At 46.0% G+C, this 56148-nt stretch overlaps 1 protein-coding gene across 2 annotated transcripts; it reads right to left on the bottom strand.

Moving 5' to 3' along the window:
• Positions 1 to 22961: 22961 nt before the first annotated feature.
• On the bottom strand, positions 22962 to 55856 carry ALG9 (ALG9 alpha-1,2-mannosyltransferase). 2 transcript variants are annotated; one of them, XM_086476756.1, is made up of 15 exons: positions 55756 to 55856; positions 54942 to 55080; positions 54612 to 54746; positions 53728 to 53798; positions 52734 to 52822; positions 51582 to 51717; positions 51146 to 51233; positions 50898 to 51003; positions 45629 to 45751; positions 43567 to 43721; positions 41203 to 41332; positions 40291 to 40438; positions 39839 to 39968; positions 33589 to 33719; positions 22962 to 23211 (listed from the first exon to the last, which is right to left on the bottom strand). In XM_086476756.1, the coding sequence occupies exons 1-15, from the start codon at positions 55854 to 55856 to the stop codon at positions 23088 to 23090; spliced, it is 1806 nt and encodes a 601-aa protein (XP_086332882.1). In that variant the 3' UTR covers positions 22962 to 23087. The 2 variants fall into 2 exon arrangements, with proteins under 2 accessions (XP_086332882.1, XP_086332884.1); XM_086476758.1 differs by lacking the exons at positions 45629 to 45751; positions 53728 to 53798; positions 54612 to 54746; positions 54942 to 55080; positions 55756 to 55856 and having other exon boundaries at positions 52734 to 52796.
• Between the last annotated feature and the right edge of the window lie 292 nt (positions 55857 to 56148).

The following is a 56148-nucleotide window of genomic DNA, read 5'->3' as shown; positions in this document are numbered from 1 at the left end:
TTCCCAAAATACTCACAAATGGACATTTACTTAGCCAAGAATTATATGCTGAGTTCTGGAAAGGTTAGGCACATTTAGAGAGTTCATAAGCTCTCTGCAGCTTGTCTCCTGCAGGCTGCTATAGTGGAGAGAAGCTGAGAGCATGCAGCTGCTGACGTCAATAGGGTAAATAATATCATGTACTGAAGTCACCTGGGTATGCATTACCCTTTCCACCAAGCCTGCTGAGCACACTGTGCTGCAAAGCAGCCTGGGAAGACCAGGTGTCTGCTTACATGGAAAATGCTACAGCAGATCAAGTAAATATTCTCCAGGACCACCACCCCCCACCAAAAAATAAATACAGTATGCTTCTCAGGGATCAGGGTTATCTCTTTGTTTGAAAGCACAGTATACAGCACCGTTGCTCAGTTCCTGTACCAAGAGGCGGGTACTGTGATACACAGATGCCAAATAGCAAAACCTCTCCGAGGAGAGCAAAGGCAACCTTTCCCTATTCCAGGACAAGCTGTTCTATTTGCAATTAAGAGCTTACATCTTAGCCTGTGAACTGGTCTAGGGAACCAGGAGTTTATACATCCACAAAGGCAGCAGAGCTCCTTTTTATGGCTCTGCAAGACCTGGAGTCCTCTCCAACAACACAGCCCACCGAGTCTGGTCTGCATGACAGACTCACAGCAAGCAAAGGGACCTGCACAGCAGTGCTGCTCAGCAAATTCTGTCAGGGTCTCAGACCACAGTACCCAGGTAGGTACAGTAACAGCAGATACTGCAGGCAAGTGACTCTTTAAATACCTATAGAGGTAGACACACACACCACCCCCCTGCACTCAGAAAACCAGTGCCAAAGCTGGAAAACAAGTGCACAGCACCTCCCAAACCCCAGCCCAGCACCCTAGCCACTAGGCCACGTTTTTTCTCCAGCAAGCTGGGTATGCTGCCTTCAAAGCTGGCAGAAAAGGAGCTACAGCCAGTGGTCCTGCCTGTCAGAGTTCAGGCATCCACTCCCACCCCAGGTTCCCAGCCTTGCAGACTGTAAATTCCGAAATAAAGAGGGGAACAACTGGAACCACCATGCAGAAAACCTGGCTTTAACCTCCTTCCCTGGATATACTTGCTACGAGCAAAAGCCGGAGGACATTATTATTAATGCAGCAAATTAGTGGTTGAGTCTTGTTAGCACTGCTCACGTCACTGCAGCTGTATTAAAGGCTGTTAGAGAGACCTATGAATTATTCACACTAATCAGGGCACTGAAGGCAAGATCTGGGGGCACAGCCGGGGCAGTGGCTGCAGCTCCCTGCTTGCAGTACCTTGTCATGACTGGAGGCCAGCTGCTCTCCTTTCTTGACAATCGTTTCCTTGGAGCGGTTGCCATGTCAACACATCTGTCTAGGCCATCCTACTTGTCAAAACTTTAAAGTAATTTAGCACAGAAAGCCAAGAAAGGCTCTGAAGTGCTTTAACCCTTTTCATGCACTGAGCAAGCTCTTCCCCAGAAAGATGGCTGGAGCAGAGGCAAGCCAGAGAGAATTTTCACAGCTGCTGATGGAAATAGAAACAGCTGGCAGATTTCCCCTGCCAAGGGATCCACCAACTCCTCTGGATGCAGTAAGGTCAAAAACTAAAAAAACCCCGAACAGCTCAAAACCCCCCAAACAACTACAAAAACACTCACACACAAAACCTCAAAAAAACCCGAACAGCTCTATACTAGGAGTCCTGGTCCAGCAGCAACTGCCTAGAGCTCAAGTCACTGAGACACAAACCCGATAGCCTTGTGCCCAGCAGCAAATGGTCCCCATTCAGCATTAAGTGGCAGGCTCAGGAGAGGCATGCTCTGCCTATCCTACTCCAGACCTTAGAAAAAACATGTCCACAGCCAGCACGCCTGCACACAGACCTCACTACAGTAAGGCTTATTGCTCCAAGGCACATCAACTCAGGGTGCCCCATTTCTAGCCACAAGGTAAATCACCCTTTTCCAACAGACACGGCAGACCACTAAGGGTCTTCGTGAGCACCCCCCAGCTGCAAAATGATGCTGTGGTATCCAGACCCTCAGCCTCTGCTCTGACAGCAACCTTCAGTGACCTGCCTGTCTCCAGACAAGCCTGGCTCAAGGACTGGGTTAGGCCAAGTCAAACCAAACGCTGGCCGTGCGCTCCTGAACCAAGCGCACATACACACGGTGCCCTGCTCCTCCCTGGACCTGTCTGACAGACTGCACTGCCCTGAAGGAGCAGCTATACCCGGCACTGAAGTGCTGAGGCTACTATCAAGCCGAACAGGACAGAAGTTAAGCCTGTATATTTACAGCATTGGCTGTGAAAAGTCAGAAGACCCCTTCTGTCTCCCCAGAAAGCCTCTAACAAGAGTGAGGGCAAGCAAAACCCCAACCAAGGTATCATGAAGCCAGAAGGCTGTTTTTCCCTTTAATACCTCAGGCTGCCGCATATCATTCTGATGCCAAGCTCCAGGTAAGTAAGCAAGACCCTAACCTCCTCCTAGAGCCATATGGCTTTACCTTCAGCCTTTCTTGTTTAACCCAGGCCCTTAACCTCTAGCTCCAAAGACACTCTTGTGGCCCCAAGCACTTCATCTTGTTTCATTAATGTTTATTTAAAGTAATCACATATTTGAAAAGAGGCCAGAACTCCAATTCAGTACTGCCAGTGTAAAAAAATTAGATATTTCTCACTTCTCCAGAACAATTTTGCCTAAATACTGATGAATGACAATTAACTGGTGCATTTAATACTCCATACAGCAAGACTGTTTTGGAAAGCAAACACTCTTGAGTGCCATTCACTTCCTTTCAGCAGAAGCAGTTACAATGAGAACAGGAATTTTGGGGAAGGCTTTCCAAAAATCACTGTCAGGAAGGCACAACCTACTTCAAAGAGCCTGCAAAGACAGTCTGCTCCCTGAGCAAGCATTTCTTGAGCTCCAAGAAGCCCTGATAAGTCCCTTCTGACCTGCTCAGATGACAGGATTTGATCAAGATAAACACACACACAAACACAGCAACAGCAAAAAAAAACCCACCACGGTTCATAAGCAGCTCAAATACGTATTACCCTTGACTCAGAAGCAGAGGCCGAGTAAAAAGTACAAAGTGCAAGAAATACCCATGCATTTTTGCTTTATTTTGAACGTGTTGCCTAGAGCTCTGGCATGACATACCCAAATTTTTGTCTTTCCCTGGGGTATTCGTCCCAGAATACCAGTCTTTAAAAGGGCTGGTTTTCATATCAACAGTTCTTAGAAGCCACAATAGCAATTTTTTTTTTTTTTTCCCCAAAAGAATTAATTGTAAACTGCCTAAAAATAAGCCTGGAAAAACTCAGAGGGGAAAGCAACGTCAGCTTCTGGCAGCTTTACTACAGCACTCCTTGTACTGTATGGCCTCCATTGTTCCTAGCTGGGTCACTGGGGGATGGGGGAAACCTACTTTACAGGCCAAGAGACCTCCTGTAGTCACTGAGCAGCTCAGAGACATTCAGTTAGAAAGCAAAGGCAAACAGCTACACGTTTCACCTGGTAATGAAAATGCACATAGTAGCTACTTTTCCACAGCAACCCTCACCTTTGAGATCAAGTCATCCACATAAACAAGGGCATCCTATTTTCCCTGAACTGAAGGCAGTGGTTATTGGTATCTGACTGTAGGTTTCCAGAAACCACCTCCTAGGAAAGGCTAGAAGCCATTCAGGGCAGGGACTCAGCCATCTATACAGCACCCAACAAAGACATGTTACAAACAGCATACAGAAACACAGCACTGGCATCACAGGTTGCAGTTACAGGGAGTCCCTGATGCTGCGGAGCCACCATCCTTTTCGCCAAGCACAGCCACATTTCACACAGCACACGCTCTACACAGACTCAGAATAAACAAGGCTCCTCGCAGCAGGAAGTGCAGCTCTCACTGTCCCGCCAACGCACCAGCCCTCAAATGCTGCCAGGCAGTGACCTGCTTCGATCAGCAGAGCACTTCTCCGTGCCTTTGGAGCCCCTCAGCCACACTTCAGCTGCCCTTCCCAGCCCACCTCCAACCAGCCAGAGAGCTTCCTCCTCCCAACACACCTTCACCCCACAGTGTCGTCACCCCCCCCCCGCCGCCTCACTCTTCCAGTCTTACCTCCCTGCCTCCAGCTATCAGCAAATGAGCACAGCAGCCAGCCACCGCATTCTCTGCCTGCACCCAACGCAACCACTGAGAAACTTCTGGAGTGCTCTCAGTGCCACCCAGGTGGTGGTGATCAGGGCTTGTTAGCAGCAGCCAGCCAGGCACAGGTGCTCCAGGAGCACAGGAGGAAGGCTGAGGGCTGTGCTGACCACCTGCCCAGAGGGGCAGGGTGCCACGCTTAGGAGGCTGCGCGTGCTCTGGCTGCTGCACATGTGCAACAACTCGCATGTCCTAGTGGTGCTGCTGGTGGTGGTGGTGGTGCAAAAGCCACCGGGGTGAGGCTTGTGATCCAAACAGCAGTTTTATCAAGCACAGAGGAGAGCTCCAGGAAGAGACAATGTAATGCACATAAAAAGCACTTTCTTATTACCAAATGCCCTAGTCTGTGGAAAGCATCCCCAGAGTGTGATCCTGGCATCTAGGGCTTGGGTCATAAGATAGAAAAAAGTCAGGATGATGCCCTCACAGACACCGTTCCTGTGCAAAGGCCTTCCCGTAACCACCACCAACCCCAGCATCTGGGTCATGCTGGGTTTCACACAATAGTGCAGGACACACTCCTCTAGCTCTCTAGAAACACAGCATTTTTTCTGGAGTGAAGACAGCACGTGAGGGGTTAACAGGCTAGCACACCAATTCAGGCTGTATCTAAACAGAAAGAAAAATGGCAAAAACGTTTCTTAAGAGAAGAGGCAGCTGACGGCCAGTAGCATCTGACCTCCTGCTGTCAACATTCAGTTCAAGCACCCAGGGTCTTTGGAGCCAGGATCAGCTGCTGCATTTCGTTTTCAGTAGTGCCCTTCTCCCTGTTTTTGAACAGTCACCAGGCAGGAGAGGCCAAAAGGTTTGCTGGGAGAGATTTGTTCTGTCAGAGGGGATTTTGGAGACAGTGCTACCACCAAGTCTGCAGTCTCAAAAGACCGAAATTCTCAGTAAAGTAAAAAAAAGAAATTATTTTTTAAACAGAAAGTTAACACTCCCTATTTTGTAACAAAAGACAATATCCGAAATCGCAACACCAGCTCTGAGTGGTTTTAAAAAAATATAACTGGGAACAATCTGACTTTTCTAACCAGATTGTGAGGACAAGGCTTTAGTCGTTAGTGACAAGCTTAGCTCCAGGCACCAAGGGTATTTCCAAGGTCATGCAAAAATACTCAACGAATGAGATGGTCAGTAAATTTAGCAGAGTCACATATTCCCCACTGCTGCATGGCACTTTAATCTGACTTAACTACACATTTCTGAGGGTTTCCCTGAAGAAGGTCCACCAATCCCCCCATTTATTCACGGAGGAAGGCGTATATTAGACGAAGACAGGGAGAACCATGGCTTTGCTGTACTCGCTCTGAAACAATGATATAATTCTGTGGATCTGCAGCTGAGGACTTGAAGGATGAACTTGTCAGGTCCCAGCCAAGAGAAACTGCTGCTAGTTGAAGGGCTAAGCGCTTTTTGGAAATTTCTGGAAAACTGTGGTACCCAATGCTGAATGGCTTACTTGGAAATTATCCTGTAACTCCATCTTTTCGTGGGTGTCAAGCAATACCTTTAGCTTGCTGTACAAGTGGTCTAAAAGCATTGACCTGCCTGCAAGGAAGTTGCTGGAGTCATTATACTCATGCCTGAAAGACTGTTCCTTAGACAACACGGACAGGAACAAAGTACTGTTGGAACATGGAAGAGCAACCCAAAGGGGTAAGCCTCACAAAACAGGTTTTCCAGGTCTGGAAAACAAATTCCCTGCCTGCTCTGCCCATAGGCAGAGAGAATCTTAAAATTTGACAGTCTTGATTAAGTTCATTTTAAAATGCTGTTTGTAAGAAATGTCCACTCCCATCACACAGCCTGCTTTAACAGCAAATCCTTCACTAAGCACTTGCTTTGTGAATGACATCACTGCCCAATAGCAGAGCCAACTACAAGTAGACAAGGCAGCCTCTAAAATAAACATGCCTGGTTTCCCTTTTCATGCTGAATGGCTTGTATCTGTTGTACCTTCCGCAAAACAAATCAGTTAGTGGCTATTAAGAATATTCATCTAAATCAAGCGATCACAGCATCTTAAGGCAGAACAAAAGCTCAAGTCCTCAGCAGCAGAGCTCTGGCAAAAGTTCTAATTTCGCTTCAGTGTTCAAGGATTTCATGCTTTGTCTTTAGTGAAGCATAGACTTTGGAAGTGGGGCTCTTCAAGAGCACTTGCCATTTTGTCCCATTCCCAGAACGGAAGGAGCATAAAAACATTTTGTCTTTACTGTTGCTCAGTAAACCAAAGGCAAGAGCAAGAGACTGAAACAAAATGAGCACAGGGGTGTTCACAGCTTTCACTGATAAGGTAGCTGTCTCAGAGACAGGTGAAGAGTCCCACAGCAGGAATTCAGGTAAACATTTCTCACACACAATAGGTTGTGGGATGCAAGGGCAGTTTTCTGAGGCGTCTTTCACACAAAACTAAAGAGCTTCCACGAAAAATCTGAAATTCCACCAAAATCAAAGCACTTGAACTGAGCAGTCATCTGGCCTACCACAGCTGAAGCGCAGTGCTGTCATAACCGCGGTTATGAACAGAAGGCAGCTTTCCAAGCCCTGCCACCACTACTGCTTTGGACAGAAACCTTACACATGGCTCCTTCCTGCCCTCACAATTAGAATCCTTCCTGCTCTTTTGCTGCCTTTTCTGTTTAGGCAACGCTGTGCTTGCATGAGGGGCTCTCTTTTATTGACGTTACTTTCTTGTTCAAAGAAGAGTCTTTCAAAGCAGACAGAAATGCTAACGGAGATAGAGCTGCTGTCCCTTCTACATGCCTAAGCAGGTCAAGATAAATACATAGGTGAGAGGTTTACATCGGCCTGCTGGTGTGTGTAAAACCTGCAGAGACTTTTTCCAGGCTAGGACTTTCCCAAATAGTTTTCCCTGAGAGAACACAAGACTTGAGCATCTGCCCAACTAGACTTCCTCATGTTTCCATAATAATAATAATAATAAAAAAATAATTAGCTTTTACATTTCTCTCACCAGTAAGAAATTAAGCATCTCCTGGGACCCCTTTAGAGACACATGTAAGGGAGGATGCATGGACGCAAACGGAAAAACTTCAGGGAGCTCTGGGTCAGGCCCACTGTTAACAGGGCACCATGGAAATCATGTTTTGGCTGATTCAATCTGGTCCTTCATGCCATTAGATTCCCCAGGAATGAGCTCATGGTTTCTTATAAACTCATGCATCAACGTTTAAATCAAACTTTGTCAGCTGCTTTGTAATGGAAGGGGGAAAACACACGTCTTGCACTCTCCCTTGCTTGCTTGCAAGTGTACTTACAGAAGAAAACCATCATGAAAGCCAGGCACTTCCCAGCAAGCTAACTAGGCTCCGGGTGCGGGGATCACACATTGAGACCAACAGTGGTCTGGGCAGTGTTTTATTCCCTAGACACTGTTGTAATTAAACAGAGGAGCTGCTCCCTCCCCAAGAATATCAGTCAAGTCCTACAGAATTATATAGCAACCTTTGTCATCTATAATTAAATATTAATAAATATTATAATACAGGTTTTAATTATAGCATCTATACATACTTAAATCGACTATTATTTATATCTACTTCTAATTGCTCATTAATCACACACCAAGTCAACCTAGAATCACCTGAAAAATTCCACTTAGCTTTGTAAATTACCATGTCAAAGGAATGTAACCATCCAAAAGTCTACCTTCAAGAAAAACGTGCCACAGCATTTCTTAAGTTATTACCTAACATTATACACCCGTAAGAGGTGGAGAATCCATTTCCCTGCAACCAAACTAATCTGGCCCATGTTGCCAGGGAAGCTGGAGGGAAGCAGGCATTGGAGGCTCATTTTCTAGCTTGTGGAATTGCTCCCAGTGCTGTGGTATACAAGCTCTCTGGAATCAAGCAGTCAAAGCAAGAGAAGTTGTGCAAGAGGAGAACTGTGTATTCCACAGCTGCATGAACAATGCCTATTTCACTTTGCCCCACAGCTGCTGCAAATGGTCCTCATCGTGTTCTTAAAATTCAGTCTAATTGGGGCTTTAATACTCCGATAGGTTTAGGGAAACATATTCCCAGTTGCACTACTGAAAGACAAAACTATGACAACCTGTCTTTGGGGCTGGATGAGTTTTAATCCCCTCTCTCCCCTGCAAGGGTATAAATAGTAACTGAAAAGGTTTCATTACTTTCCACACGGTTTCTAGGACTCTTTTCAAGGCTTCCTAGGATTTATTCTGCCCACTCTCCAACCTGTGTGGCTTGTACTTTTGACTCCATCAGTGAGCGGTAAGAATTTATGGAACTGTGATATTGAATAAGCTTCTCAAAATAGTTAAAAGTGCACAGGACAGAAGGGAAGAGCAGAAGCCAACCAAACTAAAATTGGTATGAATTAAGCAAATACTTACCAACAGGAGAGATGAATCCAGCTGGTACCAAAAGGTACCAGCAAGTGAACACCTTTTTTACACATGATTTCTACTTTCACAGTTCTGAGGCAGGGCCATCCCGGAACTGTCAGCCCCACACAGGCACAGAACTAAGGCACAGTTGTCCTGAGCTCACTCTCGGAGGCCAGAGACTGCAGTTGGGGACAGACAACGAGACTGGCCAAAGGACAAGAAGCCCTGCTGGTTAGCACAACAGCACTGGACAGGTTTTTTGACCTTAGAGCATACTGGAGTTTGGAGGACAGAATGGGAGGTGACTGATGAACTGAAGTGGCTTTGTAGAGGACTTACTGGGGAGTCCATTGGAGCTGCAATGACCAGGGAGGCAGAAACGTCTCAGGGCAAGCTTTCGTATTCAATCACGAGAAAAAATGCCATTGCTGCTGTATATCCAGACAGATGGGAGGTGATGGTGTGGCCTTACAACCAGTATCACAGGAGGAAAGTTGTATCTTAAACTCAAGACCTGAGTGCCTTTAATCACCAGGCAGCGGCTTGTATCTAGCCAACACAAACATAACGCACACCAGTGAGATGTGGTTTCGAGAACTGTCCAGGGCAGGCTAGGCTCTTCCTCTCTCACTGCAACTCTTTCCAGTCTTGTCTACCTGGACTTTTAAACAAAGATAAACTAGTGCAAATCACACCTCAAACCAATGTGGAGCTCTCCTGCACACAAGAGCTTTAAATCCTCTCCACCAAACTAACTACCCCAGGAGAGACAAGCACTTGGAAACAGGCTCACTCAGCGAGGAGTTGCAAAGCATGAGGGACCAGTGGGGTGTATTTTTTTTTTGGCTTCAGCTCCAAGGGCATAAAGATAGATTTCACTTGGATAAGTTGCAGAATGCAATTAAGGACCATGCTGCCTTCCCCTACTAGTAGAGGAGAAACGTTTCTTACTGGAGCCAAATAACTTTGACGAACTAAATAATTTGCATAGTGAAGATCTCCAAGCTTCTTGTAGTGAACCAGAAAGGCAACAGCAAGTGCACTGAAAGGTAGGGCAGCAAATGTAATTCCTCTTTCGAAAAAGTGCTTGAGGATTATAGGAAATTGCAATAATAAGGAAATTAAGTGTCACAATAATTGAAAATAAAGAGAGAGGACTGCTAGACCAAGGACTTGCAGTGACAAAGGTCAGCTAATGCACACAAAAAAATCCATTAAGACAGGGCTTTGGCCAAGGTTGTCTATCAGGACTCCCAAAAAACGCTATTGCTAGAGAGAATCTTTGTTACCTTTACACTGCAAGTAAGGAGTGCAAGTGTGGACTGTCATCACCAGAGCCCAACTTAGCATGGTTACAGTACACATGCAAAGGACTTGATGGCACAGGAAAATGCAACCAGAACTGGCCTCTCCAGTGCATGCACTGAGCTGGCTATTCCAGAACTGTCCTAACCATGCTGTCTCAGTAAACTACAGGTGCAACACTTTGCTAACTTCATACATGTTTTCTGTTTGGGAGCTGGCTTACATGCCAACTGCCAGAAACATGGTATCAGCGTGGAAATCTGTCTGCACTGATCTGTTCAGGCATGTTCAAAGGAATTTTTCTTAATTTAGGGCATCTCTGCTCCCTTTCTATACCAGGGAGACTCATGGTTATCTGAAAGTCTGAAGACTACAACCCTTTCTGTAGGAGAGCGTTAATAAATGTCATTTAAAACTATGTGTGCCCTGGGTTTTGAAAAGGAATGCCCCAGTATCCTGCCAAGAATAGGTTAGCGTGGAAGAATTATGTATCACAGACCTTTAGGTCGAAATTTATCACCATATGGAAGTTGTACATCCTTTCAATGCCATGTATCCTTCCATCTAACAAATACAAAATCATGCTAAGACTACAGATGAAAACCATTCTATAATTCTTAAGGCAAGGGGGAGATGGAAGAGGAGTGCCAACTTAATTTCTGCTAGTCTAAGGTGGAACGATCTTCATAAGTCTTACTTTGGCTGAAATGAACTCAGCAAAAGGCCTGAGGCACAAGCCACCCACACTCCAGCATCACGATACTGAAGGACAGAGGAAACAGGGCTTCCCTGATGCCCCTGATGCAGGCTGACCCCTCATTCTCACCAGGGTGACAGTATCTCACTTTTTATTATGTGTTCAGTCATTGTTTCAGGATGTTGTCTTGGAGGTGCAGGGGAACACTAGGGCTGCAGCCCAGGATGCAGTGATACAGCACAAAAATGCAGACAGGAAATGGGGGAGGTAGGAATTGCCAAAACCAGACCTGAGATGCTTTTGTCCTAAAAACAGAGGATGCACATAAATGCCACTGAAGTCAACAGGAATTTTCTCACGGATTTTAATCATGGAAGCAAGATTTCACCTTGGGATTGAAGAAATGATCCTGAGGCTTTCTCTTCCCAAACTCCAGCCTTTCTTGAAGCAGATGGGCTGAAACACACTCCACACTCAGAACAGAAAATGAAAATATGACCTGGCAATCATTGGAAGGCTCCCACAACCTTGTCTTTTATGAACGCCCACGTGTCATTCCTACACAAACAAGAGCTGCCAGTGTGGGAGACTTTGCGGCAATATTCCAGCAAGACAGGCGAAACAAATACCAAAACAAGAGAGCAACAGCATTTTAACAGCTTGCCTGGAAGAGTAAATATTGACTGGTTAAGTGGAAAAAGACAGCTTGTCCTCCTTTTTGGTGAGGGTAGTTCTGGCACAAAGGAGGACCCCTCACAGGTTAGCAAGCACACTGGGCTTACAAAACACTACAAGAAAGTTTCTTAGCAAATATTTCTGGAAGGTGGTACTGGACGGCTGATCTGCATAACGGCTCTGTTCATGAACAAAGGAAACCCAGAGCCTGTCTGCAGCCTCTACAGAGTAAGCTAAAAACATACAAGGAATTCACATGACACTAAGGGTAAGCAGGACTGCGTTCTCTCTGCACTTCCCTGTCCTTGCTGAGGAGGATGGCCATAGAGTTAGAACAGATTGCCAGAAACAGCAAGTGCTCCAGCACAGCAGAAAACTAAATGCAGCTGCTCTTGGGGAGATGCTGGACACTGGTCTGCCCTCCTTTGTCAAGGAGTCCTTTCAAGAGGTTGATCGACTCTGGTTTTGCCTGCACCAGCTTTCCTTAGCAGTATTTGCTGTCCAAGCACCATCAGCATTTCAGTCAGCTGAGGAAGAACTGGCCAAAGCTATTTAGGACGTGAGGAGCAAGCACAAAAGCACATCAACAATTTTCATCACCCCACTGTTAGGTACAAAGTCCACAGAAATGGATCTGTGAACTTGCCAGTAAAAACCCCTAAAATTCACGGTCCTTCTCATGCACGGTCCTATACTAGGGCAATTGGAGTGCCAGACAGCCAAAGTAAAAAGAAGGCTTTTGGGGGTTGTAACACAGCTCTAGAGTCATCTGACTCTCACGGACATCACAGCTGCTCTCACAATGAAAGCTCAGACACACACACACTGCTATTCCTGTAAATCATTAATGCAGCAGGCATGTTAAGACCATAACTGACATTTAAGAGGCAGTCCCATTAACCCTGAGTCTGTTGGTGAGCACACTGTAATCTTTTCTTTCCCTGTGTTTAGGAGAAAATACCTCTCTGCCTGAATACCATGGAATATATGCTGAGGCAAAATTCCAGGAGTTTTTCTGTTGTCAAAAAAAAAAAAAAAAAAAGAGAAAAGGTCCTACAGTTAGCAGGTTTGCCTTGTTCTCCACATTCTTACAAAATGCAGAAATCAGACCACCCATTTCTTCCCTGCCTATTGTTCCCTCTCACCTGTCTGTGGCCAAAAAAGTAAATGAGGATTGCATCTATTCCTTCAGAATCACCTCCAGGCCTGCTAGCACTGGGAAAGAGAAGTACAACCCTGGATTCTGCACCAGCTCCCACATGAGAACAATTATTTATTTTGGACTGCCAGAAAGTTAATATATTTGTTAGCAAATCCTGCAAGATAGAGGACAGGAAGCCTAACTGAAAGGAAGCAATTCATCGTTCATTTTCCTTACAGACGTGGATTATCTGTCAATAAGTGTCACATCTCTAGAGAAGACGAGATCCAGAAATAATCCAAATTAAGCAGAAAAGTTTTCTGGGTTGCTTTAAGAATGGGAGGGGACTTGCTTTGCCAGAAGGCCCTGATTCAGCTTCTCATTTCTTGTGCACAGTAGCAAAGGGATCACCATCAGCAATCCCTAAGGAAGGGAGAAGGGAAACTCTCAGCATGGTGGGGTGGCATCAAGTTCCCTCACTCCCTGCCTGTTCAGCACCTCCATCTCCCACCCTGCCCGGTTGTGCTATCAATAGTGTGTAGCTTTAAATGTCTGTAGAAATCTGGAAAGCACACCACTCTCCCCACAGTCACTGCAGGGGGCTCTCCCCCAGCCAGGCAGCAGTCCATCTTGCACAGGAATTCAACACATGCACACACATACACTCAAAACTTTTCCCACTGACTGTAGGATTTTGGGCAGGCCACTCAGCTCTCACTCAGTCCAGCATCCAGGATTTGAAGGTGAGAAGTCTGCAGCCCTCTAGCCTCATGCGTGCCAGGTGCAGGTTGGGTTCAGACTGCCCCACACAACACAAGAGCTTACTTACCTTGACCGACTCCGGCCAGAGAGGCATTCCTGTGATGGACCAGGAGACCTGAGTGACTGTCTGGTGGGACGCTCAGACACACACACACATATACACACACAAGCTAGTTGTATTGCAACCTGAGGGCCTCACAGACAGGACCACCAGAAGGAAAGGACTTTATGGAAGCTACTGAAACAAGAAGAAAGAACAGTGTGTTCTGTAAAACTGAGGCACTGACCACAGAGACTACCCCAGGGATGTAAAGAGAGGGACGTTCCCCCTCTCCAGCTATCAGCATTTCCGCACACCCTGGGGAGGGGCTGCTGCACGCTTTTCACTCAGGTCTGGCTGCCACAAAGCCACCTGAACCAACTAAACTAAAACTCCACTGCTATCATAGCAACAAAGGATACGTAATTGTGGTTGCGGAGAGGGAGAACAGTGTCGGCATCACCTCCTTCACATCCCCAGTGAAGCAGAAAGGAGGGTGCAATGACCTGCCTGCCCAGCATGCTGGGCAGAGCCTGCTGCCCACCTATGTAGGAAGAGCACTCCAGGCCCTGTCTCCACACAGCACCGGAGCACAGCTGCCGCCTGAGCCCCTCCAGGAGCATCTTGCACCCTCCTGTGACATCTCCTCGGGCCGGAGCACAAAGGTGCTGAAGGCTGGGAGCAGGCCATCGGAGCAGAGTGGCAGGGAGCTCTATTGTAATTTGCCCCTCTGGAGAGAAAACAGCCAAGCATCTGCCACTGGACCGCCTCCGCCCCTCCCAGTGGGATCCCAGCAAGGTCAGCCTTGCCACACAGCTGCAAGGCTGCAGTCCTGAAACCCAAGGTCTTACCTGTAGCAGAAACCCCAGTTCCCCACCCCATCCCCAATACTTTGAGCCCAACAGGCAGCCCTGCAGACCCCCTGTCTCCCCACTTCCCGTGGAGCGCGATGCCCTCTCCCGAGGGCCTGAGGAAGCGGCTGGAGAAGCGTTTCCCAGCCGCAGGGGGCTGAAACTCAGCAAGGTTCCCCCAGGGACCCAGTGCCTTGGGCCTGGAAGGGAGGAACAGGGGCTTAAAACGGAGATTCACAGCTGTTAGCTGTGATCCCAATTCCTTATATAAGGCAGACCAGCCTAACAGAACTGAGGAAAAATAAAGCTCTCTGTTTGCAAACTGCTGTCCTCATCTCCTAGAGTTGCCACTGCTGACCACCAACCTGCAGAGGATGCTGTATGGAAAGCAAGAAAAGCTGAAGGATCACAAAAATGCTGGGAAGCTGAGAGGAAATTAATGTGTTTTCTGTGGGGCAGGTCCGCCAAATGTTTCCCTCAGAAGCCTCAGCCAAAATAATTTCTTCACACAAGCACACCTCTGCTTCCATATGGTTCCACCTCCTGTCCTCTCATGTCTCTCCCACAGTCTTTATGCCTTAAGCCACCCATACTGTATATACCCGGCTGAAAATCTAGAAATGCCTCTTCCTCACGCTACATGCCACACACATCCTCCCTTTGCTCTTTCACCTCTGCCACCCGCTTTGCCCTGCCACTCCCAGGAATTCACCAGCAAGCCTGAGGCACGGATTTATAGCCCTGCATCACTCTCCTTCATAGAACCCGTTAGTTACTGCTTGGCACCCAGTATAACTGGCTTAGCTCAGAGTGCTATACACATTTCTCCCTAAATCTCCCTGGTGTCACCTGCTGAGTGAACTGAGCATCCTGTGTCCTTAAAGACACTACACATTGCTCTCTGCATCCATCCCTGTGTCAAAGAGGAGGGAAGCCTATGAGTTCTCTGAACACTCCCCTGATGCAGGGGTATCTGCAGACAAAGAAGATACCTCTGTGGAAAGGGGGCCCCGGCAAACAGATGCACGGGTGGCCCACTGGAGATGTGCAATATTGTGTCCTCCCTCTCACCTCCTCACTGCACTAGGCATGCAGCACTAGACATGGGCTCCAGCTGTTTGCAAAGCAAGCCACAGGGTATGGGGAGCATGGCAACGTGACAAGCACTGCATTTGCACTGCAGAGTCCACTGCCTGACCTGGCAGACAGACCTGTTTTGCCAGGATTAGCTAGAAGAAAGAGATGTAATGCAGGGCTGCAGAATAAACAGAGGTAATGCAGGGCTGCAAAGCAGTCACCTTGAGAAAGAGTGAGAAATGGTTTTGAGGTTTTAGCTCCCACACCACCCCTCCCCACACCATTAACAGCAACAACCACTAGTGAGGAGCTGGCCACTTCTTTCATCATTTTAGAAATAACTCCTTTATCCCTTCTCCAAGCCTGCAGCACGTCCTGGCTATTCTGTGCCTGCCCCAGTTCATAGAGAGATACAGGGTGCAGTCTGTGCAGCTTTGGGGCTTTTATGTACAGCAGAGCATTATCTAATAAGTGAAGGCAGGAAGAGTAGCCCTGGGTTCTGACTGGATTCAGAACGCTGAACCCAGTTCCCTGGAGCAAATGCTGAGTGCACAAAATACAAAATCAGCTTTGCAAAGGAAGATAAAGCACCCTACAGCTAAAAGTACTCATGCCAAACAACTGAAAGAGGCAGAGAGAGCAGCAGCACAGGCAGGTGGGAGGGTCAGGGGAATCTGCTGGGTAGATTTGGCATGGGGCAAAGACTACTATTTCATTTGGATGGGAAAGCTAATAGCCTTGAATGAGACAGCAGTCCTGTTAGGCCAGATGCATGCACATGTTATGAGACAGCCTGTGCAGTCCAGAGGCCTGCTGCAAAGCTTGTTGAAGTCGGCATTTCCATTGACTTTTGGTAAGCCTTAAATCTGTCCCTCCTCAAAAAAAGGCAGAGAAAGGACGTGCTGTCATCCCTGTTTCCTGAGGCACTGGGGCTTTCTCACAGTCATGCAGAGTGTGGCTGGAATCGAGTAGGGAACTCGACCCAGTACTTCTGCTTTAGCCACCAAAGCAGCTGGTTTGCATACCTACATGCTGCAGTGACCGTGGTGAGTTCTCTGCCCAGTTGCTTATTGCTTGTGTTTTCCCACTCCCCTCCAAAATAGCTGGCATTTGCCACCCTGCTGACATTGGAGCGGATGTCTCATTAGCCTGGCTAGAACTGGGGAGGCTGGATGAGCTCAGGTGGGAAGAAGCAACAACAACAGCAGGGGCAGGCAGATTCTGGAGAAGCAGAGATCCCTTTTTCTTGCCAGCTTCCCTAGTGAAGAGCCAGAGAAAAAATAATGGATATTTATAAGCAAACCTGTCTCTAAGGCAGCAGTTTCCAAAGTCTAATAATAGGGTTTGGACTCGTTTATTGCGTGATTCAGACAGCATTGCATAAAGCTGCTGGAAAGCTCCTGCCTGTCCCCAGAGCATATTCCCCGAGAAGTTGTGAGTTAGGGGAGGGCCTGAGTCCAGCTGCAGTGGGTTCAAGCCAGCAGGGTTATCAGCAGGTTGTGTCTCTTCAGAGGTGCAGTCAGAGCCAGCAGAGATGCTGGAACAGACCGGGCTGTGCAGAAGTATAAAAGCCTCCTCCCAGAGAAAGTCAACCACCTACTCCCTTGAAACAGCAAGGTAAGAAGCCAAGGAGCCTGATAACTGTGCCTCTTGCTTTGACCCTTTGGTTTCTCACACCTGCAGCAGCACTAAGCAGAGTCCAGAAACCCATGGTGCAAGGCACTGTGAAATGCAGGCAAGGACTGCACCTGCCTCAAAGATTCTGCAGCAGTGGAAAGAATATCAGGGATGTGGAAAGCTCCCTGTCCCCAAAATCAAGATGAAAACCCACGTCTGCAGATTGCCGCTACTATGCCTTGACCACTGGGCTGGTCTCAAACCAGACCTGGTCGTACGGGTGACTGGTTATGAATTCACCACAAAAACCACATCCAGTGGCCCCGTTTTCCCTTGCTGACTCAGATACAATGCATTGAAAGTGCAGCTTTCCCAGCCAAGCGGGAGGGGAGGATTAAAAACAGGAAAAGTCAAAACAGCCTCCTCTTTGTATGAGGGAGAAAACAGGGCTGGGCTCTGCAGCACAGGGCAGCACCTGGACAGCATGTTCTGAGGCAGAATAATTGCAGTGATCAGCTCTCCACCCTGCCTGTTGCTAGGCAAGACAGTCTTTCCAACCAGACCATTTCAACACAGGACAGAGGAGACTTCCCAGAGAATGCCTCTTTGCTCACTACAGGCAGGACAAGTGCTACATCACGTGGACTATTAGAAACCAGAGAAGGCCTGAGCACCCTTCTCTGTGCTGGGTGGAACACAGAGAAGCTTGCCTTTTCTAGAAAAAGTTGTTTGAAGCCTGTTTTGTCAATCATGTTTAAACACTTACCCAGTAATTCACCTCCCAAGCAGGAATCATGGACTTACAGGACAAGTAAGTGACAGTATTGCACAAGAACCCACGCTCCTGGCTCTCCAGTCTAGTCTCTAGTCCAGCATCCAGTCACACGCACTTGTTTGGAGGAGACCCCAGGGAGTGTCTGCCTCTGCATCCAGCCTCAGACCCAGCCTCTTCACTGATCCTGCAACAAAATGTATCTCTGTCTAGTCCTGGTTGCAGTCTTGCACAGCAGTTACCCTCTGGATGATAACTGGGCAGGAACGCAGCAGTAGACTGCATTGATCAAGAGTCCTGTTAGGCTATGATGCTCCCTCACCCTGCCCATCCACCCTGACCCTTTTTTTGCTGCTTAGCAGGCACAGCTGGAGTTTGCAAAGCAGACAGATGGGGCCTCATTAGTACCTCTCCAGGCAAGCGGATAGAGACATGTGCAGTTGTTGACGGGGACATGCGCAGAATCTCAGCAGGGCTGGGATGATGCTCAGGTTCTGACAGATGCTGGAGGACAAAGACATTCACAGCTCTTTCCTCCAGCAGTGCCTGGAGAGCTAGGAACTCAAAACCACAGAATGTCATCACCAGGGCCTCTCTCCACTGCTACTCTGAGCCCTTCTTACAGCAACACAATAAACACACTCGATACCTTTTGTTGGATGTGAGGTGGACTCAGATACTAAGACAGTCCCTGCTCTGAGGTTAGTAAAGTAGCAAGGAAAGACCTGTTAGCAGTAAGGCCACAACTAAGAACTGTCTAAGCATTAGGCTCACTAGGGACAAGGCAGGGGAATAGGTGAGAAGAAACAGCAGTTGTTATTTGACACTGACCATCACTGTCCCAGGTACCAAACTTTGGTCTGCTCCCTTCAGTATCACTCAAAGGATGCACAGTCTACTTTGGAAATAACGTCCCCCACCACGCTTTACAGAATCTCCTGTATGTTGGCAATGCAACGTGGCAAGTGAAAGTGCTTCCCCATTCCTATGGAGACAAGAGTTGTCAAACAGCAGCTGTGCTCTGATATGACAGACCAGCTGCCAACACACCATAAATCTGTCCTAGAATAACCAGCTCCCATGCAGATCTGCCAGTCACACCTGAAAGCTGGCCTGTGGCATTCCCAGCTAAGCCAGCCTGAAGCCTTACCAGCCTACATGCAGCTCTCAACATTTTAGTCACTGTTATTCATGTCCAAGGTATTGCTCCACACACCTCTACTCCTTTGCCCGTACTTCTTCACACACACTCAGCTCCTGGCTTCTAAGAGAGTACATTATTTCAAATAATTTTGCCACAGAAAGAAGACAAAAGAACTTCGAACAGGAAAAAAACTCTGAGTCAAGGAAAGCTTAAGTATCACCTCTGTGGAGATGCAGTGTCCTTTTTGTTTTTCTTTCAAAAAAGAAATTTTCACTGAACAACTCTGGAAACATATTTGAGTCCAGGAGTGCCCTCTTACGACATGTCCCCAAGCCCAGGCAGAGCCCTAGGTGGAGGTGACTAGCTTACACATATGCCTGCCTTTGGCGCAGGTTGCAGCTGAACCCCAGCAACAGGCAGAAAAAAGCAGGAGCAAAACTGAAATAGATGTTAAATCCTGCTGCAGTAGACAAGCAGGAAAAAATAGTAGTCGTGACTTCCCTCAGCCTGTTTCTGAAAGTGTTTATCTGTCTCATTGCTGGGGCTTCCTCAGGGACTCTCCACCTCAGCGCTCCTTGTTGTAAAGACTGGATGAGCTCAGACAAGATGAAATTTACTGGGTCCCAGTATTTCACAGCAGCACTTGTCCAAGTTGCAGTGCTCTCAGCCTCGGTTTAAAGGTGGAGAAATACTGCCAGCAAAGAGGAGGTCAGGGTTACTGTAAGCCCTGTACATTCTCTGATCAACTGCGAGTGTCTCGCACTACCTCTCAGCTTCCTGCGAGATACCTGATCTAGCCATAGTCGTGACCACAAGGTTGTGCCCATCTGTGGTTCTGTCAAGAAACCAGCTTCTATCAGTGTGTCAGGTCAGACACTAGCAGCACTGTAGAAAGCCACCTAGATACCTTCTTTTCCAGAACCAGCCAGAATAATAGGAAGAGCCCTGTCTCCATAGACAGAAAGGAGACAAGGGTGGGTGGCCTACACAAGCCTGATGTGCTACCCAACACGTTTGGTCACAACACCCCTCTCTGCCCAAGGCAACTCTAGGCAGGGAATCCAGCTGAAGCAGATAAGCAATTTGTGACTTGACCCTTTATCCATGAGCTCACAAACCACAAGACTTTATTTATTTTTTAATAGAGTTCATAAATTAGCTCTCCCGAACCTGCCTCCTCACAATGAGATCATACATTTGCTTTAATTAGGGTCAAAGCAAAAGAAAAGAAAAAAAAAATCAGAAGCCTCTCCCTCAAGCTTGCTAACAGAACCAGAAAAGCGAACTACAAAATGCCTTTAAAAATGTTTTGTTTTGGATGCGGCTCCACCTTTTGGCGCAAACCTCTTCACATCCACATCTGCATTCAAAAAGCAAGATCATTCATCCAGCTAAACCTAAGCCAGGTAGGCAACTCTTGCAGTCTCTTCCTCAGGCCCTGATGCACATACTCCTTGGACTTGTACTGCTCTACTCCATAAAGTCTGTTTATTTACTAGTAATCTTCTCATTATTGATGGCATTTTGCTTAATCTCAGCACTGCACAGAGTGCAACAGCCCTGACATGAATTATTAAAAGATAATGGGAGCGTTAGCATTTCCTATCAGAAATCTCACCTATGGCTCAGTCTCTATGATAGAAACACCATTAGCAACAACTTCACCTTCTCATTCCCAGTGGTCTCAGCTGGAATCAATAGATTGCCTATATGCTACCTTCTGGCTGCCCAGTAGCACTACCCATGACAACAATTATGCATTAGCAGGGACTAGAGGAAGAGGGGCCCTGGGTCCTTTACCTGCTACCAGGAAGGGTGGTTCTGTGACAAAGACACTAGATGAGAAACAACTTCTAGGCAGACTCCATGCGTGACCTCAAATGAGTTGGTGGGTCAAGAACTTTGCAGCACTAAGACTCACAACTTGCCCCTGAAATCAGCATTAAAATGTGATCTACTCTTGTCATCAATGAGAGTAACAACCCTCCCTTTCTCTGCCTCATCTCTTTAGCCTGAAAATTCTCCAGGTGGCAGGACTGACTCCACCTGTTTCCATAGTAAGCAGCAAAATGGAGTCCCTGCCTTGATTTGAAACAATGGAATGCAAAGCTGTCCAGCTGTCCACTACCCAGAGCCATGCCTGCATTTACGCCCAGGAACTAAACATTTGCTACATTCCTCTTGAAAACACTGATAACGCCTAGTTATTGTCAAGTTATCAGTCTCCGACCGCGACTGCAAAAAAGGAATCGAACTGGAGAGGAAGGTGGAGCAGAGACAGTCATTTAAAACATATTTACTGTACTGTTTTTTCACATTAAACATGAGGTTACGGGCTATGACAACATGGAACAGTCACACAAACAGCACCAGGGAGAGGTGCAATTGGTTCTTTAACTGCATTTGTGTCTTCATTTGATTTAAGGTCAGGGATTAGCAAGGGGAGGGGCAACAAACAGGGCGAGAGTTTTGGTTTTGATTCTCTGGCACTGTAGCCCTGTTCAACACAGGTAAACTTTTATGAGGGGTAGAGCTGCCTGGAGGGAGGTGGGGGAATGCTATGAACACAGACAGTACAATGTTGATCTGCAGTATGACTCTGACCTTCCAGACCAACTCACCCAAGACACCAGTCGCTTGGCTGAAAACCTTGACGCTCCACATTTTATTCTTATGAAGGGTGATAACTTGCACAGGGTGAAATCTATCTCTCTGAAAAGAACCAAAACTTAGACACTACAGATGGTTCCCTGTGCCTTCAAAGTTTGAATTTAGAGTCTCAGCTTCAAACTGCTCCTCCATACAGTGGGGGTGCAATGGAAAAGAACTGCATTCTCCATGCTGGTATCATCCCGACAACGAGGAAGCGCTCTGTTTGCTCTTACCGTGTTTTGCACTTTATAAGCTGTGCTTCCAATAAAGCACAATGCCGTTAAAAAAACTCCTCCTCAATGAAATGCAGGGGATTCAGAACACCTCTCCCTATGTTCCTAAAGTTGCTCTTATGATTCAGCTCATGCCTTGCTCCTCATCCAATTCCTCCTGCTTTGTCCCAGTACTATCATGTTAGATCACAGCCCCATTGGTACAGCCTGCCTTTCCCATCCTGCTCAGCTGTTAACCTGCAGACTGGCCAAGAGACCAGCCTAGCACTGCATTCTGCACCTGGACCAGCACATGTATCCTCAGAGGTACGTGCTTTTGTTTGGACCCCAACAGCTTCCATACATACAAATCTGCTTCCTGATCCACCTGCTCTGGCACTCTCACCACTGCACACACAGACCAATCTAATCACAGTCACGATGGGGCATGGAGCTTGTGCAGCGTTTTTGCAAGAGGAACTTCCTCTCTGTTCCATCTCATGCCACCCCATCCCTAGAGAGTTCCAGGGATGTGAGTGAAAACAACTCCCTTCATCTAGCTTGTGATACTGCATGTTTTAAAAATGGAGATATAGTACATACAGCATTGCTCTGAAGCATATTGGACCAATGTAACAGATACTGTCTGTTCTGGGAAACAGAACTGCAAAAAAATATTAATTATTCTTCTCCTCCCTGGATATTTCCAGAAATTTCAAGATGCTGTAGTCTAGAATCCAAAGGATGTTACAGGTATCTTTAAAAAATGATTATAAATAGAAACAAACCCTTGGTTTCACAGATAACAAAAGCACTTTGATCCCATTAAAACAGATAATTGGCTCAACTCCTAAGTTTGGGGTTTTTTTTCTCACAAAAGCACAGGTTTATCCTTGAAAGTGTCTGCTGGACAGAGCAACTTTAGGCTGTTTCCCTGTGGTGCACACAACTTCATTCTCGGAGATTCAGTGCATTTCAGTTACTTGTCTCTCAGGTGCCCTCCTCTTTTCCCCTTCCTTTTTCTTCTAAGAAACCCCAAAATTCCTAAACGTTGTTACCTGAAAAAATTCCCTAGGAGAAGGTCAGCACTACTTAAGCAGATGAGGACAGTGAAGGAGGGGGATGGGAGAGAGAAAGAGAGAGGCTGAGCCGGATTTTCCCAGTGCCAGATTGCAACCTGGATCAGAACCTCATAATGTCATTCCTTTTTCTTTTCCATTTTTCTCTTCTCTGGTGTAACAGATAATAACACAGGGAGCAGCAGGGATAATATGTTCGTAGGTGTCTGCTGGATTTTCATATGGTTTCTTACCAATATGTTCTGTGTAGGCAGAGCAGAGACCTGACATTGAGAACTGAAAGCAGATGATGCACCCTTTCTACAGCTGGAATCTTGCAGAGTGAAATCACTTCACGGGAGATCTTTATTAGTGAATCTTACAAGCGCAATCTTTCAAAAAGGAAACTGAAGATGGCTTTAGGCAGCTGTCCAAGAGTGTCAGCAGATGCTTTTGGTTTTGTTGCCCAGGTGTGTTGCTAGCCTCCCACTTTTTTCCTGGTTTGCTTCGACCTCCGGGATTTCAGAATAGTATAGTTTGCATACCATGTGTACTGTTCTGAGAGGAGAGGGATGTAGAATGCACGCAGCAGCTTGGAGGACCTGAAACCAGAAAGGAAAAACAAATCATCCTTAAAGCGCTCATTTGCCAGAGTGTTCAAAACTATACAAATGAGGCTTTGCAAAAGATTTGGGCTGGTCAGTCAGTGACATGAGGAAGCTAATGGTTCAGGCATACCAAGCCGAGTCCCGTCTTCTCCCTGTTGGGGGGACCATTGCTGGTTTGTGCCAGCATCACTAGTTTAAGAGCAGCAGCTTGCCCAGTTCTTCAGCATGCCCCCTATCCACTCCAGTAGGACTAAGGGGGAGAGAGGACAGGAAGGTGTTGTGATTATTGAAAGAAACTTAGATCCCAGATATCACTGTCCAAAAAGCAGACAGTATAGCCCTGTGGGCCTTTCATAGCACACAGTCAGGCAGGCCTCTCGTTCGTCACGGCACGTTATGAAGGTGAAAGATAGCAAGGCTGCATTTAGCTCCTGGCATCTCCTCTTTTCTATCCAATCTTTCTGGCCTCCTGTTCCTCCACACACGTCTGAAGGGCAGACAGAAGCTTTGATGGGCACTGGCATTTTGAAGTTTTGCTCTTGTGCTGATCTTCTGTTGAGGGTATTGAATTAAGGAGGGATGGACTGCTCTAAACCCTACAAGGCAGTTTGCTGAAGGCTGCCAGCATTCACTTCATGCCCTGCTAGTGCCGGGAGCTGGCATTTCACAGCACTTTGCAACAATTGGACCAATGGAGTACTCAAGCATGGAGGGTTTAATGGCTGCATCAAATTAGTACCTTTTGTTTGGCTGCTAATTGCTGGAGCTGTGCTAGCTGAGTACATTTTAAATGCATGTATTCTCTTACTGAGCAAACTAATAGTAAAATCCAGGTTTAAATGCGAAGTGCACAAATATAATGTCCTTCAGCAGCAGCACTGAACCTTGCTAAAAGCTTCAAAAATTTGAGCAACTTACTGAAATCAGGCCTGGGGCAGAGTGTTGCTTCCTCAGTGTTGAAGCCTATCTCTTTATCGCTTTAAGATCAACTTGTTGGTAAACTATCAACCTTTGACAGACGTAAGTCTAACTCCATTCACATAAAGCTTGGAAAAGCAGCAGCAGCAGCAGCAGCAGCACTCAAATTTGATTTGCAGCATGCTAAGTGGTCAGGGATGGTACACAGATCCAGCATGTACTTGCTGGTCACTGCAGTTCACACAGCTTTGCTGGTAACCCAGCCAAGGTTCTGGACAGCCAATTCAAGTCACCTTTTCAGAAGAAAGATGAATTCTGCTTTGTTTGCTTATTGTAAGGCAGCATTGGATATCTTTCAAAAATGCAGTCTAAAAAACAATGGCAGGAACTGCTAATGTGAACTACATCTCCCCAGAGATTCCCAGAGTTCTTAGACAGCTTTACTGTAATTCATCTGAGAACAAGCAGCTCCTGATCTCCTGCAACTTGGAGTAAAAGACCATCCAGGAAAAGACGGGCGACACCTACTTTCATTAGCATAGCACCACTCAGCAGCAGGGTCCTGTTACATAAGATGCCATACAAGCAAGGCATTTTTCAGTTGAAACGATTAGACAGACAAAGTGACGGACAAAGCAGTACTCTTCCCACACTGGAGACGGGAAACTGAGGCAGAAAGTATGGTCTAACCTCAGACAGACTGAGCAAGTCTGAGTTTCTAAAATTTACAAGTCCCACTTCTGACTGTGAGACTGCCTCCTTTCAACATCCAGCATCTTGTAAGCCTGCTTTTTGCCAAGCACTCGACTTGTGCTTTAGGATATAAAAATGCTGATTGCTTCACTTTGAAGAACAAAAAGCTCAGTGATAATACTTAGGCCACTTACAAATTGTAAAGCACCCAGCAAAGTTGCTAAATAAAAGAATCACTGAAAATGGTTGCTCTTTGTGAATTCCCAAGGTGCTGGAATCAGGAACATGTTCAAAGCAGAATCTCTTAGTAGCAAATAACCAGGCAGAAGATGGTAATTTTGGCGTATTCTGAACAAGGAACTTTTTTTGCAGCTATCATTTTCTTGTGCCTGGAAATTGGCGGTCAGCCCTCCCTCCAGTCACTAGAAGCAAAGGTATCTCTTTGAAAACAAGTGCTTGATTTTCCTCCTCCATCTCTTGTGGCTAATGAACATCGTGTCACTGCTCAACTTACTCTGGCATCTCCTCCTCCGAGCCTGACAACCCACCACTGCTACCATGGATGCTCTCTGAGAGTGGTGTGGTTTCACTTCAATTCCCTTTAGCAAAGAAAAACAAGAAAAAGCAACTGTGTTCGAGCTGCCTGGGATGCTCTTTAAAAGGAGGAAACTGAAGAATAAGGAAGAGTACTAGCTTGCTGCTACATTGTAAGAAAGGGACAGAAACTAGCACAATTCCCCAGATCTCAGGGTGTGTGCTTGGGTTAAGGTGAAGTAATTTGTTGAATTAGACTTGTGCAGTTTAGCTCAGGGACAGAGAGCAAGGCAGCACCTTCAGCTGACAGCTCAGGTCCCGAGTATACAGTCTGTAGCACTGAAAATGCTTTCAGTCGCTCAGTCCAGACGTAGAGCTGACAGCAGTCAGACAACAGCACCCAGTTCACATCTTCCCCTTGACCTGGATGCATCTACATACTGACAGCCTGCCCGAGCCAGCATTACACGATGCAGCGGGCACCCCGTAATGCTCCATTGCTGGAGCAACAGAACTAGTGCCTGTGTTTACCCTCAATGCTGGTGCCTCTCACAGCTCTGCAGAATCACTGCTATCCTGTCTGCATTTCCTCTTCCTTACACCTTTTGCGAGGAACACTTCCTGTACTTTTTACTTATTGGTATTCTGAAATACAGGCCCAATGCATCTCACATGGTTGTGCTCACATAGTCTTTATGGCGTATGTTCAGAATATGCAGGGTTCAGCTTTGCTTTCTAGAACAAAAGGATATTCCAGGAGCTGATAGTAGCAAAAATCTCCTCCCAAATAAGCCAGCTCAGTGTAACCATCCTGAGTTTGCAGACAGCCTGAAACAACAACTCTGAGCAATGAAAGGTCTCCACATGCTCTTAACTTTGCTGGCAACTCAGCCCTTATTAGCAGCAGTTTAAATATCAGTGTTCACTGTTTCACAGTTTATATCAGCAGTGAAACAGGAGGAGAAAATACTGTTGGTAAAAAGATCATAAAAGGAGAGGCAGGAATGACTGATGGAAAAAAATACCCAGGGTGGGAAATGACAAGAAATGCAGAGCAGAAAGATAGCTGCTCTTCCCACCAGTGGATGTCACACATAACACCAAGGCACTCATGACAAACAACACTACAGTGAATCGGTGTGTAAAGGCCACAGCTGATCTACGTTCCTGTACTCCTCCCTCAAAACAAGTATGTGCTCCAAGAAGAGAGAACTGTAAATCTCATTTAGCCAGAGGAGACCCCAAAAGTAAAGGTGAACCTGCTCTTCGAGGTGAAATGATGTATTACTCAAACTGTAAGTCCACAAGGAGTCCTTGGTTTCCTCCAGGTGTTAGCTAGTCAGGCTGCTGGTGCCATAGCAAAATGACTCTTCACTAACAAGACTTATAAAGGTGATTAGGGAACAGTTTACATTGGTTCCAATTACCCAGTCTGAGGACACAGGTTAAAAAAAGGCAACAGAAAATAAAAGAGGCATCTTAAAAATAATAACATCTACGTGCTAAGAGAATCACATCTCAGATATAAAAACATGAAACCCTGAATATGACCTAGTAAATGGTAGCACCGACACATCTGCTCCACAGCTGTAAGGTCAGCCTCTGTAGTTGTTCAGCGGCAACGTTCTCACTGAAAAGAGACTCGGACTGGACATAAGCATGAGGCTGCTCTCTCTGCTGCTGGCTAACTACACAATAGCAAAGCCCTGGATGCCTGCTCTCATTAGCAGCCATGAGAGAACCATGGCTGCTGATGCACCTACAGCTCAGGAAGTCATGACAGAGCTTTAAATTCAGACAGGGAACCTTTACCTCCTGTCACCTTGCTTCGTCGGGCTCAGCAACCTCAGACAACAGATGGCACATGGAAGGGGATGGGATGACAGATGACAGTGAATATATATATAATGTTCTATTTGCATTTGCTTCTAAATTTGTCCCCCAGAGACTGTGAATGTGTGTAGCCTCAATCAGCATAGAGCTCCCAAGCAGCATGTTGGTAGCAAGATCAAGGCCACAGTCACTCCAAGCTGGGTGGCCAAGGGTCTGGTGCAGCGCTACTGGAACACTGATGCAGCAAGGCTCTTTCAGTGGTGGGCTCCAGTCTGGAGCCAGGCAACAGGCAAATTCTGCCCAGCTCTTGCTGTGCTCCAGACATGGGAGTTATCCCACATTCTGGGGCGGGGGGGGGCTTTTTTGGTTTCTAGGGGAGTGACTGCTGCAGCACCCAGAGCAGCAGCCAGTTAGGATAGACATGCACAGTTATCAGTAGGCCCAGGAAAGCTGGAACCACAGTGCTGTTTGGTGCTAAATGTATTTCCGTCAATTACCTATTGGACTTCAGGAAAAGCAACTCCACAGTCTTATTCTAACACCAGTGGAGGATCTTCTGGAACGGAAGCAAGGGCTGCTAAGTGAAGATGTTGAAGTCCCCGCTCCCAAGCTCATAGACTGACATGGAATGGAACCAGTTAGATACACGTAGTGGTGGGAGATTCTTCCTAACTGCATCTTGTAACCTGAACTTCTTACCCAGTGGCAGCAGAATTCAGAAAGAAGCATAAGAAAGAAGAAGGGAATGGCAGAAATAAGAGGCAGGAGGAAGCTGAATCTCTGCCACAAGGGCAGAACCTAGTACCTTCTAGCTACAGGCATACACAGGAAGCTCATGATCAAAGCTCTCCGAAAACCCATTAACATTTGCACTTCCTCTAGGTGTTAAATTTTGCACCAACCATGCACCTAAGAAGTAATTTAACTATTTGTAAAACAGAAGTAGGGAAAATATTTCATGTAACGTGGAGGAAAGCACCATTAAAGAGAATGAGACGGAGGCTCTTCTCAAACCAGGGTAATGATATGCTAGAACAAGGTGACCGCATCATTAATTTTGCACTAAGAATATTTTTTTTGATGGAAAACCCAAGCGTTTGGGGCAAGCTCAGCCTAAAGAGCTGGAAAATATGTGCTCCTCAGTGGGGAGCTGTAATATATTTCCCCTTTTCTGTGCCAGATTCGGAGTGCTCAGCCAATATAGAATTAAATGGACCTTGGCAAAGCTGCTTCCTGAGGAGAATAATTAGCTGGTGGCTTGGAGTGCTCTCTAATTCAATTAGCAGCACCATTTATCAGAGCCAGCTGAGATTTACGTTTGCACTTGCTGACGTCAATGTGAGACTCACAGTGAGTCCCAGAAGCCTCCAGTTCAGCAGGAGTGAATTGAACTGCTGGGGTCATTTATTTTCAAAGAACAAGAGCTGGAGTTCGGTTTGGGTAGGGAGGTGTTAATTTTTTTTTTCCCCCCAAATGATCCTTGCTCTGCAGCCACTGAGCTGCAAAACTGAAACCTACACTGATAGCTTCCCTCACAGCTCAGTTCAGTGACACTTCTTCTGTTCCTCCTTCCCTTTTATCAAAAAAGATGCATTTTCATAGTGTTTTTACACTTGCCTCATAGGTAGCGAGGGACATTTCCAAATCATTGTGTGGAAGCAGGTGTTGGATTTGAGAGATGCGTCGCTCTGCTGAGCTGGGGAGCGGGGAAAGGTACATGCTCAGAAATGCGAGCAGCCTGCATCATTATGGGAGTTCCTGGTGCATCTTCACTGACTCTACCCACAGATCTGTGTGTCTCACATTGGGAGGAACTCTCCCCACAGATCTACTAGCTCTGGGATCCTTTCAACTTACCAACTTCTAGCAACTAACATGCTGTTACAACTGTGTTACTGCTGCTCTTTGGCTCCCCAGAACGATCAGTTTCTCAACTCTAAAGGAGACAGCACTGCCTAGATTTGTTGTCTCAAATTAAATTGAAACAAAAACACAGAAGTGTTTTTCTGGGATTTCCATACCTTCTCAGTACAGTAATACTTGTTGCATCCCCAAAACAGTCTCAAGGCATCACTGATGCCCTCAGAGAACCTTTCAGCTGGATGGAGTGGCAACTTCCAGTGTCCTCCCCCTGAAGCTCTTCAGTGCCCACTCAAGCAGGCTGGGTACTCTACAGACTGAGATAAGGACAGAAGCAAGCAAAGCAAGGGCTGACTAGCAGCAAGGGAGGCTGCTGCAGCCAAACAGGAAGCTGCACCAGTAGTACTTGCTTTGCAAATGAGGTTTTCCAGTCCCAACAACAGGTCTGCAGGGTGAGACAGACCCTTGCATCTCATTCAATTGCTAGGCAGATCTGCAGCTGCCACTAGCTAACTCATCTGTCAGCTGCCAATCTATTGCAAAACTTGTGTCATTTCCCCTTTTGAGAATCGCTTGAGCCCCATTACTTTATGCAAGCTACAACTCAGTCACACTCAGGGAAAAAAAACCAAAGCATACAACACTGTCTTATTTTAGAAATGCTATGACGCATTCAGAGCAAGGAGCTCAACAGACCAATTATGAACATTTACCATGGGAAACCTTTATATGGATGTCGCAGCAAAATTCCAATACTCAGATGCAAAACAATGCAAATGTATTTACCTGCCACTGCTATTATGAAGCTGAAGCTCCTCATTCTTTCATTCATTGTCAAAAAACTCCTGGAGATAAGTGGGGAGCTAACAAGCTTTTGGTCCAAATGGGAAACTGCCACACAGGGATGGTTGAAGAGACCTGGACATGGAAGCACCAAGTTCCAGCTGAGGCCCTTAATCACTCATCCACCCTACCTCTTCTCCAAGGGCCAAATTACAGAAAGAAATTAAAAATACATGACAAAAATTTTGAAGCAGGTAATCCACAAAGAGCCTTTCTGAAATTTCTCTTGCTCATGCTGTTGTGGATGGACTGGCAAAAGAGGTCTTGACCTTGTCTGCAGTATCCAGTTTTAAATGTGATGCCTTTACATGACACACTGGCTAAAAACAGGGCAGATCAGACTTTGCACGGTTTGTTCTTTCCGCTCTTCACTGTACCGTGAGTTGTCCTGGGAAGCTGTGCCCACTGCTACGCATTTGCACTGCTAGGCAGGCCCTGGGGCCTGGCTTACTGTTCTTCTTCAAGGGGAACAAAGAATCTGTCAGACAAGCAGGGTGACAAGATGGGGAGAACACTACTGGTTCGCTCATCCCCCAGCATCAGTGATACCCCCCAGGTAAGCACACGCCCTTCTAGTCCTTCGCCAGCACCGTGCACTCAAGCTGCCCCACCTGTCGACGGGCTGAAGGTCTGCTGAAGCGACAGAGCCTGGTGCTCCAAACTGCGGGAGCTCTGGAGGTACTAACAGCAGGGATGGAAATCAGACCGGCTGCCATGGCAACCTGGCCTCCTCCACTGGTGAAGGCACACCTCCCCTCTGCTCCAGCTGTGAGGCGTTGATAAGGAACAGCATGGAGAATTTCCACGCAGCACAAGAACAGGAGCGGAGGAGGCTGACAGGCGACACCAGCAGGGCTAAGGATCTGCCTGCCTGATCTATTCTTGGGACGTGCTCTGCAAACACTCTTCTATTCCAGTCTCCTACTAATGCAACAGCATCTTCGTTAAGGAGGACACAGCAGACAGAAAGATCCCCTTCCCTCCCCACCACCTTTAGGTGATCTGTTCTAAGGTCTTGGTGATTGCTTAGCCAAGGAGAATGCTCCCCTTTCCCCACCCCCAGTATTCTGCCTTTACATCTCCTTGTTACCAGGGTCAGTATGCTCTGAAGTTCCAGGACCTCTCTGTGACTCCCATCCAGCTCCTCACAACAAGCTGCTGCTCCGTGGTGAGATGCTACCTTTGCTACAAGCCAAGCCATTACTTCCAGTGGTAACAGCCACATGGACTCTCCCTTCACGAGCCAGACATGAAGGACCACACGGAGAAATCAATGTCCCTGTACCAAGTGGGTTACCAGAGTTTGGCTGCAGGCTTGCAGAGATACTTAGCCAACAAGAAACATACAGCTTGGGAATCTAGCTGGAGTTTAGATGATCTGAATGCGACACACAGTATCATATATCAAATCAAAACGATTGCACAGGTTTTCAGCGCCAAGCTTGGGAAGAAGTTACCAGTCTCAGGCTGGCAAGAAGTACTTTGACAGCATTTCCCCTAGAAGCACAGAGCTGCAACACCACATCTACCTATGTATTCAGCCAAACTCCTGAGAAGCCAGACAGATATTTATGCTTGGCAGGACGCAGGGGTTTAGCTGTAAACAGGGAAAATCCTTAATCCTATCAATTTTCCCTAATAAGGAGCAGAAAAAAAGAGGAAAGAAAAATGTATTAGAGTGACTCATATGGAGACAGCACTAAAGCAGTGAAGAGAGTGACAAGGACTCAGCTCAGTACTAAGCTACACATTGGGCTCTAGCTTAACTCCTTGCACTGATTCCAGTCAGCATTGCAGTAGGATCAGGATTGAGATGACATCAGATGTACATGCACCTTACAGGAAAAATCCCCAGCCAAGTTAGGAATGAACAAAAAAGCCTGGGTGAAAGTGGAGGATTTGAAACACTTGTGTCCATCCAGTGGTAAGGCCTACAGCTGCAGACTCAACTCTCTCCCCACAAAAGGAGCAGACAAACTGTGCTATGGCTTCCAGACAGCTGGTGGTTTGTATGGAGCAGGGCACAGCCTCTAAGGGGACACAAAATGACTTCAGAAGAGCAAGCAGTGGTATGTCTCTCATGAGCTTTAATCAAAAGCTCAGAGGCTATGGGTGGGGGCTGAAAGTGCAATAATCCAAAAAGCCCCATGAGACAGACCAACTCCTTCTCTACCATACATCAGCCAAGGACAGGAAAAATGAGCAAAGGTGGAAAGAAGCCAGGGAGAACGCAGGACATTCTGGAGAAGTCTGTGAGATGTACAGCCATACCAGAATAATTCACTTTGCTCTCATTAGGTAGGCTAGCATCTCTGCAGCAGACAGCCGCTACCTCTGAAAGCACCCCTAGCAAACTACATTGCCATGGTTAACCCAAGGTGTCTTAAAGGCTCATTTGGACCTGACTCAGTGCCTCTGATTGACTTCAAAGGACTTTAGATCAGGTCCAAGCCATCAAAGCTTGGCTGTTCAACAGAGGATAACATGATAAACCAGACTTCAAAACACATGAATGTGTTCTTCAAAGCAGAAATGCACATTCAGGGGTATATGCTCTGCACAAGGAGTCCTCTGCAAAACTCTTACGCAGCTGCTTCTGTTGCCTTATTAATAAGACCCATTGGGCATCTCATTCTCCCTTCCTAAAGTCCTGCCCGAATGTAACAGCAAGTCTCTGGGAACACAGCTCATGAAAGACCTTGCCAAGAAAACTTGTTTGTGTCAGCAAGCTGGCAACATAAGAGCACTCCTGGGAGCTGCTCTAACATTATCACTCTTTCTCACTGTTCAACTGCTTTTACCAGCCCCCTCCCTGGAGGGTCCTATTACTAGGAAGTAATAAGGTTTCACACAGCAAATAGGAGAGCACTGAACTCTGTGTTAGTTTTTTTACAGCGATTTTTCCAGTCAGCCTCTCTGTCCTGTTAGGACAGCTACACAGCCAGAGCTTTAAATGACTAAATAACCATCGCCTTACAGGTGAGCGTTTCTGGATTTGCAGGAATGTATTAACATTTCCAGTTTGACAACCCCGATTCCACCCCGTTAGTTAGCCTGGAGGAGAGCAAGTTCAATCTCTGCTTCTCACAGACATTCCTGTTCAGACACACAAGCAAGTTGTTCAGTGATAAGCAGAGCTTGAATTCTAACAGAGGTCTCTTCCATGGATTCTCTGATGCCTAATAAAGGTGTGACCTTGCTGATTTTTCACTCAATGAGGCTGTCTCCTCTCTTTGTCTGCCAGCTTTCATAAAATTTGTAAGAGCTCATGCTCTTTGAGATTGACTTACACTAGCCTTGAATTTGGATGAAACCAGACAGCAGATTCAAAAGTCTGTTGGGAGGAAACGACGTACACCTCATGTCTTTATAAAGAAAAACAAAAAAAACATTACTTCAGCAAGAAGTACACAGGGAGGATTCTTCTTAAAAATAATCCTTCTCACCACCCTCCTCAGCTAGCTTCACCCTCTACAGCAATCTAGGTCATAAATATTGCAAGTACAAGTTTGACAAAGGATCCACTGTTGCCAGCAAGCTGCCTTTACTAGAAACTGGATTTCAAGCTGGCATTTCCCAAGTGTATCTTTCCTCCCTGTATACAGCTACTTTTGCAAGCGGATAATTGAACAGAGTCGGTCCACAGACCTGACAGCCTTTTTTCCTCCCTTTCAAATGTGTAAAGCATACCTGGAAGCATCTAGGAACGGCTTGTAGGCAATGGTTACCCACTCTTCTTTGTTGGAGGAATACCTTGGCTCCCTTGGGGTTTCAGCTGCTGTATCCAAGTCCACCAGATAGTGGCATTTGGAAATGTCAATCTGCAGAAAGAAAGACATTGGTGTCATTTATTTCCTGTAGGCTTCTGGTTGTATGTGTTCATTTATACAGGCTGCTACTTATCAATGAGAAGGGGGTTAAATTTCTAGCAGCACGGTGAAATGCTTCGTGCAGGATACATGCTAAAATATTTTTAATGTTTTCACTTTAGGGGGGAATACAAGCTACTAGTACTGCTCTGGTCATAGATGAGAGTCCTAGGGTCCCTCTCTGAGGAAGTACCACTGCCAGCTCTCTTACTGAGGAGCTGTCAAGTCACAGAGGGGAATTTGAGGTGGCAGAACCAATTCTGTTGATGTTTTTCCTGGTGGTTGTCTAACTAGCTATTAAAGACTTCTTACATGCTGACTCCACAAGATATCCAGGCAAAAGATGTCACTATCTTTATTGTTAGAAAGGTTTCCTGATGTCTACACTGAATCTTTTTCTGTCTCAATTCATGCCTGTTCCAACATGTTTTACATCATGAACAAGGAAAACATTTTCTTTGTGATAGTTTTTACATCCTAGAGTTCTGTTATCTAAAGATGGCTCTGTATTACCCTGTAGTCATGTTTTCTACCCTTGTGATCATTCTTGCAGGTCTTCAATTAGTCACATCTATCCTGAATGCAGTGCCCAAATCAGGATGTAGCCCTTTAATGAAGGACTTTCTAATGCAGAGCAGCAAACCAACAGTTGCACAACATGCTCCTGTGCATATAACCCATCACATAGTTCATCGCTTTATACAGCAGCATGGCATTACTAAGTTGCATTCATCCAGAGATGCGTTGCACCCCTGGATCCTTTCCTGAAGGACTTGTGCCTAACTGGCTGGTCCTCAACCTACATGTAATCACCTAATTATTTGTCTAGTGCAGTGCCCATACCAAATTTAATCTCTTTTTTTTCTTCAGATCCTTTCTCCAACTTGTCAAAACCACTTTGAATTCTAATTATGTACTTTCTCCCACATCATTTGTTATTTAATAAGCCTATCGCCTATTCCTCCTTCCCCCCTGCAAATCATTGATAAAAACTCTGAAAAGGACAGACCTTTGCAGTTTCCAGTACATCCCCTCATTTTGAGTGACCTATGGATAACTACTCATATCACTACTGTAACAGCAATTCATGAATTCTGCTCCAAAGTGCATGCACAACAGTGAGAAGGGCACCTTATGTCAAGGCACATCCAGAGGAACATTTCTGTAGACGAGAGGAATACTAAATATGGATGCTGGGAAGTATACCAACTCGGCACTCATTTGTCATGATCATAAACTCTTTGTAAGGTATAAAAATCACAAGACACTGCCAACTAACACCTTGTATAGGTGCTGTCCTGGCCCTAAAGAATGTTCAGTCAAGTCCACACAATAAAGGCTTGACCCACTGCCTGAGAACGACAACAAAGTACATGCTAGAACAGGCTGAGAGGAGCCAATGCCTCACACTCTCCCCCGTTTATACCCTTGTAAGAAACAGTGTATCCGGCAACTTTTCTGCTAAAGAAATCCCCTCATGCACCTAATTTTTCATGCCTTCTTTGTAAGTGCTTTTACAATCAGTTGTACACAATTCCAGCACATTTGATCAGAACACAAACAGACCAATAAAGGTTACCCACAAGCATCACACAAGCTCCACAGCCTGTCATATCTGCAAGCCTCATGGTACTGGTTTTGTCATCTCATGTCAGGGCTTAAGCAGAATCATGCAAAATGGTAAGTAGTTCCGGTAGAGTAAGCTTGTTGCCTGGCACATAATACGGTGGCTTTGTCCTGTAGCACTGATGACCCTCACTGCCTCACTTGCAGCAGACGGACATCACATTGCACCTCTCAGACCACATGGACTTGGTATCAGCACAGCCATGCCTTTATCAGCTGCCTGTGACGCAAGTAAGTGCTCTGCCCTGACCAAAATGTTTGGTGACACCCTGCCAAATTATGAAAATGTATTCGAGGAAGCAACATCACAGAAATGAATTACGTGTGTGACCTCCTAGTTAAAGGAGCTGCGGGCAGTGTCCTCAGGAGACTTGCATTATGCAACCTTCCCCTTCCTGCTGGGGAGAGTGCTCTTGGATAAGAACAGGCTGTACTATTAATTTATATTAATATCCTGTGTCCTTTCTGACTAATAGGCCCCACCTCCTGCCCTCTTCTCCCCACTCCTCACAGGTACCCCTGCAGATCCCACTGCACTTTCAGGAAAGAAATTCACGAGGAGGCTAAGTGACACGTAAGGAAATTTTTGTGCTAGGCTGAGAACTTCCATCATGCATCTCAGTGTGAACTGGTTAGAAGTTTTTTCTGAAGACAGCAACAAAACCGAATCACTGTGCTGAATTACTGTCTAGAAACAGGCTCCATGGCCCCAGCATCATAAACAGATCCTGTCAACAGTGCACACACAAAAAAATCGTCTCTCAGCTGGCGACACAAGCTCGTGGTCCTTGTTCATCCCTCAGGGGCTCTGAACAGAATACAGATTGCAATCTTGCCTTTTTCATGCACAAGCTTTTCAATGCGCAGGCTACAGGAGAGATCTTGCAAGGTCAGATCACCACTGATCTTTGTAAAATGACAGACCCCTTCAGATTTATTTCTTTTTTTGCAGTCAGGGCAACAGGGGCTCGAAGGGAAAGACTAAGGACCCTATCAGGAAGAGGACTCACATTATTACGCTATGTGCCTCGTGGAAGAACATCATCAAGTTTGGGGAGCAACAAGTCCTGGTCCATTCGGTTTCACTGACTTCTACACAGAGGGCCAGTGACCTTTATGAGAGATCCATAAGCATTCCTTAGGAGACCAGCTCTCCCAAGTGGCAGTTTTCCCTGTAATTACAAGTGGCAGAACACAACATACACAGTTGTGTCTTGTTGACTGCACAACAGTGTGTACATCTCATCAAGTCAGAATAAAAAGATAATGCGTTGATGACCAGGTGTTTCAGCGAGGAAACAAATTCCTTAGAGTCACTGTGTAAGTTTGCCACATTGAAAAGGTGAAGGAAAAGGCAGGGCAGCTATAGCTGGATTAGCCAAATGAGCTAAGGCTCCTTAAGTCAGGTCTGCAAAGGTCTCTACCCATCAGTTATCTTAAATGCAGGCATCCGAGATTCTCCAGGATGACTATGTCTTATTCTTACGCCCTCAAACTTTTCCTTCAGGGATCCCCTATTTCAGTTTGCTCTCCCACAAAATGTTACTGCAAACTTCCTCGGACATGCCTGAATTCACTTTTCTGAAGCACCTTTGGGGTTTATTGTAACAATTTAGGCCGAAAACAATTTAATTAGGTGGATACCAGATGGCTCCGTGGCATCACAACTGAGTGGTAAATGAAATTACACCATGGGAAGCTCAGCTGAGAAGAATGTTGAATCCACTTCTCGCACTGTATGAGAAGAACATTTCAGGCCCTGAGAGAGGTTCTGGCTCATTAGCAAAAAGACTCCCAAACCACTAACCGAGTTTTTCTGTAAGTAAGTGATGTAGAATAATTCTGAGAAAGACAAGTTACTGCCTCCAGCACTAAGACGGATCTCACTTCTTTCATCCTAAATGCTCCCCTAAAAGGGCTGGCACTTCCAGCGCATATGAATTATCTGCCAGGTGAAAGACAGATTTCCCTTCTACCATTCCAAGTAGAGCACAGTGCATTCTTACAAGTTACACTGAAGCCAAGAATAATATTCATCCTGGTCAGAGGGCCAACCCAGCACCTACGCGTTTATCTGGGGATTTACACAAGACTTTGGTGGTGTGCAGGCCTTGAAATGTTTATCTGTAGAAAGAAGTCAGTCTTAGTGAACGGAGCTGCAAGGAATTTCTAAATTACATCCCATCCTCTTCTGTTCTCCTTTCCTTTTCCTCCTCCTACTCTTTTTTTATTTGATGCAACCGCTATGCTAAGTAGTGGAGAACTACATTTGGGCACAGTATAGTACAGAGATGGAGCTAAGGGCACAGCCTGCTGCTGTACTGCTGCAGCCACATGTCTCTCACTGGTGTCCGGATGGACGTTAGCCTGGCCACACAGAGCATAATAAGGAGCTCGTCTGGTTTACCACAGATAAAGTTCAACTGTTTCGAGCAAAACCAGAGATGTTTTACTGATCACTCAGATCCACATTCCAAAAATGAGACCAAGCTTCAGGTGGTTCCTACGGTTCAAAACAGAGCTAAAGTGAATTGGAAAAGAAGTGAAAAGAAATTAATTTTTAAAAACTTCCTCTGAAATCAGGAGGTTTTAACAGTTTCAGCTTTTAGGCCTAATCTACTGTTCCTAATCCTAATGTACTTGGATACATCTTGTAAGAAATAATACTTCTTATCTCTTTCTTAGTAGTTTCAGAGACAAATGCATCTCCCCAGTAGGACAGGTACAAGTTAAGTGCTGTTCAACAAGATTAAGGAAGGAAGAATTGCAAAACAAGAAGATCAAATCATTCTTTTCCCCAGTGTCTCATAGCAACAGAAACACGGAGATTTACTCTTCAATTTTCAAGCAGAGCAGTAATAAATACTTACACTTGAAACAGAGAGATCACTCCTATTTCTGCAGACATTAATTGGTTTTAAGCTGTCCATGGCTCACATAATCCTTTTGAACCATTTGTTTTCTCCCCTTTAAATGACCAACAGACTCATTCTATTTAGATTGTTCTCTATGATGGTCCTTTCCAGTGCTCGCCTTTTTTCTTTTTTTAAATCTGTGTATGCTTGCACTCGTAAGCTCAATAAACTTGAGAAAATATCTTGTTCTCTTGGTGTTATTAGCAGGCCAGAAGTAAAAGGTTTAAAACATCATTTCAAATTCACATTTTGTAGTTAATTTCTAATGTCCTGGTCCCTTTTGCTTGCATGAGAAATAACAAAATTGTAGGGTGACATTAAGAAACAACCATGAAACAAAAGTGTGGTTTGCTCCATTAGTCACAGGCTGTGCACTAGCCAGCTGTCTGTGCTAAAAATATGCCACAGTTAAAGATTTCGTAAATTAAATGCACTGCAGCAGACAGCTTCTCTCAGGTGGGAACACGCCTCCTTCCCATTTCCAGTAACTACATAATAAGGCTCAAAATAAGAGAGCTTCAACCCAGAATATTGATCCCTGCTTTTCTCCCACACAGTTTGCTCCCAGGTTAATAGTACTGCCTTCCATCCACTTCTGCGGATCACGAGTGCTTGTACACAATGTCTAACAGGCATAAGCACACAAACTAGTCTGCTGTCTCCAAGACAGACCCACTCACGTAAACCAGAGACCTGGTCCATTACATGTGAGTGCATCCTATATACCAATGGACATACGAAAGCTATCCTCCAAGGTGCTAAGACAGGATGAAGGAAGGACTACGCATTTCTTGGCAGTTCCTCTCATTCAATCCTTAGGACAAAAAAGAAAGGATGACTAAATATCTAGCACACGGCAAAGAATAATATTTAGTGCACTGCTAAGATTTAACCTGCTACATAATTTTAAAGAAGTCAGCTGACAATAACTTTAAAATATTCATACGTGTGCAGTGGTTTTGTTTACATAACGCAACACAACCAGAAAAAGTAACAGATTAATAATACCAGTACACGCTATCTTAACAGATTCCTATTGAACTCACTGATGCAATTGTTTCAGTGAAGTTCCAAATTAAGCTCCTCCTTCTCAGTTGCAAATATGATGAATACATTTATATTTAAAAAGAAAGGAAAGTACAAAGCAAAATTTCAATCCCTGCTCAGTGACAAACATTTTCTGTGGGGGATTTCAAACTACTGATTCATTTCGCTTTCCTGTGATCACAGTAACACACTATACTAAACCCAAAATTGTAATGACTAGGAATCATTACTTCTTCTGCTTCTTTTTTTGATGATGATGATGATGATGATGATGATGATTTTAAATGAAAAATAGGCAGATGAGACACAAACAGAAACCACTCACATAAATGGGGAAATTTCCAAGCGCTGCAGAGAGCCCGTTTTCGTTCCATAACTTGTATGGTCCCCAGGAAACAAAATGGGGAGACCCAATCATAGGCATTATATTAGTAAAATTTATACAGTAAGGTAAGGGAAAGAAAACAGGAACATAATCCTTACATATCGAGATGGCTCTTCCTTGTTTTGGTCATTCATGTCAGTGGGAATGATCCGTGTGGCCATTGGTCCCTTGGCAAACGGTTTTGGTAACTGGCCCCTGAATTCTGACAGGATGAACTGGAGCTGCCAACTGCAGAGAACAATGTCAGAAAGCCCAGGGGGAAAATGCAGGAATTAGTAACATTTTGTGTGGAGAAAATCAAAAGCATAACCAAGGACACTTCATTCCTGACGGTAGACAGTCCTGCTAGAGGAGCAGTTACACTACAAATTTTCAGTAGCTTGTGGTCAGCATAATCTGCTGACAACAAACTTCAGAATCCTTTGTTTTGGATATGCTGGTATCAACAGAGAGACAAGGTCTTGAAGGTTACTCCCATAAATGCTTCTTATGAAAAATGCCCCTCCTTATGAATCTCACCAAATTGTACCTTTGACGTTAAACAACTTACTTATCTGGCAGGAGAAAGCTGCTTGGAAATCTGTGCCACTCCTTTCCCACGCAGACATTAACCGGTCTCCCCTCTGGCACAGTGTGAATGCTGGGGTCAGTAGCAATCCTGTGAAATTCTGGGTATAGGTCCAGGGGCCCGTGGTAGCCTACGAAAGGCAGAAAGTTGTAAACTATGCTAAAGAAATTGGTGCTATTTACATGACTGCTTTCGAAAGACTACAAAAAATTGATCATACGTAACTTTTTAACCAATAACTTCTTGAATAAATCAATTGGTCTATGCTAAAAAGTGGCTGGATTCCAAAGCGCCCCCTCCTTTTAGAAGTGCTTGTACCCCACCACCTTTACTCACATTCTCCTGTCCTGACTATCAATGGCTACCATCAAGCAAAAAAATATTGATGAGGTGGGAAGGTTCACCGCATGGCTCTGACTCAAGAAAGTACTTAAGGACGATACCTAACCCATCTTCATTAAGGACACACGCATCTAATTACAAGTTTTACATGGGAAAACGCTTTTTCAAGTGAGAGCGTATGTTTGAAAGTTAAAAGTATCTGCTTTAATACTAGTCTGGCTACAGGTTTTATATCAGTATAGTTGTACTGGCTGAAGGTGAAGGGCAGCAGAATTTTAACTGATATAATTCTAGTGATACATTCATACATGCATGAATAGATACCTATGTTCATACATACATGTATGAACATGCATATACATACACACACACATGTATAATCATTCATTAACGGTGACCATTAGAACTTATTCTTTTCCCTGCAACCACAACATCCAAAATTTGGAGGTTCTTTATTTCTATTGTGCTGTCAAAGCAGCACAACTTTGGCCGGCCTTAAGGCTTGCCAAGACCAATACCAAGGAAAGCGTGAAACAAATCTAAAATACCAACCTCTGAATAAGGCAACAGAGCGTGACAATGATAAAAGGCCAAAAAGAAAGACAGTGCCCAGAGCTAGCCAGTTGGAGGAGACCGTGTAGTGTTCCAGGCGGTAACGCTGGAATATGAAGTGGTAACATTTCTGAGGAAAGATTAAAAAAAAAGATCATATAAAATTACTCAAACTCTGATATGTTTAGCAAAATTCTGTTTTTCATAAGGACTTTACAGCAGTACCTGCATCTCCCACCAGATCTTTGGTCTTCATTTTTTCATTTGGACCCATAAAAAATGCACAGACACTCACACGGTTCAGCCACATTTCCTAACTGATAATCGAGGGCATTTAAAGACGTTTTCAGCTCTTTTCCCTAGGAAGGCCTCTAGTCAAGATGTGAAGTGCTCTCTACCAGGGTTTCAGCTTGGTTGTTCCCAGGTGAGCCAGCAGCAATTGTCCCTTTCAGACACTTCTGTAGAACTTCCCTACATAGACAGACTTAATTTTCAATGCTGGACTGACTTCCTCTCTAACAGAAGTTCTATGACCCAGATTTACCAAGTGACCTATGGTTGTTCACCCTGTCTGCACAAACTACAGCTTTGAAGCGGATTAAAGAACACACAGCACATTCTGCATCCACCTTTAAACAAAAGCCACTCTGAAACTGTTAAAAGAAAAGCCCTCTAGGCTCTTCTAATTTAAAAGCCTTTCTGGAAATACCCAGGAGGAACTACATCCAACACTTGACTTGGTCCCTCCCTCCTGCTCGGCTTTTCTGCAGGAGTCATGATGTACTTCCTATCCTAATCTGGTTTCTGTTCCTCTTGTCTCATTTGCATTTTTCTCATAACAGCCAGATCCACGTGGTTTGGAGAAGCAGATTCTGACAAGCTTGTACTACTAGCGGGCAATCAGTTCTAAATTCTCAGCTGGATACTAAGTACTGGACAAAACCAAATAGTGTTAAAATACGCAGGACAGAAATATAGACTAAAGCTATATTTGGCAAAGGTCTCAAACAATTGCCCTCTGATGAATGTTCTGACAGCACATGGCAATTCTCAGTCAGAGCCATAAAACTGCTGACAATACAGAGCTTGATCCTGTATGAATGCAAGGACTGAAACTCATCTGGGGTGCTCCAGCTTAGCACTGCAAAGCATCAGCAACGATGGTAGGTCAACAGTCACAGCAGCAACTGACCAGAGGAAGAGCAAGAGTGATCTGAGGGGTGCAGGCAATGCTGGTGGGGAGCCCAGGACAGAGACAGCCAGCAAGTGGTGCGTAGCAGGACAAAGAAGCAATAGCAGAATGAGTCCAAACAGCTGGAACGGGCTCTAACAGGGACTAGTGACTGCATTCCCAAACCTCTTTAACAGAGGAAAGATTAATAATTTTGAGCTTTGGGAAGGTTTAAATCAACCTATATTAGTGCTTTACTCTATGAAGTGTTTCAAGTGATATTTACTAAACATCCAATTTTTGGCTCTTCCAAATGTCCAAAACAATTCCTGCTGCCTAAACAAGATCCTTTTCCTTTTTAAAATCAGTGAAGGATTCCTACTAGGATACAACAAAATGCATTTCCTACACACACACATTCCTGCCTCTTAAAGCTTGCTTAACAGCAGACAAAGGAGGCACAATGCTATAAGGAAGTTACTAATCTTCATCGCATCTCTTGGATGTTGTGTTGTATTGGTACTACAACATCACAACTGCTCCTCACCAGAAATTCGCACTTGGGATAGGGGAGCAACTCAAAGTCATCATGGAATAATAAGTGGCAAAGAAATATTCTCAGCCATTTATTACTTCACACAACCCTGAACAAGCTCTTAATGTGATCACCTTATAAAGACGTGAAATTTGATGGGTTTTTTGCTGGGCGGTTGAGCAGTCTGCATTGAAGTCCAAGTTTATTGGACGAGCTCATTCTGTACGACACTCCGGAGGGAAATCCCAAATATTTTTGCTTTTACATCACATCTTACAGACGGGTAATAGTTTACCACACACTCTCAACCAACTTGTACAGGAAGGTTATGGTTTAGCTTGTGAGATCAGCAACACACACACACACTCACACTCTTACTTCAGCATTAGAACAGCTGTGCATTTTGCTTCCAGAATCTCAACACCTACCCATGAAACGTGGTTCAAAAATGAAAACTGTACCAGCTAACAGATTAAAGACGATGATCAAAAGTTACGCATAGGACAGTCCTGGACTGTGTAATCACTGTAGATGGTGTCACAGACACCGATATTCTGCAGATGTTCCCAAACTTTGGGAAGCAATGTTAAAGAAGTCAGCTAGCAGTTATGCTTCCTAAAGGTACGAGCTCTTTAAAACATGTTCCGCTAAAACTTACCTGAAGAGCAGACAGAGCCACAGCACCACAGAGACAGATGAGGGGATAGATGGGAAAGAGAAACCGTTCTTCTTTGTGGGGCTGACTGAAGAAAATCATGATCCAAAGGTACATAGGAGCTAGTGTCAGCCAGTAGGGACGGCCCAGATTCTGAACTGAAAGAAACAAACGTTCAGCGATGCAGTAACGTAAGAACGAGGGGTTATCCTATTCCCCCTCTTGTACAATCCTATCTCGTATTCAAAAGCCCATTCTTCAGACCCAAAGCATTGCTTTCAGACACAAATGCACCACGGTCTGAGCAACCGGGTTGCTAAAATCCAGGTAACATGTCCAAACAGTCAGTATAGAATTTTGATCAGAGAATTTTTGTAGATTCCTACAGTATTAACAATTCCAACAGACTTTAGAAGACCAAAAGCAGAAAATAAGGGACTTCATTACTGAATCCAAGCAAGAGACAAAACTCATCAAGAACTGATATGTCTAAACGGGTAGTCAGAAGTACCAGATTTCCTGCTGTGTATTACGCTATACATACAAAGTTTAGAAAGGATCTCCTCTGGACCTACCCTTCCACTTACAAACGGTTGTTTAGCGGCTGAAGTTTCCACAACTTCATTGCTTCATTTCAAAAATAACAGCATGAGAGGTCTCTCGGGCACCTTCTGCTTAACGGAGGAAATAACTAATTCAAAAATAACAACAATTACCCTGAATTTTAGTCACACTGAGGAGGGTTCTACAGTGCCTGACAATTTTCAGTCCCTTTTCTGCCCCCTTGCTACTCCCAACAGCAGAGTTAAGCAATTAAGCTAACGGCATTTCAGAGACAATAAGAACAAAGCACTTCGCAGAATTGCTCCTGCTGTTAAGTACAAGAACACCAAGTGAACAGCAGGAAATCTTGCATTTACAGGATCTCCTACCGAGCTTTTACTGATTTCTGACAGTATGTCAGTCATATCCAAGGAACAGATATAAGCAAATGCCCGTTAACATGCATTTTCAGCAAGGATTCTGATGTTATTGCTTCTTGTATTCCATAAAAAAATCAGAGAGCGAAGCACTAACTGCAATGATGAATCTGGAGGCTGCCGCTGACACTTTATAAATCTTCCTTAGGAAAACAGCAGAGAAGAATTCACACTTCCTCAACACCTTTTTCCTCTCTAGAGTCACTTGCCAAATGTCATGTGTTTAAACTGATGTCATTTTATTTAAGAGAAAGCCCAACGTGAAGTGGGGAATATTCTGGTGCTTCCTTTCTCTACTCAGTATATCCACACCTATGGGGACACTTCCCAAAGCATGGGGTAGTAAGACTGTCCTGCCAGGGCTCAATCCTGCAAGTTGAAGAGTGCCTTTCACAGTGCACAGAAGAGTCCAGGTTCAGTCCCAACATGGGTGGTGGGTGCAGAGACCAGAGGATGCCTATTTGTAGGATCAGCCCCAACAATCATAAAGGAATAACTCTGTTCTCTCAAGCTGCTGCAGAAAACCTTCTGGCAGTGGTATTAAAAAAGTAATAATGGAAGAGCCAGCAAAAGGTTCCCCAAATAACTCTAAAGGCTACCACTTCCAGCTGCAGATAAGATGGAAACAACAATAAGTACATAGTTTCTTTCCCCCTTAAGACTTCTGACGGGGCTATTTCTAATGCATTTGCATGTCTGGTTGAAGGTTATGTACCATACAACTTGTTAAGCTTACTGTAGGTATGGATAGTGTAGCCTTGATAACACATTGTTCTTCTTGAGGTGGAGGCAGGGAACACAGGAATCATCCTTAAAGAGAAAAACATGTTTCTGCCCTTTTGCAGACAGCACATAAGTAGCTGCATCACACTGCATGTTCTTTCTACACAGCAACTCCATTGTGGGGTCAATACTGAACTGAGTAATGAGCTCTAGGAACTTCCTATTAAGCCAAAGACTTTCCCTGAACCTGGTTTCACTTCCAATAAAGGAAAGCTGCTCTTTGGCAGGCAACCTCTTCCCTTTAGTAACAAGGTTGAGATCGGGCTGCCTGTGCTTGGCTCTCACTGCTGTCTCGCACTCACCATGAAATTTCTGAAGCAGACACTCCATGAGACAAGTCAGTGGCAGCACAAGCAGCGCCAAAATAAATGCCACGTTGAAGTTCAGAAAGCCGTTGATGAAATAGAAGGACCAGGGTTCCGTACCTAAAGGATAAGGAAAACAAACAAGAGTTTTTAAATACAAGCATGTATGAGATCTAGATGCAACAGCAGCTTCATTCCTTCTCTGCCTGACACAGACTGAAATAATCAGCAGCAAACATCAATTCTCCCAATTGCAAGCATACTGGAACCAAAGAATGGAAAGGGTGTGGACAGAAGATCTTACAGCTGGACAAAGGTTGTAGCCCCATGGAATAAGCCTGAGCCATCTCAAAGCAGTCTTATGGTTCTGCCCCTCAACCATAAAACTGCCATAACAGTGGCATGAGAGTTAAGTCAATAGCCATACAAAGTATCTCACAGTCACGTCTGCCCAAGAAACTTCATTGTCTTCCTTTTCAGAAATTATTTTCCTCCTTCCTTTTTCACTGGGTCATAGTCAATACCACATCTGGTGCTCATGAATCACAAGCCACTCTAGCAGTCAGCCTTGCCCAGGAGTGTTCTGTGATACCCTTGCATTAAGAAAGCCTACAGAACAAGAAAGTAGAGGCAGAAACTTGTAGAACTAGGAAATTCGACTCCAAATTCATTCTTTCTAATTGCAGAGGAGTAACGGAAGAGTAACACAAAACCACACAATGTTAATAAGAAATCATTACAATTCTGGAGTGATGATGTATACTCCATGTTGGCAGAAACAGAAAATGTACCAAAGAGGAACAAGATAAAGAGTTCACATTGACACTTCATCCCACAAAGACTCCACCACTGAAGTTTATCCAAATGCTAGTTTTGGTACCTCCTTAGAGTCAACACTATTTAAAATGTCCCCACTTCAATTTGTTCTTACAGTGTAGCTTCAGACAGGAGCAATCCTAACATGACATACTTGGGTATTGGCTGCAAGCTTCATAGGATGTAAATTGAAAGAAATTCCAGTCCAACTGTCATTTATTTGGACTCTTAACTCAGGATGCTTAAAATCCTGAACAATAAGGAATGCCAGTTCCTCTCCACACATTTGCCACTCTCTCACTGTGATTAGCTCAATCAGTCAGTAAATGACACGCGGGGGCTTTAATCACCATGCTGTTGTGACATGTGTCACATGCCGCAGCAATTTCCTGCAATCAGAGCCACTTAAATAGGGTCCATGTTGAAATTAATCAGACAACTGAAAAGCAGCAAGGAAAACCCGAAACCTCTGCAGCTCCTACAGCTAAGTATCACTAGAAGCTGCACTAGTAACGTCAGAAATGTCGTTGGAGTTACTAAGGCCAAGTCCAAGCAACTGAGGTTCATTTAGGAAACCATTAGCTATTAGCACTGAAAGCAAATAGCAATTACAGATCTGGATTTTGGGGAGTAGGGGGCCTTAAGGGAGTGAATTATTAGAAATTCACCTCCTTTCTCCCTTCACCTGCCTCATAATTCTTGCAAGTCCCACATGAGCACAATCCTTAGCCTGTGAAAGGCTGAATATGGGACATGATAGATTGAAAGATCATGTTAAGTGATGGACGTGACAAAGTTATCCGTACAGCAACACTGCAATACTGCCAACTTCCCTTCCTCCTTCTCTAGACTCTGTTGGTGACTCTCTGTATTTAAGGACTGCAATTCTAAATGATCACTGTGACAGATCTTGAACATGTGCAGGAAGCAGATCATTTTAGGACTGAAGCGTACTATCCTTCTTAGAAATGAGGGCTGCTGATATGGGATATGTCTGTGAGGGAAAACCTGAGGCAGACTGGGGTATCATACTGTAAAACTTCCAGTGGACACCCAGAAACAGTGTGTGTAAAGAAGGCTTTGGTTTCTTCCCAGCCCACCTACCTCCAGATTCTCTTCTGAGACAACAGTACAGGTTTCTAAAGACTTACAGCAGAGTTAACACTGGTTAGACCACTCTAGTAACTACTTCTGTGGAACACCAAGGCCTCTCCTTATAAAGGACTGGAACTGGATTCCATAGCCTGCTTCCCCACTCCCACTGCTATAAACCACAGACACTTTATCACAGAAGATGCCAGGCTGAGATAGAAAGCTTCTTAAACTGGTATAAACTGTTACCCTGCAGTGTTTTCCGGCTACAATTAAGCTGCACAGCCCAGCCCAGTCACGAATCTTTAAAGCACAGTACCAGGGACCATACTGTCACCCTTCTACCTGCCCTGGCTGCTATGGAAAGTAAAGAAAATTATTGGTCTCTCTAGTCTGGTCTCTGATTTGGGACTCAGGAATGAAGGACACTTAATGAAGCACACTTCCTCCACAATCCAGATACAGCCTTAAAGGCCCAAAGGTGTCCTCAGGGACTCTGCTAAGAAAGAGGTCAGCCCGACTGAAGCACAGTTTTAACAAAAAGGCTACTTTTTGCAGTGTGACTAAATTGCCCTTAAGAACTAAACACTGGAACCACCCCTCCTTCTCCAAGGAGGGATTTTCTTCTCCGGGTGAGGAGATTAGAAAAAAAAAAAAAAAAAACCACAACAGAGGAGAACAGTGCATTACCCAAGCAAGTCAAATAATTCACAGACACCAGGCAAAAAGCAATAGGCTTGGTCACTGTGACGACTCACTCATTCAGAGGCATTCAGTCTCAACGCCTCCCAGGACAAAATGCTTTTATTCTTTGTTATCCGTAATGACTCAAGGTGACCTGAGAAAGAACTGCAATGTAAAAACAGAACAACCTCTTTGCATACAAGAAGTCCTGGCCCAGAACAATGTCTTTCAAGCAGGGAGGGACACTAAAGAACTCTCCATGCACAGTACTGATGGGAACATGCTTCCACAGCATCGCCTTTGGACCATGACAGAAGATTTAACTTCCTGCAAGTATCCCATGTGCTAGAGCTGAGCGCACGTAGGCTGTAGGAGAGAGACTGATGAAAGCAGTGGCAAGAACCCTGTGGCCCCGTCAGTTCATGGCACTATGGTTCCATGGGGATAACCAGCTGGAAGCACTGCCAGACACTGAGCCAGAAACTGGTTTGAACTTTGTGTTCTGTGACAGGCTCTGGGAGCTACTCTAGAAATCAAACTCACACACAAGTTAATAGAACTTAACAAGCTACCATGCCGCAGCTTGACCACATCAATGGCAAGGGTGGCTCAGAACAAAGCAGAGGAGTTGTAAAATTGGCTTAAACTAAGGTGCCCCACCCTAGGTTTGTCACAGGCTAAAAGCCTGCACGCAGGCAGGAACTGTAGCTCAGCTGTTTAGCAGTAACTAAGCCACAATAATTTCACCATGAGTCACAGCCCTCATTCTAAGCAAGTCTGATTCAGTGCTAGTATAATAAACAATCTGCTTTCTGCATTTCATTTTTTTTCACTCTATTTAAGAACCGGGACTCAACAGAGCAAAGTGTCATATAAACAGCTCCAGCACATTCTGCCCAAGCTGAACAAAGCTTCCCAAACTGACACTGCACTACAAGTCACAGCCAAGGCTCTGATCACAGGAACTGAGACAAAACTTTTGTCACAAACCATTTGTTCTTAGAACACATGTACACGAAAGCATCCCAAAGCCTCAGAATCAGGCTTAGGGATACAGCTTTGAAGCTACTTTCCCTTGGCTGTAGAAATGTAATTGCCCCAGGGAAATACTCATTTCGCAGACTGTATTTATCCAGAAGCAGCGTATTGCTAAAGACAAAACAAGAAATACATCGAAGCTTGTCTCCAGAACTCCAGTCTGCAGGCAAAAGTGAAAATACTGTGGTGCTTCCATTGAAGATGATATGGGTTGATGACTCTGCAACCTCCAGCAGTTCCTGCTCCCGTCATGTGGCAGCTGGGAAATCCCATCTCCAAAGCCAAAAGGGATTGGCCAGCCTTTCATCTCCCCTGGTAGTGTTATTTTTCCCAAGTGTTTTGAAGCTCTCTAAACACAAAGCGTTGTCCTGGCCACATGGCATTAAAGAGCAATTTCAAGCAGGCTCTTTTACTAGCCTGAGGATGTTCTACGAATGTCACTATGAATAAAACACTTCAGAATAGATTAGTCCCTGGAGGCTTCTGGAAACAACTCACACACCAGTGTGGAAAAGGTCAGGCAAAAGCCCATGCCAAAACCTATCAGCAACAGAGCCTGGAGTTTACGTACAGAAAATTCACAGCAACAGACTTCAGAGCCTTCCCGCAGAGATGAGGAACTATGGCAAAGCAGCTGTTGCCCCGCTGTGCTGCAGCACGAGTAACAAATCAGCACCACCCAAAACAGCCCTTCAAACGAACCAACAAATATGTCCTGCAGGGCACTGCCAGAGCAAGCCTTGCTGCTAACTACTGCTGAATCCTTCCGAGAATATCCTGACAGGGCTTAAACAGATGGCAGAGATGACGCAGGGACCCTGCACCTTAAGCTCCCTGAAGTCTCCGCCAGCCCCTCTGAAGCCCTGCTAGTAACACAATACTTTCCTACTCTTCAGCTCTAGAACTACATGATATGAACGACTCAGTGCAGCGGCAGCTCCCAAACAAACAACACAGCATTGCCATCAAGGTTCAGACCTGAGATTTGGGTCACACAGTATCCTAAACGGCCTGTGCCAGGGAACACTTCATAGGCAGACGATCTGCCTGCAGATTAGGTGCCTTTATGGTAACCTCCGATTCTGTTTGCCAGCAAAGCTCAGACGATACACTGCCAATAAGCAAGGAGATTCCCAAGGCACAGCACGGATTCAAGAAGTCTGCAGCGACCCGATGTGAACTGAAAGAACTATGGATTCTGCGCTGTTACCCACTTTCCCAAGGTTCTGCACCCTGCCTGTGAGGAACAACAGCCAAGAACTCAATTAAAGCTGACAAACGCACACATGTATCACTTGTGCCCACTGCACTCGCGTAGCATCCAGACACGTTTACTGCTAACAGTTCCCTGCTGTGACGCTGAGGTATGTCACGATGGTCTACAGAACTGAAAAGGGCACAAAAGCAGCTGAACTCATAGCGCGGGGAAAACCGACAAAAGCCTCGGGATTCCCAGCTCGAGAGAGACATCCTGTGGCAAAAAGCTGGAGCTGCAGCCCTCTGGAGCTTGCAGGCTGGTTCTGCTTTAAATGTACGTCAGAAACAGGACTGGCAATCGAGACCTGGTGGGTCACGGTAGCAAGACGCTAGCAAGAAAACCGCCGACTCCCTTCCTGTCTTGTTATCTTAAACTCACCGTAGAGATCAGGTCCGTGAGAGGTGAAGACATTGTATAAAACAATGTTGAGAGGTGCAACTACCAGCTTCCCATAGTAATAGCTGTCCACAACTACCAAGGGCACCTGGAAGAAAGAATCTATTATTTAAAGTGCCAGAAGCTTTTGGCTGGACTGCCCAAAAGCTCCACGTGATCTTCTTAATGGAATCCACCCCTTCTATCGCAAGCCAAATCCACTCCCTCTTTGTGTTGTTACAGGCACTTACCAAGAACAGGATCAATGACACCACACACCAGTTTAGGAAACTTTTCCACCTCTGCTTCAATATCAACAAGTCAAAGGCAATAGGAAGCCTGAAAGAGAGACGAGATATCAACTGGAGACTTTGTCTTTCCCCACTGCAGGTTCTCCTGCCCCTTCAAAACAAGCAGGGCAGTAGCTGGAAGAGAACCATCACTTCACTGGGCTCTGCTTCTAGTCCATATTCCAGTCGTCCAACTCAGGTTTTACTGTCAGTATATCAGGGTCAGGAAACCTTCCCAAGAAATCAGGCTATGGAAGCCTGCAGCTATGATCCTGGACTAGGCTGGCAGCTCAGTTCCTGTTAGTTTCCTCCTCCAGCTCTCCAGCCCCCACATTCTCCCCAACCAGCCAAGAAATGTTAGAGAAAGTGCAAAACTCAAGAGCCCTCCTCTCCTTACCCAAGAGCTGCACTGAAGGGCCAGCCCAGAAGGGCTCCAGCAGCCACCCCCAGCACTGCTACAGAGGTCTTGTCCATATACCAGCCAGTCATGGCAATCACCGTGGTGTACATGCAGAAACTGCTTGGGAGGAAAGCTGCAACACAAGGAAAGAAAGGGGTTAGCACAGCTTTCCCATAGTGGGAGAACGGCACGAGGCTAATCATCTCTCATTCTTTCCATCAGAGCTGGGATGCTATACTGGACACTCTAATTTCAATGAAAGCAAAAAAGAAAGAGGATTCTTTTTCTTGTTCTGCCAAGACCAGAAATACCTCCTTCAAGTATGAACGCCTCTTTCCTCAGCGTCACTCAGCAGTTGACAGCATCCACAGTTACCATTTGTAACACTTGGTGCACCACCTATACTCTGCTAGGTTGAAAAAAAAACGAAATGAACCTGCCCAAGTGGCAGCAAAAAATGTGAGCTGACTGGGTACAGTCTCTGAAACAACTGGGCAGAGATTGGTGGGAAGTAAGTGAAGCATGCGGAGACCTACGACACTGCCAAAACACGGAAGGGAAAGTCCTTTCTCCACTGACCATAAACAAAAAAAGGGTAAAATAGAAAATCTCAGCATTCCTACTTGTGGTACTTCCTGTTAAGGTTCTGTACACACACGATACAGAAAACCTTTCCTCAAAGTCTCTCTTTGCACTTTACTCAATACCTACAGCAGGTGCTTTAGAAGCTTTCAGATTTAGAAGAGCGGTTAGCTAGGCAAACGCGTACAACGAGCCAGATGGGACAGGACACAAAGGTAAATGACAATGAGAAAACAGGAGCCTCCTTCCTCGGATTAAAATCCATTCAAGGGAAGGCAGGCCAGGACCCTGTTTAAAAGGCATGGCTCATTGCAGAGGGGCAACGGAGGCAGCAATAAATGCAAACATGCCCTGGAAGTGGAAAGATACAAGAGAGCGATGCAGGGAACATAATTTCAATCAACACTTCTTCTGTCATCACACCTGCCATGAGAAATACTTGCAGCAGAATACAACAAACGATTGCCAGAAAGGTATTTCCCTGCTGTGGATTTTCGTTCCTCTCTGGACCTGTCTTTAGTTTCTACGGACAAAATAACTGTCCGGGTCATTGCTAAGCAGACCTACCTGCCGAGGAGCAAAACATTCCAGTGCTGAGTACTAAGAAGGCCAACATCAGCCGGCTCACATGTAGCCCAAACTTCTTGCACACCGCCCTAAGGAAGCAGGAGAGAATTAGATACCACAAAAACATCCTCAGAACGTAAAAGAACAGTACCCAGTGCATGCAGAACCACAAACAATCCATGGAGCACCCTGACAGCTTTAAGGTGGGCAATTCTCATTACTCAGCCACCAAAGGCAACCCAAGGAGCTGCGTAACCGCCTCTGGCCTGGGACTTCAGATCTCGTAAGTTACACTAGTGCAAAACTCTAGAAGAGACTTCGCTTCTACCAGTGTCAGTTGCGCTCGTGCTGATCTCAGGAACTTGGAGAATCTGCACTGCTGTAGCAACATCAACCTAAGATTTTCACCCCTCGCAAAATCCCATTGTGCAAGAAGCCACAGCTCACATTCTTAAAACCGGACTGATGCCAACAGAAAAGCCACGCAAGGTAAGAGTTTGAAAGCCACAAATGAAGAGGCAGCAGGTAAAAATAAAAACCCGTCTTAGACAAGATAACTGTACGTTCGGGCTACTGCTTTTAGTGGACGTAAACACCACTGGCAGATACATTACAGACAGCCACAATCAACGTATTCCACTACGATTCACTATGATGATAAGCAAACGCAGCACCAGTGTCTCCTCCAGCAGAACTCAGTTTACAACACTCCCACACTGCTTGCTGGTGTCAGTGATAAAACGAGTGCAGTCAAGAAAACACTGGAGACGTGGGTGGCAGATCTGAGAACACAGTTTTGCCCTAACAGTGGAATTCTGACCAGTATTTCATTAAGTTATCGTGAGAACACATATTGTCGAGGTTCACTGTGAAGCGGCCCAATTTACCAGACACATCCACACATGAGCTCCAGAGTGTATTTCCCGTGGCAGTAACCGCCTAAGCGTCTCACATCGCTCTAAAACATTCACTGTGGACGGTTTCTAATACTCACTTGTAGAAGTAGAGTTCACAAATGCAGCTCAGGAAGGCCAGGAAGCATCGGAGGAAATAGAAGATAAGAACCTAGGAGACATAGTCAGAGTCTGAACAAGGTTTGCACTGAAGCTTACGCACCTATTACCGCCAAGTCGATCCCAAGAACAAAAGTTCTGAACAGGACGGAGCAAGGTTGGTGGTGGTGAATGATCTTGTAAACCCAGATCCCACACCAATGGATGCTGAAGACGCCAGCAGCTCAAGGCCTAGCCCTCTAACGCTGAAGCCCTTTGCAACGCGGAAAGTGAACGCAGTCCACCGAACTCACCAGAACGACCCCTCTTTTCTTTTGTGCTATGTGGAAAACGTGCCCAGTATGGCAACAGATACCCAAGCAGAATGCACATTCGGTGCTTTTTCTTTGACAATTCTGAGAGCTCAGCTTGCAATATCCCTTGCAAAATACTAATTTAGAGTTTATTGAAGAAAAAAAAATAATCAAAACAGTCATCGACAGCTGGCATAGAAAACAATACGGGCTTCTAAAGCATCAGGATGAAACTCACAGGGGTGAGTGAGAGCCCACGACTGCCAGGTTACTGTCCCCAGGCCTGCACACACCCAAAAGGCCAAGGCGCTACCAGCCCCTCTGGGACACCTTCTCAATCAAACCAGAGCCTGACAGCATTTACCTGCAACTGTCTGATCACTTTTCCTTGGAGCCCGTTGAGTCGGCTCACAGACCCTTGCAAATCCTTACGGGGAGGTCAGGGTTTGTACATAAATTAATGTGTTGTAAACACAACTCTCTTACCTCTGGCAACAAACAAAGCAGCTGCTCCGCACAGACTAAAGGCATGTTTATGCATCACAAAAGAAGGTTTCACACATCTGATTTACCTTGTTAGTTTGTAGAACTCTAGCGTGGAACAAGGCTGGTAAGGCATGAAGCCACAGGTAAGCATAGGAGCGGATGGCATAGGCTGGAGAGTATTCCCATGTCTGAAACCCCTTTCCATAAACGAGGTAGTGGGTCTACAACGCAGATTGAACACGTAAATAAATATGCATCACACAGAGTAGACAGGTTTGCATTTCCCACCTCTGAATTCTCGAGTGAGAAAATTTCCCTTTGAAACACAGAGACTAGCACAAGGTGCTAGACAACCTGCATTTGCCCAGGCCAACTCCAAATTCCCAAGTATCTTCCAAGGAAAGAGAGCCACTTACTGGTTCCCAATAGTTGAACGTCTCATCACAATCAGAGATGTTGCTTAAGAGAGCTGCGCAGAACCTGGCTGAGATGAGACACTTGAAAGCTGTTGATCCTTCAGGAGCCCAAACTTGTCCTGCTTTGCTCACGGATGATCTAGCCCAAAGGAAAAAAACACAAACATGCACCACGAAGACTCGGTAACAAGATCGAGACCAGCAATGTGACAAAGCTAGGCAAAGCACTGACACGCATATTTGCGTCTCTGTCACGGTGCAAGTCCAGACGAGCCTTTCATTCCCCGCTTTCTTTGGGGGATGCCAGTCCCCTCCCAGGGAAGCGCCACCATCCTCCCTCACCACACCCGAGCAACGGCCCCGAGTGCTCAGCCCACCGCTGCAAGACAGCGCGCCAGGACCTCCCCCTGCTCCCCCCAGCAGCAGAGAGCAAGGCCACGCACTCGCTACCGCAGGCCCGGGAGGAGCCCCACCGAAGAGAGACCGGGGAGGCTCATCTCCCCAACGCACGCCAACCCGGCTGGGGACCCACCGCGGCCACCCGATGCGGGCGGGCGGGCGGTTCGACGCGTAAAAACCCGGCAGCGAGGAGCTACCGGGGCGGCCGCTCGCAACTGACACCGCCCCGCCGGCGTCGGGGCGGCCGGGCCCCGGGGGACGGCCGCGATACCGTCCGAGTGACGGCCGCAGAGCCCGCCCCGCCAGGCGGCCGCGCGCAGCCCGGGTAAGGGGACACGCGCCCGGCGCCCAATGCCGCCCGGTCCCGGCTCCCCGCGGCCCCGCCGCCGGCCCCGCCGCCCGCACCGACACCTACTCCAGGCGGGCCTCCTCCACCACCGCGGCCTCCGATCGCGGCCGGGCCGACTCCGCGCCGCCTGCAGCCCGCGGCCGCTGCCGGGCCCCCTTGGCAGCCATGCCGAGTACGGGAAGCCGAGCGCCCGCTCCCTGCCGCCAGCGGACGAAACGAGAGCACCGCCGAGGCCGCCGGCCGCCATGCCGGGTATGGGCACGGGGGCGCGCCTCCGCGCCGCGTGCGCGGGCGGCCGTACGCGCGCTCTTGCAAAGGACTGCGCGCGTCTCCCGACGCCGGCGGCCCCGTGTCGGCCGCGGCCCCGGTGCAGAGACGCGGCTGTGCGGGGACAGCTGGCCCAGAATAAGGGGCCCTCGCCCACCACTCGCGACGGCAGCGCTTCTTGCGAGGCGGCCG

This window comes from Leptosomus discolor, chromosome 22 (genome assembly GCF_034619465.1).
Source record: "Leptosomus discolor isolate bLepDis1 chromosome 22, bLepDis1.hap2, whole genome shotgun sequence".
Lineage (NCBI taxonomy): Eukaryota > Metazoa > Chordata > Aves > Leptosomiformes > Leptosomidae > Leptosomus > Leptosomus discolor.
This window is presented reverse-complemented; position numbering and strand designations above follow the sequence as displayed.

Excerpts from the sequence above, each read along its gene's own strand:
- ALG9 (XM_086476756.1), bottom strand. The coding sequence starts at position 55,856 with ATGGCTGCCAAGGGGGCCCGGCAGCGGCCGCGGGCTGCAGGCGGCGCG. Across the intron at positions 54,747-54,941 it reads CGTTCAACTATTGGGAACCA|ACCCACTACCTCGTTTATGG; the intron begins GTAAGTGGCTCT and ends TCTGCGTTGTAG. Across the intron at positions 40,439-41,202 it reads CTCTGTTGCCTTATTCAGAG|GCTACCACGGGCCCCTGGAC; the intron begins GTTGGTATTTTA and ends TGCCTTTCGTAG.